The sequence below is a fragment of the Lycium ferocissimum genome, unplaced genomic scaffold (genome assembly GCF_029784015.1).
Source record: "Lycium ferocissimum isolate CSIRO_LF1 unplaced genomic scaffold, AGI_CSIRO_Lferr_CH_V1 ctg1348, whole genome shotgun sequence".
Taxonomy (NCBI): Eukaryota; Viridiplantae; Streptophyta; class Magnoliopsida; order Solanales; family Solanaceae; genus Lycium; species Lycium ferocissimum.
In genome coordinates this window covers 49,530-121,618 of record NW_026714897.1, presented here as the reverse complement: position 1 = coordinate 121,618, position 72,089 = coordinate 49,530, and the positions used below count along the sequence as shown (strand labels likewise).

Sequence of the window (72,089 nt, the reverse complement as noted above, 5' to 3'; positions counted from 1 at the left end):
GGCCTCGGGTATTTCTCCTTCTTTTTTTGTTCTTGTTTCTCCTTGAAATTTCTAGAATTATGGAACTAAAGATGATTTAATCATCTTTTATAATTATAAATTTAGTCCCACATAATGGCTTGGATCAAGCCCCATGGCCTGGGCCGGGCTCTTATTTTTTTTTTAAAATTTCCAAGCCCAATCAATCATAGTTAGTTCTCATAATCCATGAAAGAAATCATGCTCCAATTTCCAAATTTGCCCTTCGTCCTTCTTATATTTCACTTTTCTAACTTGTTCATAAACCATTCATATACTTAACAAAATAAAACGAGGCCTTGCTTATTGTCTTCCCGCGATTGTCTTGAACTATCCGATTGCATAAAATGCGGGATATAACATAAAGTGCGGGGAAAACGGCCACTAGATGCCATAGTTGAGGATGTGAATGAGAGTAACAAGCGGCTGCGAAAACTGGAGGAGAATACGGTGTGTGTGTCGCCACTCGAACTCGCCGCGCGACAACTACCTGCATCCACCGGTGCACGGCAGTCGGCTCCGCAGGCACCGCCCGATATTGCTGCATCCGAGGCGCCCCGAGTCCCGAGTCTGGGAACATAGCGCCTAGGGCGCCTGTATCCCTCCCCACTTTTCTTATCAGACGTAGTTGACGCATCGGGGACATCGCATGATTTTAAGTCAGCGGGGGTACATGCTCATATTGTTTGTTGTACATACTTGTGTAGAACCCCTCGCTTTTCTTTGCCGCAGTTCTTTTCCCCGAGGGGTTTTATTCCGTTGAAACCGACATGCTAGATGTTGTTTAGACAAGTAGTAGTTTTGACTCGCCTGCCGTTCGTAACTAATGGCATGTTGTGATCGTGTGATGAAAATGTTGGACCCCTTGAAATTTTCGACAAATGCATACTTAGAATGATCATTGGTTGACATGAGTGATTCTTTATATGACATTACAATTGTTGGGGTGTTATGTACGATAACCGACTACTTAGGAGGTCACAATTGAAAGTAATCGTCTCCATGCCAATGTGTGTGTGATCTGTTCTTTTAGTTCTGTCTATGCATGTATAATCTAGAACTTGCCCGGTTGGTCGTGTTGAAATCCGAAAGTTAGTTGGTTGTGAGATGATCTTAGGCTTTCTTTGTATAACGAGTCACTTTGCCTAAATAAACCGTGCCCAAAGCTGCAAATACCCCTAGTTTCCCTTTTTGAGCCTTTTGACCTTTTTCTTAGCTAGCCAAATATGAAACCTCACCTGTTTTGTAATGATCCATCTTCGCACCCGTTCCCTCCTTGATGCTACTAAGATAGATGAGGCAAAATGCCTAAGTTGGGGGTAAATTAAATGTGGAGTAGATGTTAAAAACATAAGTCGGGGGTGGTGGAGTTTTGCTAGTGTGACTCTGATGTGGTAGTTGCATTATAAAAAATTAAAAAAAAAAATAATAGAGAGCAAAATCAAGATCAGAAAAGGGCAACACCAAAAAGATCTACAAGTTGGATAGGAATAAAACCACGTCGAAGTCAAAAGAAAGAGCGAATCACAAGAGAGGTAAAGGTTCCAGGCGGGGAAGTCACCGATATCCAAAAGTATCCTACCCGTCCCTAAGCCTACATTACAAGCCAAAACAAGTCCTAATGTGATCACAACCGAACGAGCCTAGGGTGAAAACATAGAAAATAAGGGCAAGCCTATAGTATTTGCATGTGTAGATATGAAATTCTTTGTGAGTGTGAGTGTTTTTCTCTTCTTGTTTGTCTTCGTCCCATTCTTGTTGTATATGTGTGTTGGGACATTTGTTGGTCTATGTGAGGGCATAAGGACGAAACTCGAGCAAATTGAATTGACTGCCTAACGTAGCTATTGTATGCACCATAATATGCTCGATAAGGTAATGTCAGCGTATCATTGAAACCTCGTTGTTAGTCATAACATTCTTGGGATGTGTCTATCGTTTGACAATCGAAAAAAGGAAGGGGCTCCTTGAAAGAGAAAAAAAAAACATGCGTGCCGGTAGTTCAGAGTCAAAACCAATGGAGACACTATTGCTCTATGATGTCTAGATGGTAGTGAGTCTTAGTCGCGTCCACTACTTGCTTGAGGACAAGCAAAGACTTTAAGTTGAGGGTGTTGATGTGCCGGGAAATTATGGCACATCTGACACTCTTTTACGAGAAGTTTTACTTGTTTTTAGGCAAGTAGGTGTTGTTTTGATGTGTTTTTGACATGTTTCAGGTAAATCAGAAAGTTCGGGTTCAAGGAGTGAAAGTGCAGAAAAATGGCACTGATGCTTAAGTTTCACGGTCCGTAAAAGTTTCACGATCGTATTTCGTTCGTACAAGAGGTGACAACTCAACAGAATGTCTCAGTGGACAGGTGCTGAACCACGGACACTTATACGGACCGTACAACATTATACGGGCCGTATAAGTTGAGGTGACGATAATGGAAGACTTTCACGAGCAGGACTGTACGAGCCGTATAACATTATACGAACCGTGGAAGGCCAGTCCGTATTATCCTCTGAAGAAGCTTTAGGAAGGCCGTGTAAGTCTTGTACGGTCCGTGGAATTTTGTACGGACCGTATAAGTGCCGCCTGGGACCTAAGTGCAAATTCTAAAATTTTACGTTTTGAAAACTATAAATAGTCCATTATAGGGTTTTTATTTGGATCAGTTCTCATATTTTTAGTTTTTGACTTAGAACATTAAATACTCTCTAGTTTTTGAAGGTTCAAACATCAATTCAAGTATCCTCAATTCCTTCTTTCATCCCAAAAGTAAGCAATTATGAATTCTTCAATTTCTTGTTCCTTGTTCTTTGTTATGAGTAGCTAATTCCCCCTACTAGGGTTGTGAACCCAATTGATGGGTGTTTTGTGATTGGGTTGTGATTGATATACACATAATGGATTATTAGGGTTTGTTTATTCTTCATTCTTCATTTATAATTAATGGTTGCAAACATTGATTAACGCCATAAACCTTGATTTATTTGGGAAAATAATTAGGGTTGGTAAGAATAAACAACAAGAACTCAAAGCTTTAAACTTTGTTTAATAAATTCACTTAGGAATAAGAAGAATTTACTTGGCATGATTAATCGTTCTTCATAGTTACTTTCTTATATTTGGGAAAATCATAGAGAGAAATAATCTTTATTTATTGGGAAATAGTAGAGATTCATATAGGAATTAAATGCATTCATATAATGATCCATTAGAAGTATATCAAGAGCAATGCCCATGATCATACACCCCATCTAACGGGGACACAACCTTAGTTTGTTTTACCATAAATTCACAACCAAAGCAATACTTAGCAATTAGTTACCAAAAACCCAACTTTTACCAAAATCATCGGACTAAGACATTAGACCTAAACATAGCATTCTACGAATTTAGTACCCTTTTCACACCCTATTCCCTGTGGGATTCGACCCCAACCTTGTTGGGTTACTATATTTGACAACGTTCGCGTTATACCATTAATAGGTGTAATTTGAGCGTATCATGGGGCAAACAAACCATTACCAGTAATCGACTTGACCAAATGAGGGGTGAGAAAATAATCCAAACAAGGTCTAAAGTTGCTGCTAACAATCAGAAGTCCAAAGTTGCTGCTAACAATCAGAGTCAATGCAGTACATCTAGAAAGGCCCCTGTGCCATGGAAATAGTTGGTCTGCAGTTGGATTTTTGGTGTTGCTGCTGCTTCTATTATTTTGACTTGGAGATGTCATTTTGCTACTGGTTTTTTTTGGTGTGGTTGATGTAAATTTGCTACTCTTAGTTTGGTGTTGCTTCAGTTGGTTTTTTTGGTGTTGCTACTGATATTTAAGTATCAAACTCTAAAGTTGTATCAAACTCTAAAGTTGTTTATGCAGCAGTTTATTGAATGAAATGGTCAATTCCTTTTACTTGATATGTTGCAATGGAATAGTTTTGGCTGCAAATGGTATTCAATGAATGGAATAGTTTTGGCTGCTGCTGCTGTTCATTTCTTTCATTTAACACAAACAAGAACAAAATTCATTGACAAGATTCAAAGAAAATTCAACTCCTTACACAAAACAAACCAGTTTCCATACACATAATTCAACCCCTTACACAAAACAAAGAAAGTTCCACCTAAATCTATTCTAAAAACAGCAACAAAAACACAAGATCAATTACAGAAAGTTCCACCTAAATCTATTCTAAAAACAACAACAAAAACACAAAACCAATTACAGATGGAACTTTGATACAACTATGCCAATTTCAACTAAATGATAAAACCTAATAAAAGAAAAAGAAAAACCATAACAACAAATACAATGATAAGCTTCCAATTGAAACTATACCAATTGGCCTCCTCCTTCTTCTTTTTATCAATGATCACCTTGTCTTTGTCCTCTTTGATCACCACATCATTTATCTCCTCTTTGCTCAGCAGATCATGATCATCTTTCTTCTCCGAGATCACTTGATCTTGACAGGAACTCCCCTCCGTCATCATCTCACCATGACACTCATTCTCCACCAATTTCATCACTTTCTCCATACTTTGGAAATATGCTAATGATTTTTCCAAATCCTTAACTCTAGTCGCCAATCTTGAAATAACAAACTTGGATCGCACATCAATCTCATCACGATCCCTCCACCTGAAGAACTTGCATGACTTTTCCTAAAATGAGTCTCAAACGAGTCAATTTAACTGAAAAAAACAGAAAAAAATTAAATGCCTAAGGATCAAACATACACGCTAGCGTGGGCAAGACCAAAATCTTTTTCCTGGATTATCATTCGACCACGAGGTCTGCATTGTCAGCAAGTCTCCATGTTTGCATCGCACTGTCTCACACAACATCAGTTCATTCTCATCTTTGCAAATGCGATTCAAGCTTTCCCTTGACATGATTTTGCTTAAACCCTAACCAATTTGGAGAAGTAAATTTGAGCAAAATAACAAAGATTACAAGTTAGTAAAGCTAATAAAATAAGAAAATTTCATACCTTTTGAATTAAATTTTTGCTGAGATGGACAGAAATTGAGAACAAAGTGGGGGCTTCAATGGTGATTTTACGGTTGGGTTTAAATGTGGAAGAAGAGTTTGCTATATAAATTGATTTGGGGTTTTTTTTTTTTTTTTTTTTTACAAATTGGGAAACCAAGTGGCGTATTTTGAATGGTCTGTGGAAGTTTTATTGAGCCTTCATGCGCTCTTCTTGCGTGCTTCTCCGCCTGGTTCGAAAATGGGTCAAAAGATGGTATTTATTAAAGTTTGAACATGTCCAGGGGGGTCATAGGACACCCGCAAAGTTTAGGTGTCTTATTGAAAAAATGTGTATTCTCCGGGGGGTATTTATGTATTCTCTCCTTCACTTTTACTTGTCTTAGGCCATCTCCAACTCTTCACTCCAAATCTTTACTCCAAAATGGAGTAAAATAACTCCAACCATTACTCCATTTTTTACTCCAAAAAACAATATTCCTTTTTATATTCTTCTCTCTCTTCTATATTATATTATTATCTTTTATTTTCTTATTTCCATTAAACAAATCCTATCTTTTTTTCTTTTTTACATATTCATCCCATATAATTCATATTTCTTTCTTATATAACCATTTAAAATAAAATTATTTTATACCATAAATTTTTAAATAATATAATTTGTAAGCAAATATTATAGATTATACATATTAACGGATAATTCAAATAAAAGTGAAATCATTGAGATACAAGATAATTCAATACATATTATATTATGGTAAAATTTATTTTAAATACTACTTAAATATTCAATTTCCACCTCTAGTATGCTCCCATAAATGATCTATTAATGCATTACGAAGTGCAAAATGAGCATCTTTGCCCTTAATTTTTTTGTATCGACCTAAAAATTGTTCAAATCGGTGATTTTCATCTATTACCATTTCTACTGTTGGAGTTGGACCCTCTCAAGCATCTTGAATTGGGAGATTCGCACCAAAAAATCGTTGCAATGTCGAATTCAAACGATTGAGAAGGTCGTAAGAAAATTAAATGGATGTGTACGTCAAGTAGAAAATTTGCGTCCTAGTGGTGCTTCAGATCAAGATATTGTGAGTATTTATTTTGTAGTTACTTATACTTTATTTGTATATATTTACTTGCTGTTTTCCTTATATTTTTTTTAATATTACAGACTACACAAGCAAAAGATTTACTTATGCAACATCCGAACTTCAAAAAAGGTTTTAAATTTGATCATGTGTGGGCTATAATGAAGGATTTTGAGAAGTTTAACGATGATGATGCTGGAAGAAAAAAAAGCAAGAAAGCAAGGCTATACTAATATATCATCGGAGTCTGAGACTCCTACCCCTGATTCACCCTTTGTATCTTCTCCTAACTTATCATCATTTTCATTAAATTTAAATGAGGATGTTGCAGGCGATTCCACATCATCACAATGACCTAGTGGGGTAAAGAAAGCAAATATGAAGAGAAAAATAGATGAAGATTATATGAAAATGGTCCAATTAGAAAATAGTCAGATTGTTGAGGTGATGAAAGATTCAAATGAGACAAAAAAAAAAAAAAACTTTGAGACTAAAAGAACTCAAAGAAGAAAATAAATTTTTATTCATCGATGTGGATTCTATTGTCGATCCGAATCGTCATGAATTTTTGCGACAAGAACAAAAATGAATAATGGATAAAAGGAGTCAACACTTTCCACAGCCACAACCGCAACAATCCTCTGCCCCATTCACTCAATTCTTTAATGATTTTGGTGTATCTGGAAACGACTTACCTCTCTACTAAATCATTATGTTATTTAATGTAGTTTCAATTTTTATGTATTTTTAATTTAATATTTTCAATTTTAATGTATTTCCAATTTTAATGTATTTTTATTTAATGTATTTTCAAGTTTCAATTTTAGCAACATCTTATATTTTATATTAGCACCTTTCATTTTTGTGATGGTTATATATTTTTTTATACAATTTAACTTAAAATAAAATTAACTTTCAATTTTACATAAAAATAATATATGCGCGAAAATTAATTTATCAAAATTATACGCCAAAATTAAGATGTAAAATTAATATTATAAAGACATTACATAAACATAATTAGGTATATATAATATGATAAATTAAAAGGGTTAAATAATAAAAAATAATAATAAACTAATAGGGAATAGTGATGGAGTGGATGAATACTGTCACTCCAAATTTGGAGTGACACTGTTCACCCTCCAAAATGGAGGCAAATTAGCTAGGTTGGAGCAAAATTCCTCCATTTTTGACTCCAAAACGGAGTTTGGAGGTAAAAATGGAGGTGGGTTGGAGATGGCCTTATTATTAAAAAAAGATAGATGTACACTCTTACTTGTTTAGTTTGGAAAATCAAAAGGTAATTTACTGTTTTATATCCATTTTACCATAATTATTAACGATCATTTTCAATTCATTTCTCAACATTTAAATGACTTATAATAATTAAGGGTCATATAAGAAAATTATCATTTAATTTATTGTTGCTTAAAAAATGTGTCAAAGTGTAATTGTTGGAAACATGACCGAAGGAATATTACAGAAGTAGAGTGAATAAATTAAATGCCCTTAAATTAGTTGGGGCTTTTACTTAGCAATTTTCATTCCTTGTCGCTAGCTAGCTCTCTCTTCCTTCTCCAAAGTTGAGGAGAGAACACAAAGCTGAGAATATAATTTTTTTTGTTTATTAAAAAAAAAAAAAAAAAGGACGGACGACATTGGAAAAAGTACTACTAATGTACATAAAAACCAAAAGAAAAGGCGTAAAAATCTATGGTTAGAGAGGTGTGCAGTGCTTATGCCTCAAATTGTGGTTTGTTGTGGGTAGGCAAAGGAAGGATGATGACGGAGGTGCACGATGCCGGCCGGCCACCAGTGCAGCGACAAGCACCCATTACGTCTGCATGTTCTTCATCATCAAGATACTCATCATGCTTTCATCATCATGCCCGTCACTTGATCATTTTCCTCCTTCTTGTGTCCGTATCGGCTCAACCTGGAGATTTGGACGATGAAGACGATAAAACAGATCATCTTCCCGATGCAAAGAGCTCTTCGGAGGCCCTCTTTAACTTTAAAAGCTCGCTTTCTACATCTTCACCTACGGGACAGGCGGTACTCGGGTCTTGGGCTCCATCCACAAGCCCCTGTACAGGGAGCAATGAGAATTGGCAAGGCGTGATTTGCTTTGAAGGGGACGTATGGGGCTTGAAACTCGAGAACTTGGACCTGTCTGGGGCAATTGATATAGATTCCCTGCTCCCCTTGCATTTCCTCCGCACCCTTAGCTTTATGAACAACAGCTTCAAGGGGGCAATGCCTGATTGGAATAAACTTGGTGCCCTCAAGTCATTGTACTTGTCCAATAATAGCTTCTCCGGTCAGATCCCCGATGATGCCTTCAAGGGTATGTCTTATCTCAAGAAACTTTATTTATCCGACAACCAATTCACAGGCAACATTCCCACCTCCCTCGCTACCTCCTGCCCTAGGCTCTTCGAGTTGAGGCTCGAAAACAACAAATTCAGCGGCTCTATACCTGATTTCCCCAGGGACGTTCTCAAACTCCTCAACGTATCCAACAACCAACTCAAGGGTCCAATCCCTCCTTCTCTTTCTTTAATGGATCCAACAACATTCGCAGGTACATACGTAACATCTAATTACGTACTACTCCATTGTTTAATAATTAGCCATAGCTAAATACGTACCACCTCATCATAAATGTTTTCTGAACATTGGATAAAAACATTAACTAATTACTCCTTTCCCCCTAATATATTACGGATCATTTACATTAATTTCCACTAGTCCATATTTGGTTTTTTGTTGTAACTAGTAAGTTGACACACAGAAAGTGTTGCCTTTTTTGTGAACGTGAATTTATTTTATATGTACGCAGGGAACAAAGGCATGTGTGGGAAGCCTTTGGAATCAATTTGCAACTCCCCAAGTCCAGAAGCAAATAGTACTCCTAACAGTCTCAACTCTACGATCAGCGGCCAATCTGGTGATAATATTAATAAGAAGTCGCCCTCTGTCCTGAGTAGAGTGATGTTGATCGTTGCAGTTTGTTTGGTGGTCTTATGTCTCGTGATTGTGCTAATTCTTATTATTCGCCGCCGCAACCATAGCAGCGGCCAAGATAATTCACAACTCACCAGCCGGGCTGTTGTGTCAAATAATATTGATGGGGATCAAAACACTTTATCATCAGCTCCTGATGTGATAATGAGCGGCAATCCAACTTATCCAAGACACGATAATAATAATAATAATAATAATAATAACATTAAGACAGCAGAGGCACCAGCAGCAGCAACATCGGTAGTGGGTAAGTTGTCCTTCGTTAGAGATGACAGGCCACGATTTGATCTACAGGACTTGCTAAGAGCATCAGCGGAGGTGCTTGGCAGTGGGAACTTGGGGTCCTCTTACAAGGCACTACTTATGGATGGCCAAGCCGTGGTGGTGAAGAGGTTTAAGCAAATGAACCATGTCGTTAAAGAAGACTTCCACGAGCACATGAGGAGGCTAGGCAGACTAAGCCACCCCAACCTACTCCCCCTTGTGGCCTATTATTATAGGAAAGAAGAGAAGCTGCTTGTTTATGACTACGCCTCCAATGGTAGCTTGGCCAGTCACCTTCATGGTATGCGTGCAATGCATGGAATTAATTACATTTTAATTAATTATTATTTCGATCCCCTGAAGGGGAACCTTGGAGTAACTGGTAAAGTTGCTGTCATGTGACCAAGAGGTCACGGGTTCAAGCCGTGGAAACAACCTCTGGTAGAAATGTAGGGTAAGGCTGCGTGTAATAGACCCTTGTGGTCCGGCTCTTCCCCGGACCCTGCGCATAGCGAGAGCCTAGTGCACCGGGCTGCCCCTTATTATTTCGATCCCCTAATTGATTACTCCCTATTCATGTAGGCAATCATTCTAGGCTGGAGTGGTCAAGCCGCTTGAAAATCATAAAAGGAGTTGCCAAGGCCTTGGCCTACCTTCACAATGAGCTGCCAAGCCTAGCACTTCCACATGGTCACCTCAAGTCATCAAACGTTCTTCTGGACAAATATTCTAATCCCTTGCTGATGGATTACACATTGGTGCCTCTGGTGAATCTTTCGCAAGTACAACATCTTCTTGTGGCTTACAAAGCCCCCGAGTATGCACAACAAGGCCGCATCACCAGGAAGACTGATGTTTGGAGCCTTGGGATTCTAATACTAGAGACCCTCACGGGTAAACTCCCAACAAACTACCTCGCTCTCAGCACTGGCTACGGCACCGAATTGGCTACCTGGGTCGACACCATCATTAAAGATAATGAATCGGCTTTTGACAAAGAGATGGACGTCACTACAAAGGATAGTCGAGGACAGATTCGAAAGCTCTTCAACATTGGAGTGGCTTGTTGTCAAGAAGATTTGGATACAAGGTGGGATCTCAAGGAAGCTGTTGAAAGTATACAAGCCTTAAATGACAAGGACGACTCCAACGATCAAATTGATGTTGGAGTTTGACATCCATCGTCCAACTATATATACTCAACCCATTAATTCCCTCTATATATGGATCCTAGTAGTGCATTACATATCATGTTTGTACACATTTTCATTGTATACTTCATTAAATTACTGAAGGCGTAAATAGACCTGCGAATCGATGTCTTTCAGTCCATAATTCGACGCTACATTTTGGAAGTGTGCGTGTTATATATATGTAAATCTAGAACTTTGTTTAGCTCTAAAATGTTCTGGTTCGCATATATGGGTTATGGGGTCAATTGGTTTGAAATATCAAGGATAAGAATACTATTTAATTTCGGTATGAATTGTGTACTATTACTATCTATACGGTTGTTTGGTTTTAGATAGAAAACTATGCAGTGCGTCTTAGAGCCTGTTTGGATTTAAAGTTCTTTTAAGTCAAATGGCCTTTAAGCAGTTTTGTAGTATTTGAGTTAGATAAAAAAGTGCTTTTAATCATATGTTTTTAAGGCAAAATATTAAAAATAAGCCAAAAGCCAAAAGTTATAAGCCCATCCAAACAGACTCTTAGTATGTTGTCATATATAAATAAGGCTTAACACATAGCCAGTCCGTTAAACTTGCCAGGCTATGGCATTTAGACACTCGAGCAAATTGAACATTTCAACTCCAAATAAAGTGTTTTATTTAGTCACTATCAGCTAACCGTACCAAATAAATTTGTATGTGTAAAATATATTTTGTATATTAAATTTTAATAAGAATAATGAAACATTAAAATTTTCGCCTTAGGCCTGCAGTGATGGAAATGACTAAAAGTCAGCAACATGCAATTAAGACCCTGTCATGCCCCGAACCATGTCCTGGGCGTAACACGGCACTTGGTGCCTTACTGCATGTGACCGAGCGAACCACATAACTTGCTGAATCAACATGGGGCATAAACATGAGTGGAATATAACTTAAACATGATTAGCATGAATAAACATGAGATGTCATAATGGTAAATAAATTACTTGATTAAAACGTGAATACGGATTGTCATAAATACTTAGCCAAAGATGGCTATATGACTCTGAATATCTGACATAACATGTGTCAGACCCCAACCTTGGTGAGGTATGATTGGCACCCGGTACCTGGCTAGGACCGAGCGAACCAAACTGTAACTCGCATCATCTATGCCAAATGATAAACTAGTCTAACGAGGTCAACCTGTGAATATTGCATCATGCATAAATAAAGACTTGACCACCTGGTCAAGCTACGTTTCTGTAATAACAACTCATAACACTCATACATATATACAAGGGCCTACGAGGCCAACATCACAACTAACAAGACATAACTAGACTGTACATAGGATCTGTCTACACAGCCTCTAAGAACATAACCAAAATGTATAAGTCGGAATAGGGCCTCCGACATATCTGTAATACAAAAGTACATATACAACCCTGACTCGGCAATGCTCCGGGAAGAAGTGAATCTCACCAATCAAAACCTGCACTCTAGAGGTAATCTACTGCGGATAGTCCTCATCTCGCCTGTCTAAACCTACGTGGCATGAAACACAGCGCCCCCAAGCAAAGGGACGTTAGTACGAATAATTTATCGAGTATGTAAGGCGTGAAGCATAATACAATAAACATATGGCATTAGAGGAGAAGATAAGAATATAACCTGGTACCTTGACTTATCGAAGTACTCTTAGTATACACATACATATACATCTACTCTTATACTCTGGAAACCTCAACTACGTTCATATGCAATGCTATAACTTGATTATCTTATTATCTTAATGTTATATGGTCCTGTGTTGCGGAATGTGCAACTCGATCCATAATGTATATGTTGCGGAACGTGCAACCCGATCCATATATAATGTATATATTGCGGAACGTGCAACCCGATCCATAAATAATGTATATGTTGCGGAACGTGCAACCCGATCCATATATAATGTATATGTTGCATATTATGTATATAGTAGAAGGTATGAAGATATACATGTATCTCTCTCTACCATCACGGGACAACATGGAGCGGATAGGAACCCCTCTTATCAAAGTAGGATGGAAGCGTACGGGAAAATTTAGCACCTATAGGACAAAAGCTCTACGATATATGTTTCTTTTATACGAGTCGTTTAACTCTTATTGATTACAGATTCATGCCATTGAAAAAAGGGATATTCATTACATACGATTTTTATAAGATTATCAATTATGAGATAATTAGTTCCCTTATTACATATATAGCTTATGAATTACTCAAGTTATGGGATCTGACATTCTAACAAGGCAAGGGGGTTCTGTATGACTGTATGAGGACTCAGTAGTATACGATTGATATCTCAAGAGGAGGAAACTGGACGCAAATAGAGGACTTGTAGCACTTGGCTCTCTGGAGCTCATATAGAACTACTACTAAGACCTAGCACCAGACAACTGATGTCACACAAAAGAAATACATACGAGAAACTCGCAATACTTTACTTCTAGGAACTCAAATGGAAAAGGAACAACTGATGATACTTTATGCTAACAACGACAATTACAATCTGAAACTTTACACACAATGTCCTACACAAAGAGGGAAGCATAATCTCATACAACTAGGATAACATGGGAGGAACAACTGTACTCAAATGAAGGCTTGCAATAATCTACTTCTTGAAACTCATCTAGAGAACAGACGTATAACTGAGCCTCAAGCTAGCAAATATGATACAAATACTTGCACGTATTGTTCTATGGATCCTCTTAGAATTCCTTCTAAACATATATTCTAGTCATCTTAATCATCTTCCTCTCGGGAAGAACTATGTTCGTCTTTGTCAGCTAGTTTCATCTTAAGTACATCTGATAGCCAAACTGCTAATCCAAATACTATCAACACATTTCACCTTAACTTGAGAACTATAAATCTTATAAATTATTATTTAATGCCGTTAATACGAATCACCTCAATTACGATCTAGATCCCCTTCATGTTACTCGGGAACTACCAACTGGTTTATCTTACTAACTTTCTACCTCCCAACAACAACCTAAATAAATATCAGTACCATTTATCTTACGCACACTCTATGGTTCACTTAATAACACCTTTGGAACTCTCAACATAATCTACTATAGATACTCTTCCATTTCAATCTTAATCAAATAGGAACTTCCAATATCATTCATCTTAGCCCACGTTCTATAATTCCTTTAATCACACATTATAGACTATCATCATCATTAACAAATAAGGTTCTCACATTGTTATCAACTAACAACCGTCATGCTAGAGAGAATCTTTTGGGGTGCCACTATTGCCCGTTTATACCCACTGAAAAGAACAAGAGACTACCAATAGATATGTGAAACTCGTGTCATCGGGGCAACATAAACTAGGAAATATATGAAACTATCAAACACATAAATGGAACACCTCTAGAATTCTGTATCAAGGTTGTCAAAATAATATATAACGGTATCAAGGTTGTCAAACTTACGAGGTCTTATAATAACACTTTCACAAATCCTATATAACCTCTAAACGACCTTAATCCCTTCAAGCAGATATAAATTTACTACGTCGCATCCTAACGCCAAAGTACGAGGTGTTACAACATGACTGACATGAGTCTGACTGCTAAATTGTTTACTGGGACAAGGCCCCCGCATACCTTCAATGCATAACTAAAATAACATAAATAAGATAAAACCCTGAATGAGATGGGGCTCACCAATAGTTAATACGTGTAGAGTACTAACGAGCCGATCCATCATCTTGTCAATCTGCATCGTGAAATGCAGGCCCCAGGCAAATAAAGGTGACTCGATGCCCAGATTGTCTTTGGTATGTAGCTGAATGAAGTAAAGCATGACACATGAAATAATAGAGCCCAGAAGCGAGCTAAGCTGAACATAAACATGAATATCATCTGACATGAATATGTATGTATAACATGATTTAAATATTTTAACTCTGTAAAGATATCTAGGGGAGAGCATTAGTATAACCGACATGTAACCACGCCAGAACGTGGCGTGCGTCTGCACGACTGGCTAAGCCATCATGTGCACTTCTTTGGGATACAAGACATGAGCATGAACATGAATGAATCGATAACCACAATGGGTAAACATGAAGGTATCGTCCCTAGCGGGCGGAGCGATCCTTATCCTACGCTGGCATACGTAGTTTCAGGCTATCTGAGCCTTCTCGATAATTTGTGCAACTCCCAAAACATAAACATGGATATAGTTGGCTTAGTTGCCCATGAATTATATAACTTGCTTGTGAACATGATTTTTGCTTGTATTACAACATCAAGATATAATATAATATAACTTGTATGAAAACATGGAAAACAGGTAGAAGTTCATGAAAATAAACATAAAAGTTTATATCTTGAATTTAAGAACCCATGGAATGCAAAGTATGGGTTTTCATAGATTACAGACAGATTCTCAAAAACCAAAAGGGAATATTAAGAACACAATAATGAAGTAATCATACAAACATGGTATATCATGGTACATGAGCTTAGGGTTATCATGAACATGGCAAAAAAACTCTAGTTTTGGTAAACAATCGTATAATCATGGAGGAACGTGGCGTGAGGAAGAACAAGATGTTCCTACACGTAGATAGAAACTCTACATACTTGATGATGCTCCAAAACCTATATCAATAATCTGAACTTGAAGAAGAATCCCTAAAGCCTTAGTCTTTATGTCACACCCCAACCTTGGGGGTGTGGCTGGCACCCGACACCCGAAGGGTCGAGCGAACCAATTGTGATATCTAAATTATGTAACGTGAATCATAGGCCAACGAGGCCGCTGAATAACAATAGTAAGAAGTATACCATAACAACCTGCAAGCAGAAAAGGCCCAATAACACATATATGCACTACAAGGGCCAACAAGGCCACAACTAAGAAAGACAACTAGTTAGAAGGCCGGCAAGGCCAAACGCAATACCTGTACACTGACTAATAGTCTGTAAGCCTCTAAGAGCACTAATATGCATCAAGCTGAGTGGAGGGTGTGACAAAGGCCACAGCAGTACCATAGCCATACTCTCTCTCTCTCTCTCTCTCTATATATATATATATATATATATATATATATCTATTTAATGACTCGACCGAGCGACTTTCCGGGAGAATGGGTGCGAACATCCTATTTGAACTTTGGTATCCCTTGAGAAAGGTACAATCCGTCTCGGGTACTGTGGGCATGATCACGGTGCACAAATGCGTCGGCTTCAAAAAGATGTCTTGAGTATGTAAGGCGGTAAGCATAAACATAACATAAGCATAAGAGATACGGATAACTTTAAGAAAAAGATGTAGAGAACAATGCGAAACTGCGAACGAGGGCCCTTTCGGGGCGGACCATAATCATGACATAAATGTAAATGCGTGCCGAAGTAAAATCATTCCTCGGCACATTGAGCATATATCATATCATATAACAATAATAAATCCCTTTGTGGGGTGAGCTCGTCATCATAATATCATCTCGCAGGCGGGTCGGTGGCTTGTACACCGGCCCTTACGTGCTACCGGCCGCCTACAACATGGCTCGGTAAAGAAAGAAATACATCTGGGTGCACGGCTATGTGCCTACCGGACCGCCTACGACACGGCTCGGTAAAGAAAGAAACATGTCTAGGTGCACGTATAGTGCACCTTTGGGCCAACTATAGCACGGCTCGGTAATAAAAATAAATACATATATATAAGTGAAATGAAGAAAGGCAAATATCGGAGAAATATGTGGAAAGAGTCGGAGTGACCTAATGTAGATTTATCCTCGACTATCATTACGTTTATCATTATTTGATCATTAGGCCAAAAAGTAAAAGTACAGGAAACATGTTGTTATGAATTATTAATAACGAAAAGTTAGCTAAACTCTTATGAAATATGATCACACAACTTTTATCTGAAAGAGTGTGCAGCGAGAGGTTCGTCACCTTGGAGCGATAAACAAGAAGATAAAGTTAAATCAATTAAAGGAAGTACGATCAACTACTGCTTTGATGTCGAAGTACCATAACTAATATCATTCTTCATTCGATAAACAAGAGGGATACGAAATGTGAAAAGGTATGTGAATACGAGCTATTCATGAGAAAAGGGTAAGCTTAACCATTTTGGGACATAATTAACACAAGTTGAACGGAAAGTCTTTTAATCGATAGCCAAAAGGAGATGTGGACCATAATTTGGTACAAGTCATAGATGAAGTATGTGTCAGCTCAATTATCATGGAATGCAATCGATCCAAGTTAACGGAATAAATTTTTCAATGAAAGGTCATTTAAAATCTAGTCATGCCACAAAGAGAATAGAAAGCCCTACATACCTCTTCGATGGAGTTATATACATTTTCCCGAGTCCTTGAACGTCTTGGCGAATGATTTCTACATCATACGACCAATATGGGATCAATTCCAAGTTCATAGCTTATGGAAATACTCAATGAGACATTTCGTCAAACAATTAATCTTTTTCAACCTCAATCTTCCTCTCTTGAGCTCAAATCAAAGTAAATGGGCGGGTCTTAGGGTTAGCTAATCCCTTAACAAACATTAAAGAACAAAGACCCACTTCAATAGAAATAAAAATCATTCAATACATAAGCATAACAGGAGATTTCATCCAACTTTGCAAATGAATATTTTCATAAACAAGATTAAAGTGATGGAATAAAATTCTACACACTTAGATATACAATACAAAGCAAGGAATTGAAGAAAGGGTTAAGAAATTTATCATTAAAGTGCTCCAATCTTCTCCTTCAATGGTGTGGTTGATGAACCCTAGCTTTCAACTCTTGTAAAAATGGCCAAAGATATGGGAAATTTCCCCAATAACTCCCCATTTTCCAAAGTCAAAATATGACAAAATAAGTCCCTAACTTTCGGCTTGCAAATACGACCTGTTTTTGCATTTTTAGCCATTTTTTCGTTTTCTTCAATTTGGCTTCTTTTGACTTGTTTTCATTGATTTTTTCGATCACTTCTAAATCACATAAACACCTAAAATAGGAGTAAACGACATTAAATGCACTATTTTCTCAATCAAACATGGCAAAAGTCTAAGCTTAAAGAAGAGATAAGTTGATAAACTACCAACTTATCACCTGCGAGGGTAACTTTCCTTAATAACGATAAGTGGCCCCTCCCAATCAGTAACACATAGACATCAACTTATCACACACACACATATATATATATACACACACACACACAACTTTCCCTAAACTATATGTATATCCATCCGAACTCCATATCCGAAGACCTAATCATGCCTTCTCCCGTCAATTCTATACATATATACGACTCACTAATTAAAATCTAACTCAACCTACCTCGTTGACGAGCAGCTATTCGAACTTCTATGAAGTATCCACCTTCCTAGCCTGTAGTCGAAATCCGTAAGAGATGATAATTGATGGAAAAGATGTGAAAATTGTTAGAGGAGCATCTTTTTCTTGGTGTCAAGGGTTTTTTCTTAATGTAAAACCTACTAGCAGCCTTGAAGGATCTTTTATTAAAAAGGAAGGTGAAATATAAAACTAAGTGTGGGAAAACGCATTCACTGGTTCGTGATGTCCGCTGCGGCTGACATCATGCTCGCTACAGTGAGACCGCTGCGGCGAACCATGTCTCACTACGGCGAGACCGCTGTGGCAGCATCCTGTCTGCTACGGTGAACCAAGCTCCCCTGGGCCCACGACTTTTAACTCTTTCCGAAACTGATCTTTCTAACTACTAAATCACTTAAACACCCCATGGGACTTATCTTTTAAGACCTTAGGCCTTGATTTGGTATTAATTTTGCGAAGTATTAAATAATGACCGGGCAGGTCGTTACATTATACATGAATTCTAAGTGAAATCCTATGTTAACAACCTAGGGTTTTCAAGAAAACCCATCTGAAGGTTCAAGATTTTGGAATTCTTCTTCAAAGATTCAGACTTTTCTCATTTTTTTGGAGTGATTAAGGTATTTAGGGTTTCTATCTACATGTGGAAACATCATTATTCGTCCCCACACCACGTTCTTTAAGGATTACACGAAAGTTTATCAAAAACTAGGGTTCTACACATGTACATGATAACCCAAAGTACATATACCATAATATACCATGTTTGTATTAATAATTTGTTATTGTGTTCTTGATATTCCCTTTTGGTTATTGAGAAAATGTTTGTAATCCATGAAAACCCGTAGTTTGCATTCCATGGGTTCTTACATGCAAGATATGAATTATTATGCTCATTTCATGAATATCCTGCATGTCTCCATGTTGTCGTAAAAGTTATATTATATTATATCTTCATGTTATAATACAAGCAAGAATCATGTTTACAAGAAAGTCATATAATTCATGGGCTACTAAGCCAACTATATCCATGTTCATGTTTTAGGAGTTGCACAGATTACCTAGAAGGCTTAGACAGCACAAACTACGTATGCCAGCGTAGGATAAAGATTGCTCCACCCAGTTAGGACGATACCTTCATGTTTACCAATTGCGGGTTATTGGATCCATTTATGTTCATATTCATGTCTTGTACCCCGGCAAGGTACAGGATGGCTTAACTGGTCAGGTAGAGATCAGACGCCACGTTCTTATATGGTGGTTACATACCGGTTATACTAAGGATCTCCCACTTAAAATGTTTTTCTCATGTTATATGCATATAATATATACTCATGCCAGATATACTCGTATGCGTGCATGTTCTGATTTGATTTCGGTTTCAGTTCTATTATTTTATGTGCCATGCTTTATTTCATTCAGTTGCTTTACATACCAGTATAATTCAAGTGTATTGATGTCCCTTTATGTAATACCTCAGACCTTTAACTTAGGCCTTGACTATGATCCTAGACTTAGAAAACTAGATAAAGAATGTGAGAATTTAAAATTTCTCTTCAGCTGTCAGATGGGGATTTACGCCCCAGAATACGGACCGTAAACTAGTATACGACCCGTATTTCAAGTTGTAAAGTGACACCCAAAATCACTGTGCATTCTGGAATTTGTCGTGTGGAATTTCATATTATTAAATACGGTCCGTAAAGTGTGATCGTATTTAAGGAGGAAACGGAAATCAGTGATTCTGTTTGAAATATGTTGAATTGCGGTCCAGGTTTACGTACCGTAAATCAGCTTACGGATTGTATTTTGGACCGTATTTTCCAACCCGCACCAGAACCTATAAATACTAGCCTTCAGTTATTTTATTTCATTTTTCATAATTCCCAGCCCTAGAAACGAAGTGTTCTTCTCCCAACAATCCAAAACAACAAGGTAAGTCATTCCAAACTCTTTCAAATCAATTCTATCATATATGCTCTTAATCTAATTATGAAACAATGTTCTTAACATAGGGTTTTCAAGAAAACCCAATTAAAGAGCAGAAAGTGCAAAACCTTGGAACTCTTTTTCTAAGACCAGACTATTATTCAAGTTTGAGAGCAATTTCAGGTATGTTAAGCATACTATCTACATGATAAACATTGTTTAATCATCCTCATAACTCAATTATCATAATTCACAGAAATTCAACAAGTTCATGATTTTGCCCTAGTTCTTGATTTTCATAACCTAGGGTTAGAGCTCAATTTTCTGATTATATTTATACTTGTTATGCAAGCTATGGACCCTATCTTAATCTAAAAGACTTGTAATTCAATGTATGAGTTTCAGAATGCAGTCTAAGTCATCAGTCAGGTTACAGAGCTAGTAGTCAGTTTTACACCTGTTGCTTCATGTTTGATTGGGCCTAAGGCCATAGTTATGATTCATATACATATGTAATTATTTTGGGCCTGAGGCCATAGCTTTGAGATCTCATTATTTATTGGGCCTGAGGCCATAGTTAAATGATATTTGCACAGGTGGTTTCTATACAGATCAGCTCAATATATGAGTATTCAGCTTCATTATGCTTTATTGTTCATATATCCCCTATCATTGCTTCAATTGCTTATCATACTTGTACAATTCAAATGTACTAACATCCTTATGCATGGGCCTGTACTTCACGGTGCAGAGTCTGACTTTCAAGAGGATACAACAACCACTTAGCTTCCAGTGCTTTGAGTACATCAGCTAATTGGTGAGCCCCTCTCTTTCAGGGCTTCCCATCTATTTCCAGCTTTCAAGTATTAGTTAGTTCATTAGCACTTGAGGCATGTCAGGGTCTTGTCCTGACTTAGTTATTCTTACAGTATTTTGACATAGAGGTTTCATAGACACGGTCTTTATTCAGTTATGTTGGTTTTGCCTCACAACATTTATTTCCGCATCCTCTATTATATTTGAGTTAGAGTATTCTCTTGGTTCATTTTATATCTTGCATGCTTTCATGATACAACTGTTAGACTCAGCAGCCATAGGTTTGCTCGATCATAGACAGTCAGGCATCGAGTGTCGTGTCACGCTCAGGCCATGGTTCGGGCCGTGACAAAGCTTGGTATCAGAGCAGCCAGGTTGGTTCAGTGTCGTAGGGAATCTATGAAATCGTGTCGAGTGGGATCTCCTTTATATGTATGACTGCGCATGCATATAAACAACTGACCACTAAGACATATTAAGAAAGTCTCACTTCTTTGTATTCTAGATCGTGCAACTAGAGCTATAACTTCGAGATGTCTTCCTAATTCTTGCATTTACGTAATTTCATACGATTATGGCTCCAAAGAGAAAGACTACAAACAGATTAAGGACAGCTTCCAACACTGCTCGTCGTGAGGCTATCCGAGCCAATTCTGATCAGACGCCTACGCCAGAGACTACTCTTCCTACTCCTGCTTCGACAGAGATTCCGGCTCCTTAGACTGGAACAACTAATGTGGATGTTGGGAGCTCTATTGCAATGCTCACACAGTTAGTAGCCGCTCAGGCCCAGTGTCTGGAAGCGAGGTCTAATTCTATAGATCATAGAGGATCCTCCAGGGCTAAAGAGTTCTTGAGAATGAAGTCCCCAGTCTTCTCGGGGACAAAGAAGGAAGAGGACCCTCAAGATTTCAATGATGGTCTTCAGAAGATATATAGAATGATGAGCGTGACGGAGACAGAGGCGGTACGTTTGGAGCTCGCGCATGGAGTAGCGAATGCACGGTACGAGACTTGGGAATTATCCCGAGGTAATGATACTTCGATGCCACGTGGGATGAGTTCGTGAGGCATTTCTACGGATCATTTTATTCCCTGCGAGGTCCGAGAAGCCGAGCCGAGTAGTTCTCAAACTCAAACAATGGGAGGACTGTCGGGATTACTACTTGGAGTTTATGTGTCTGGCAAAATATGCTACTGAGCTCGTTCCTAACATGAGGGCCAGAGTACAGAGGTTTGTCACTGGTCTTGAATTTCACTTATATGATGGGGCAAATATTGTAGCCCAGAATAGAGGTATGACTATCGCCAAGATATTGGCATTTGTGTAAGGAAATGAAACAAGGCTCAAGGAGGAGGAAGTTGTGCAGAAAGAGAAAGACAAAGAGCTTTAACAAGAGGTTAAGTCAACCGGGAAGTTTAGAATAGTGGGAAGAATAGAAAATTCTTCAACAATGTCATCCGGACCCATTCCTTCATCGGCCGCGCTCCAGCTCCTAAGTTCGGGAGAGGAGAAGAGAGAAGCTTTCGAGCGTCGAGGCTCACAATCTAAAGGGAATTCGGCGGTCATGGCTTCCACCTAGTTTATAATACTTGTGGGAAGAGACATTCGTGGACATGCCGTTCGGGCGTGGATGGTTGTTTTGGATGTGGCCGGTCGGGTCACTTTTTTGAGAGATTGTCCATTTTTAAGTAGGCTGTGGGACATAGCTCAATCCACCAATTCGATTTCACAGGTAAACAAGAACACTCGAGCTCGGTCAGGTGGAGCCCCAGCGAGATCAGAGAATGCAAGTAGAGGTCCAAACCGCTTGTATACTTTAGGTGCTCGACAGGATGCTGAGGGTCGTATCGATGTTATTACAGGTACTATCACCGTTTTCAGTTGTGATGTTTTTGCACTTATAGACCCAGGATCTACCCTTTCTTATGTAAAAATTTTTATTGCTAAAAAGTTTGGAGTCAAACCAGAACCATTGTCCAAACCTTTTGAAGTGTCTAACCTTATTGGTAAGGCAATTCTATCCCGATATATATATATATGGGGTTGTCCCAAAGGAGAGTGTACCATAAGTTGACACAGCATACCTTCACGAGTTAGAAATGGTAGACTTTGATATGATCATGGGGATGGATTGGCTATATTCTTGTTATGCGTCAATTTGGTTGTCGGACGAAAATAGTTAAATTTAAATTCCTACACGAGCTACCTTAGTTTGGTCCTCGTGATTCAAGAGCACCCGCAGGTCAATTTATCTCTTATCCGAAAGCCCGGTGATTTCTAAGGGCTATATCTATCATCTAGTCCCGAGTTAGGGATGTAGATACCTAGACCCCGACTCTTCGCCCGGCCTCAAGAGTCGCGAGTTTTCGAGAAGTTTTCCGGAGACCTTCCAGGAATCCCTCCTGATAGGGAAATAGAGTTCGGAATCTCCCTGGCACTAAGCCTATCTCAATTCCGCCATATAGAATGGCTCCAGCAGAACTCAAAGAACTTAAGGCTCAGTTAAAAGACCACCTAGATAAGGGATTCATCCGCCCCAGTGTTTCCCTATAGGGCGCACCAGTCCTATTCGTGCGAAAGAAAGATAGTTTCATGCGCATGTGTATAGACTATCGCCAGCTTAATAAAGTCACTATCAAGAACAGATATCCCCTTCCTAGAATAGGTGACTTATTTGACCAACTTTAGGGTGCCCAGTTTTATTCTAAGATTGACCTCAGATCTGGTTACCATCAGCTTAAGGTCAAGGAAAAATATATTCCTAAGACAGATTTAGAACCAGATATGGGCATTATGAGTTTTGTGTCATGTTTTTCGGAGTTGAATGCGCCAAGAACCTTGCGGATCTTATGAACAAAAGTGTTTAAGCCGTATCTCAATCTCTTCATGATTGTCTTCATCGATGATATTTTAGTATACTTCCGCAGCGAGTCAGATCATGCTCAGCACCTCAGAGTGGTATTACAAACTCTTAAGGACCGTGAGCTATTCGCAAAGTTTTCCAAGTGTGAATTTTGGCTTAAGTTTGTGGCATTCTTAGGCCATGTTATTTTCGAATAAGGTATTCGAGTTGATAACACTAAGATTGAGGCAAGAGTTGGCGGACCTTTTCTCGTTTCGGATATTTGTAGTTTCTTGAGGTCTAGCACCGGGTGTTTTATAGAGGGATTTTCCTCCATCCTCACTTCGTTGACTAGATTAACTCGTCTAAGTTTCGGTGGTCGGTTCTTTTGAAAACAAGGTTGACTTGAATTTTGACCTTCTTAGGAAGGGACCGAGGGGTTTGTAGTTTATTGTGATGCTTTGGGCGTGGGTCTCAGATGTGTCTTAATGCCTTTTGGGTTGACGAATGCACCGGCGGCACTTTAAAACGAGCGTTTAAAGCCGTATCTCGATCTTTTCGTATTTGTCTTCATCGACTATTTTAGTACTCGAGGGGTTCGAGTCAAAGAGCTCATCGCCTCGCAGTAGTATTACGGACACTTGGTGTGTATTGGTATGCTTGAATTTTGGCTCTCTTAGGCCATGTTATTTCCGAATCGATAACACTAAGATTGAAGAAGAGTTGGCCCGGACTCATCTCTGTTTTAGATATTCGTAGTTTCTTGTTTTTACTACGACCATCTCGGCGTTAACTAGTTTAACTCGGTCTAAGTTTCGGGGTCGCATGCTTGCTATTTTGAGAGTTGAAAACAAGGTTGACTTCAGCTCCGATTTGACCTTGCCGAAGGGACCAAGGGGTTCGTAGTTTATTGTGATGCGGAGCGTGGTCTCGAATGTGTCTTATGGTAGCTTATACATCTCGTCTCGTCGATCAAGGTTCACGAGAAGAATTATCCGACCATGACTTAGAGTTGGTACGTAGTTTTTGCACTTAAGATATGGCGTCATTATTTGTATGGAGTGCATGTTGATATTTTAACGGATCATAAAAGCTCACAGATATATTTTCATGTGAAGGAATCTTAGGCAAGAAGATGGCTCGAATTGCTTAAGGACTATGACGGGATATTCTCTATCATCCACAGGAAGGAGAATGTCAGTAGCCGATGCTCTCAGTCGGCGTTCCATGGGAAGTTTTGCTCATGTTGATGCAGATAAGAAAATTATAACCAAGGAAGTCCACCGTTTGGCCAGTCTTAGGGTTCGACTATTGGACTCCGATGATGGCAGTATGGTTGTTCAGAATAGAGCCCTTTTCTCCGTAGTCGTTGAAGTTAAAGAGAAGCAGTATAAAGATCCCTACTTGTTGCAGCTGAAAAAGGGGATTCACAAGCATAAGACGATGGCTTTCGAACAAGGGAGATGACGGAACCTTGAGATATCGAACAATTATGTGTTCCGATATAGATGGGCTCGTAGAGAGAATCGTCAAGCTCACCATCTAGGTATTCCATTCACCCAGGTTCCACAAAGATGTATCACGATCTTAAGAAGATTTATTGGTGGAATGACATAAGAAAAATGTAGCGGATTTTGCGGCTATGTCCAAATTGTCCGCAAGTGAAAGCCGAACACCGCAGGCCCGGTGGCTTCATAATCGAATATTGATATTCCCGTGGAGATGATAAATATGGATTTCATAGCAGATTACCGTTCGAAATAAAAAGCATGATTCAATTTGGGTGATTATGGAAAGACTTACGAAGTCGCCGCACTTCTTTGTTAAGACCACATACGCTGAGACTATGCCAAGTTGTATATTCGCGAAATTGTTAGGCTTCACGGACTCCCGTTGTCCATTATTTCAGATCGTGGTGCTCAATTCACAAGAAAATTTTAGAAATCCTTTCGAAGGGATCGGGTTCAAAGGTTAACCCCGGCACGACATTTCCACCCTCGTACGGTCGGCAGCGCCAGACCATTCAAACCTCGAGGATATGTTAAAGGCATGTGTCCTTGATTTCAAAGGTAATCGGGATGATCACCTACCTCTTTGTTGAGTTTGCTTACAACAACATCATTACCAAAGTATCTGATGGCACCGTTGAAGCTCTTTATGGGCGAAGGAGTAGATCACCGATTGTTGGTTCGAAGTGGTAGCGAGAGTTGTTGGGACAAGATTTGGTCTATCGTGCTATGGAAAAGGTCAAGTTAATTCAAGAGCATTTGAAGAAGACGGCTCGTAGTCGCCAAAAGTCTTATATAGATGTGACGGAGAGATTTAGTGTTTGAAGTTCATGATTGGGTATTTCTCAAAGATTCGCCTATGGGGTGTCATGTGTTTGGAAGAAGGGAAACTTAGTCCTCACTATATCGGACCATACGTAATTAGTGCGAAAAGGGCTGATCTAGTGCTATGCGCAGCTTGAATTGCCACAGAGAGTTGGAATCGTACATCTAGTGTTTCATGTGTCCATGTCGAGAAAGTGAGTGCGAGACCCCTCTGTGTTATCCCGACTGACTCTATAGCTCAATGATAGTTTGACTTATGAGGAAGTCCGATTGAAAATCTTTATCGTCGATTCGCAAGTTGAGAACTAAAGAGTGTGTAGCCTCTGAAAGGTTTTATGAGAAGTCAAAAGTTGAAGAGTTACTGGGAAGTCGAAAGATTACGAAGTCCGTATATCCCTATCTAACAGAGAACAACTAGCAAAATGTCCGCATAATTATTGTACTTCCTCTCGTTTCCTTCCTATAGTTTCCATTATCCATTCCATGTTAGACAATCACCAATTAGTTGCTTAGTTAATAGGTTAATTCTACCCAAATTTCGTCCGCTACGTGCTAATGATAGTTAGTGTGCACATGTCTTAGTTCCTTTTATTCAAAATCCATCATTCGAGGACGAAAATGATCCCAAGGAGAGATATTGTAAAACCTCGACCTTTAACTTAAGCCTTGACTATGATCCCGTACTTAGAAAACAATAAAGAAATGGAGAATTGGAAATTTCTCTTCACTTGTCGGGACGGGGATTTACGCCCTGGGACACGGACTGTCTAAACCTTATAGCGTCGTATTTCAAGTCGTAAAGTGACACCCAAAATCACCGTGCATTTTGAATTTGGCTACGTGGAATTTTATATTGTTAAATACGACCGTATTTTGAAATATGACCCGTAAAGTGTATCGTATTTAAGAAGGAAACATAAAACAACATTTTCGTTTGGAATATGTCGATACGGTCTCCGGACCGAAATTAGTTTACTAATCGTATTTTGTCCGTATTTCTAACCCCCACCTCGAACCTATAAATACCAAATCTTCGCTTATTTTATTTCGTTTTTCATAATTCCAAGCCACTAGAAACGAAGTGTTCTTCTCCCAACAATCCAAAACAACAAGGTAAGTCATTCCAAACTCTTCCAAATCAATTCTATCATATATGCTCTTAATCTAATCATGAAATCATGTTCTTACATAGGTTTTTCAAGAAAAACCCAATTAAAAAGCATAAAGAGCAAAATCTTGAACTCTTTTTCAAGACTATATTATTATTCAAGTTTGAGAGCAATTCCAAGTATGTTAAGCATACTATCTACACGAGGAACATTGTTTAATCATCCTCATACCTCAATTATCATAATTCCCGTAAATCCAAATACGTTCGTGATTTTGCCCTAGTTCTTGATTTTCATAACCTAGGGTTAGAGCTCAGTTTTCTGATTATGTTCATACTTGTTTATGCATTCTATGGACCCTAGTTTAATCTAAAAGACTTGTAATTCAATCTACGAGTCTCATAATGCACCTAAGTCATCAATCACATAAAGAGTCAAATAGTCAAGCTTTTACACTTGTTACTTCATGTTTGATTGGGCCTAAGGCCATAGTTATGATTCATATGCATATGTAATTATTTTGGGCCCGAGCCATAGCTTTGAGATCTCATATTATTTATCGGGCCCCGAGGCCAGTTATATGATATTTGCACAGTGGTTTATATACGCATCAATGATTTATAGTATTCGCTCATTATGCTTTATTGTTCATATATCCCTTATTATTGCTCCGCTTTTATCATACTTGTACAATTCAAATGTACTAACGTCCTTATGTATGGGCCTCGCACTTCACGATGCGTAGTCCGACTTTCGTGAGGATACAACAAATTTCGCTTTAGCTTTTAGCCAAAGACGAGACATTAGCTAGTTGGTAGCCACTCTCTTCAAGGGCTTTCCCCATCTATTCCCTTTTAGTATTAGTTAGTTCATTAGCACTTGAGGCATGTCAGGGTCATGTCCTAACTTAGTTATTCTTATAGTATTTTGATCATAGAGGTTTCATAGACACAATCTTTATTCAGTTATGTTAGTTTTGCCTCACAACATTTATTTCCGCATCCTCTATTATATTTGAGTTAGAGTATTCTTTTGGTTCATTTTATGATTTACGTTTCATGATACAATCTTAGACTCAAGGTACCATAGGTTTGCTCGATCATAGACAGTCAGGCATTGAGTGCCATGTCACTCCCAGGCCATGGTTCGGGCGTGACATTTTATTTGCATAGGGGCCTGCATTTCACAATGCAGATTTACAGGACGACGAATTAGCTCATTAGGACTCAGCACATATCAGCTGTTTGTGAGCCCCATTCTATTCGGGGTGTTACCTTTATTTATTTCTTATCAGTTATGCAGTTAAGGTATGCCGGGGGCTTTATCCCGATAAATAGTTTAGCAGTCAGACTCATGTCAGAGGTTTTATAGACTAGTCAATTATATTATGTCAGATATTCAGAGTCGTATAGCCATTTTGTCTCAATATTATCATGTTTATTCAGATATTTCTGCTTCATGTTTTGAACAAGTATTTTCATTATCATTACGAGATTCCATGATTATTCAGATTATCCATGTTTTAAAGTGTATTTCGTATTAGTTCATGTCCATGTTGATTTAGCAAGCCATGTGGTTCACTTGGTCACATGTAGCAAGGAACCGAGTGCGGTGTTACGCCCAAGCCATTGTTCAGGGCGTGACATATTTTCTAGCTGAAGAGGGTGAAGTACAGCCTCCATGTACGGCCCATACATTCTCGCCGTACATGGGACCTAAATTTGTCATGCCCCGAACCCTGGCCTGGGTGTGACACGACACTCGATGCCTGACTGTCTATGATCGAGCGAACCCATGGCTGTTGAATCTAACAGTTGTATCATGGAAGCATGCAAGATATAACACGAAGCAAGAGAATGCTCTAACTCAAATATAATAATGAATGCGGAAATAAATGTTGTGAGGCAAAACCAACATAACTGACTAAAGTTTGTGTCTATGAAACCTCTATGATCAAAATACTAAAAGAATAACTAGGTCAGGACAAGACCCTGACATGCCTCAAATACTAATGAACTAACTAATACTCGAAAATCGACGGAAGCCCTGGATGAGAGGGCTCACCAACTAGCTCGATGTACTCAAAGCGCCGGAAGGTAAGCGACTGCCGTATCCTCCTCGAAAGTCGTACTCGCACCGTGAAGTGCAGGCCCATACATAAGGACGTTAGTACATTTGAATTGTACAAGTATGATAAGCATCTGAAGCAATGATAGGGGATATATGAACAATTAAACATAATAAAACTGAATACTCATATCATGAGCTGATCTGTATAGAAACCACATGTGCAAATATCATGTAACTATGGCCTCAGGCCCAATAAATAATGAGATCTCAAAGCTATGACCTCAGGCCCAAAATAATTACATATGCATATGAATCATAACTATGGCCTTCGGCCCAATCAAACATGAAGCAACAAGTGTAAAATTGACTACTGGCTCTGTAACCTGACTGATAACTTAGACTGCATTCTGAAACTCGTAGATTGAATTACAAGTCTTTTAGATCAAGCTAGGGTCCATAGCATGCATAACAAGTATAAACGTAATCAGAAAACTGAGCTCTAACCCTAGGTTATGAAAATCAAGAACTAGGGCAAAATCATGAACTTGCTGGATTTATGAGAATTATGATAATTGAGGTATGAGGATGATTAAACAATGTTCCTCATGTAGATAGTATGCTTAACATACCTGAAATTGCTCTCAAACTTGAATAATAATCTGGTCTTGGAAAAAGAGTTCCAAGGTTTTGCTCTTTATGCTCTTTAATTGGGTTTTCTTGAAAACCCTATGTTAAGAACATAGTTTCATGATTAGATTAAGAGCATATATGATAGAATTGATTTGGAAGAGTTTAGAATGACTTACCTTGTTGTTTTGGATTGTTGGGAGAAGAACACTTCGTTTCTAGGGCTTGAAATTATGAAAAACAAAATAAAATAACTAAAGGAAGGTATTTATAAGTTCTGGTGCGGGTTGGGAAATACGGTCCGTAAACCTGGGCCGTAATTCAACATGTTTCAAACAGAATCACTGGTTTCCGTTTCGTCCTTAAATACGATCACACTTTACGGGGCCGTATTTCAAAATATGGTCCGTATTTAACAATATGAAAATTCCACCAGACAAATTCCAGAATGCACAGTGATTTTGGGTGCCACTTTACAACTTGAAATACGGGCCGTATACTGGTTTACGGTCTGTATTCTGGGGCGTAAATCCCCATCTGATAGCTAAAGAGAAATTTCCAATTCTCACATTTTTTATCTGGTTTTCTAAGTCTGGGATCATGGTCAAGGCCTAAGTTAAAGGTCTGAGGTATTACAAAATTCCAGTGGCATACGACCTGTACAATCTTGCCCGTACATGGATGAAAATTTCCAGAACCTCCAACTTTCTCCCAAGGCAAGGTACGCCTTAAAAGTACGGCCCGTACAATTTGACGTAGCTCGTACTTTTCCCATTCTGAAGGAATTTTCTAATGCCGCGCTCCCGTCTTGGTTTCTAAGTCCCAAATCATGAACGTAGCCTAGTTTAAAGGTACGAGGTGTTACAGACCCAACATCCCAATTTCGAAACCTATTATGCTACTTCCATTCAAACTAAATTAGTTATAGTACCTTGAGTAGTAACCTCTAAGCTACAAGGTATTCCAACGATCTTGAGTAGCAAGCTGTAAAGTATTAGATATCTTTCTTCTCCTAATCTTACTAGACTTGATTCTTGCGTACCATCATGATTAAGTACTTCCCGCTCGTGTGATCTAGATTTTTTGTCTTTATTTAATATTGTAAAATAGCGGGATGTATTCCTATTCTTGTTGTATTTCATCTTTTCTTGATTCATCGCCTTTTAAGCAATAAAATATCTTGAGAGTTTTTGCCAAAGTCCTAGAAGTATACTTGGTATCGTGTTCTAACATATACTTGTTACATGACTTTTTCTTAAAGAAATACTGAAAATTAACTTAACCGTGGCGATATGATGGGACGGTTTCAAAAAGTCCGTGGTGATAGCCCCTAGCTGAAACTGTTAATATCACCAATTGATATACTATGTGATAAAAAGACAAAAAATAAAAATAAAAATAAAAAAATATCACCGTTCTGGTTTTTGTTGTCATTCGACAGTGAGGTCCTCTCGCCCTAGACACATGACAAATGAAAGAAGAAAAACAGACACAGAGAGGTGGAAGATTGGCTTGGGCGTGTAACATAGGGAAGAAAAACGAGTGCAAGGTGGAATTTTGTCGAAAGGGTTTTCAGATTAGGATATGTCTTCAAATTGCCTTCAAAATTATTTGGCATTCGTCGTCCCCAACTCAAATCCCCAACCTTTCCTTTTTCCTTGCCATTGCAATACCAATTTTGTACGCCCAGAGCAAGTCTCTCGTCTCCGCTGCCGCAAGTTGAGTTTTGGGCCACTTGTTCCGCTTGCTGCTGCTGCTAGGTCTAACGGAACAGCAGAAGACGTGGAAGAATGTGAAGCCAGGGAGGCTGTCAGCTGTTATCTTCAAGAACTTGGCGTTTCTAACGAGGAATCCATGGAAATAGCACTCAACTCACCTAAGTACGTCAGCATGTTGATAGATAGCGTCCGTGACCTGGATGACTTTTCCTTATGGAATTCGTGGAGCACTACTGATGATGAAAAACCACCTTTCAAGAGGAAGGTCTACCTGATGGCAAAGCAAAAAGGTGATAAGGGCATGCTTCCCTTCTTGGAGAGCATTGGCCTCACTCTCTCTTCTGCAACCCACTTAGCTCGCTATTTTTCCTCTAAGACACTACCTACCCTCATCGATAAGGTAATACCACTACTCTAGTGTACATCAGGTCATTTTTGTGGAATTCTTGATTTAATTCTGCGATTGAAGTGCTGTTTTTTTCTTTTAAATCAAAATATTGGTTCACAGCTGCTTGGTGCACTGTTGTCTCCTGTTTTTCTTTTGCTTAAACAGAACAGTACATGTAACACTAATTAGCAAACACCTTTTAATAATGTCAAAAGTTGATATGCTATTCATCTTTCGTAGTGTTGGCTCATTCTATGGCAATCCCATGAGCTCAGTGGGAGAATCCTGATCAGGTTCTATTGAACATATCACAGGAGAATGAAGAACCTTGATTTAGTTTGGCTAGATAAGAAAGTAATATAGTCACTGGAATGCTTTCCAAAATTGCTAAGATTACCTCTGGTTCAAACATTGAGGTGAAGTATAGGTTAACATATAGTTATTGATGAAGATCTTTAAACTGCCTATATAAAATCCATTCATGCCATGGTTAAGGCAATTGAAAAAGCTCACGAGTGGGCATACAGACATCTCTTTCTTGAGATAAGAGGTTTGAACCCTTTTTAGGTTCTTTATCACATGTCCTGATCCCTGTTTTACTTGCTCATAGGTTAAGTATCTGAAGAAGATATTCTTCGCAGACAGTGATGATGGAGGACTTATTGCTAGAAATGCCCGGCAAATGATGATGCACTTGTCCATCAGTATTGATGAGGATATCCAGCAGACCTTGTCATTTTTTGAGAAGGTCAGTTGCCTCCTTGAATCAGGATGGTTAATGAAGCCTATTTACTGCGCCTGTCTTGACATTTGTGGTACTGTGTCTGTTACACTTTCATTGAGCTGTACCTACCCTAAAGTTTGTGGAACTAAAATCAATTACATCTATATCTAGATATATGCCTTCTTAATTATGACTATTTTTCCTAAATGGCAAAGTCTGTCGTCTACAAACCCTTGAAGTAAGTAGTAACTATGGTCAACCAGTACTTTATATCGTAGCCTTACATGACTGCTCCTCTACAGTTCACCCAATTCCAATTAATCTTAACATATTACTTTGACATCCAATCATTCTCTCACTCTCCACCATAGTCCACTTTAAGTCAGTTAAAACGAGTCTGAATAATACTTCCTGCTAGCAACTACATAATGATATTGTACTTTTTGTAGATTCAAGCAAGGCGTGGAGGTCTACATTTGTTAGGTTCTGAAGATGCATCTTTCCGATATCTTATTGAATCATTTCCACGACTTCTGTTACTACCTAAGGAGAGTCATATAAAGCGTCTGATGGAATTTCTTGATGATATTGGAGTGGCAGAAGGATGTAAGAGACAAATTCTCCTTTTGTTTCCGCCTATTATTTTCTATGACATTGAAAAGGATGTTAGACCAAGATTGCAGGCGATCCTTAAGGTATCGGCTTGTTTATTAATATCTGATTTTAATGGTGTTTCTTCTGTACATATCTTCAACTCTCTCAGTTGGATGACTCACGGTTATCACATTAATATGATTGCAATATGTTTGATTGGCTTCTGTTAGTATTACTAGTATAAGAGTCGAAGGACATTTTGATCTTTATCATCCTCTCTCTCTTTTCTTTTGGTATGTGTGGAGGTTCTACACCGAAGCCTGTTGGTAAGGATGTACTTATGGACGATTTTGAACAATTTGCCCAGTTATTTTGGGCTTCTGAAAGGAGGCAGTTTTCAGCCTTGAACTGATATGGCAAAAAATAAATCTTTATAACTCTGCTGAGGAGAACTGAATCATAGTTTTAGACTTTGGTAGAAATGTTAGTGCAGGACTGAAATAGTTTACAAACTTTCTAAGTGGAAAATTTATTTATATGTGAATAAGTTGGACAATCTTGGAGCGTTCATTTCTAGGATGGTGTGATTGTTGTTCATCCCTTGCTAGGATGGTATGACGGGCAAAGATTTTGGGCAGATGTTGTTGAAATATCCATGGATTCTTTCGAGGAGCATTCTGCAAAACTACGAGAACATCCTGATTTTCTTTGATGATGAAAAGGTATTAATCCTGATTACACTATTTTGCACATGAGGCAAAGTTTCCCATTTGACCGGTTAGTTTTTTCTATGAAATGCCTCTGGTTGATTCTACTGGGTTTTATGTGTAAAGTCCTTGCAACTTTCTAAGAGTCCCTTGTACCTTTGCATTTAATTGACTTGACTTGTGGTCTACACAAGCAGTGGGTTTGGTTTCTGCATCACTGTATGCCTTGTATTCCAGTAAGTTAGAGTGTGATTTAGTTGGCATTTTGCTATTATTTGTTTTGGGCAGGTACCAAAAATTAGTGTAGCTCAGGCAATCAAAAGCTGCCCACTCCTTTTGGGGTTGTCAGTTAACAAGCTGAAATTGGTGGTGGAACAGTTTCGTAACTTTGGCATTCGAAACCAGAAGTTGGGTAAGGTGATTGCTACAAGTCCTCAGCTGCTACTGCAGAAGCCTCAGGAATTCCATCAGGTGAGAGTCAAAATGATGTTGTTCGCCTAACAAATTACTAACAAAAGTAGAAATGTATGCAAGATTGTGCTGATTGACTTGGGAGCTTCAATATGAGATTTCAGAATTTTTTTGGTGATGGTAGTTGTACAACTGCATCAGCATCTTCATTTTAGTGAATCTTCACAGTTATCGGTTTCTGAACATGTTTTTTGCCCTGTCAAAGAAAAAAAATTGTCACAAATCTTATATTGAATGATAGATGATAACACAATTATTTGGTTCTAAAAGCTTCACTTTCCTGATTGAAGCTCCATCATAAATATGATAGCGATCTTGAAAACGACTTCAAAATTGTTTAAACATGTGGAGATGAGAAACTTTCCCATATATGGAAAAGGCCATATCAATTTGCTCCTTTTTGTTGCTTCTGAAGTGAAAAGATATCCCTATTTATATATGATTTTAGGGTCTTCATACAGGGGAACTTTAGATTATAGGGGTATTGCTTATTTTCGAGGTATCCCCACTTCTTAATAATAAAATATATTTCTTTTGAAACAAAAGCATTTCAATAAAATATGTTTAGTTATTTTATAGATGATTGAAGGGTCCTTAAACAGGGGTAACTTTAGATTATAGGGGTATTGCTCGTCTTTGGGGTATCCCCGCTTATGTCAATAAAATGTATTTCCCCTTGAAACAAAAGCAATTCAATAAAATATGTTTACTTATGAAAAGAAGAAAAAGGTATCATAATCTGTTCCTGCCCGTAGAATAATTTCAAATTGGAACTAACCAAGGACCATATGCAGCTTCATTACAACAGTTCCATCACTGTGGAAGATGCCTTCTAGTAGCAACTGATTAGTCGAGCTCACACTTTAATTGGAGACAACTTGAGAATGACCACTCTACCTTTATCAGATTTTTTGATAAAATGTTTATTAATGAGGAAAATTCTTGCATACAAGACATGGGCGGAGCCACCTTCCGCGAAGGGTGGTTAGTTGCACACCCTTCACCGGAAAATTCGAGGTGTACATAGGTTAAATGTTAGCTATTATGAGTAAATATTTAATTTTGCACACTCTTAATACAACTGAGAAGAAAAATTGAACACCCTTAGCCAAATTCCTGGCTCCGCCACTGATTCAAGATGGATATAGAAGGTAGAGATGGAAACATGACTCCTCATGAAGACCACCCAATTTTCTGTACTAACTGGAATGTAATAAGTAGAGAATCTCATATAAAAGCATGATTCCCACATACAAGATGTTGGATAAAACTAACATCTGCTGAAGGTTGAGCCTTGATACGTCGTGATTTTTTGCTTGGGTTTTGACCAGTTGTTTGAAGGTTTATCTATATGACATGGCTGTAAATAAATATTTACCGAATCTCTGTCTTGGCTACACATATTGCTTGTTCTACCTTGATATTCCAGATAAGTGAATATTTCAGATACATGCATTCTCTCCCTCTATATCTTGATTTTGGCATGCTTTTGGTGTTGCTTCATGGAGAGAGTGAGTGAAATTGCTTGTTAATAGATTGATGATCCTATCAGAGTAAGAGTTCATGATGATGCTTGAGCATCTTCTTTTGCTGATTACAGAAGAATTTACCTTTTTTGGGTGAATGTAAGTAGTATAATTATCTCAGCACCTGTTATATAAATTTTCTGTTTTTCGTGGGAGTAATAATTCTTTATCTCCAGGTAGTGTGCTTCTTAAGGGATCTAGGTCTGGATGATGATATCATTGGTAGGATACTTGGTCGCTGTCCTGAAATTTTTGCATCGAGCATCGGGAAAACTCTTAAGAGAAAACTGGATTTCCTAATGGGTATTGGAGTTTCCAGAAGTCATCTTCCCAGGATTATCAGGAAATATCCTGAGTTTTTTGTATGTGACATCCACAGAGCTTTACGTCCAAGGTAAAAGATCATATTCTCTGGTATATGCTTAAGTTGTTCAATTAAATTGCACCCACGGGTGTGACCTAGTGGTTAATGAAGTGGGAAGAGAACCATGAGGTCTCAGGATTAAATCCTAGCGGAGGCAAAAAACACTAGGTGATTTCGTCCTATCTGCCTAAGTCTTGGCGGGTAGAGTTACCCGATACTTGTGCTGGTGGAATAATCGAGGTGCGCACAAGTTGACACAAACACCACCGTCATAAAAAAATGAAGTTGTTCAAGATGGAGGTATTTGTGAAAAAATATGTAACACTTGACTGTCCGAAAATAGTTGATCTCTGTCATTTCCCAAGAATTAAATATGATCCTTTAGAGTATTTTATCCTCCATATGAATACTTAAATGCATTTAGAAGGCGTTGTAGCAACTTTTGTAGTTTATATTGTCACGACCCAAATTGGAGGGCCATGACGGGCACCCGGACCCTACCTGTCTAGCACCGCTAAACATGCTTTCATATCATGATCATAAACAATAGTGGACCTCGAGGGTCACAATGAAAATATGCTAAATCATATGAGAAACATGCTAAAAAAGGGATGAGCCCAAGAAGACATACTATACAACTATGCTGGACAAAATATGTGCAAGCCGACAAGGCCATCGTGAAACACTATACAACAAAAATATAGGCTGAGAGGGCCATACCAAGTCTAACTATACCATGATTGTCTACAAGCCTCTACTGGAGTATATGACGTAACAAGGTCGGGACAGGGCCCCGCCATACCCATATGCATATCAAAAATATCGTACCAAGACTAGACTGCAACTCCGAAACAAGAGGAAAAAAACAATATCGGTCACAACAATAACCTACGAGGGCGGATCGTCAACCTGCTGTCACACGAACTCGCGGCATGAAACGCAGCGCCTCCAGAAAAAGAGACTTCAGTACCGACAAAGTATTGAGTGTGTAAGGCATGAAAATAACATGAAAGAGAAATAAAAGTACATAGGATAAAATGAATGCAACCTGTACGTCTGAATTGCCGTTGTGGGCCAATGATATGCATAAATACTGTGCATGCATGCGTAAGGGTCATACATATATATATATATATATATATATATGCGTATATAACGCCTATCAAGCCTCTGTGGGCATCCCCTCGTATCATATCGGCCTCTGTGGGCATCATCATTATCATCATGTGACCAGCTGATCAGGTGGTAGTGCGTATATAACACCGTCACCTTCCCGTACCCCATACATATATATAGTACATAATATTCTCGCATATAATGCACGAGGGTCATAGGTCCGTACATGTATGTATATGTATATATATATATATATATATATATATATATATATATATATATATAAATATATATAATGCAATGCATAACTATGATAAGAGTACATCTTGAATCCGTCGGAGTGACGTAAGGTCATTATACCTCCAAACATCGTATTGTGATAGCATTTTCATCAACAAATAACTCTATGAATCATACTGAATCTGAAAAAGTACTTACTGAAATCAACATTACTAGATCATGAATCAACATGGAACATCCTTTGCTACTAAGAATAGAATCATTATGGAGCAGTGTTATGTTCACGGTTCGTTCATAAGGATCATGCCAAAAGATAGAAAGGTAGCGTTAACATAACTCAAGTCGTCCCAGCAATCTAACAACGAGCTTATCACAACTAGAGCGTCAATCCTATAACAAAGGAATACATATACAACTTAGATGGCGCTAGTATATCACGTACATCAATGATAACTCGATTCTAAGTGAAACGGGCAGCATTCCCCTATTTCTTAATCATCACCACAAAGCTCACAACCAACAATCAACATAACAACCTCATATGATCTTCTTTAAACTCATATCCACAACTTTAAAGATATACAATTGAGCAACTCGATATACGCTTGTATACAACACTTATATACTTTTTTCTTCCAAATTCACCAAGTGTAACAACCTCAGCACATTCTCAGCATCAACTATGATACCCACAACAAGATTTTTGCTCAAAACACACTAACAATCATGACTCAAGTTAGATTACAACTCAAAATAACATCAAGTTCATGTTTGAACCTTTCCTCCAATTTCTTTCTCCCAAACCCTAGCATAACTATACATAAACATGACAAAAAGATGAAATCTTACCTCAAGAGCTCAAGAACACTTCCATTCCAGGATTACTTCACCTGAAGTATCCTCCAAAGCTTCTGCAAGAAGGAAACAAGCTTCAACAATACTTTGAAAACCTTTGGCACTTGATTCTCACTTTGATCTTTGAGTTTTACTTAGGGAGTGATTGAATATGATGGGAGAAGGTTTCTAGGGCTTATATGGACTTAGGTTTGAGTTAAAATGACAAAAAAATGAGGAGAGGTCGTAATATAAACAAAAAGCAAAATTCACTGCCATAGAAATACAGTCCGTATATACTGGCCTTGTAATGGTCCGTATAAAACAATTTCAGAACGAAACTTTGCCGAAACATATTCTCTTCGATTCACTTATTCTCTAATCCTTCCATAACTTACCAAACATGAACTTAAACCCTTATAAACATAACATAGGCATGTCCAACCTCGTATAACCTTGGGGACAGCCCCGGTGTCCAAGACTGGGGCAACTAACATGCGACGAATCTCAACGTATAAAACTACGAGGTGTAACATATATTTAGTAGGCGTTTGGCCATAGAAACCAAATAATTTTTCACTTTTTTTGGAATTTTGGAGTTGGAGTTGGAGTTGTGTTTGGCCATAGTTTTTCCAAATAGTATTTTTTGGTTGAAATGTACTTGTTTAGGTTGTCAAAAAAGCGAAAAACTTGAAAAACAAGTTTTTCTTGTTTTTCGAAGTTGTATTTGGAATTTTCATGGCCAAACACTAATTTTTGAAAAAAATGAAAAAAAAATCGGAAAAAAGTGAATAATTCTTAATGACAAACGGTATTTTTTTTTTTCGGTAGCTCATATCACAGACCCTGGCTAGTTTGGGAATTGAGATGTAGTTTGATTGATTGATTGATCCATATGAATGTTCAAATTCATTTTACAAAGAGTACTTATTTCAAGTCCAATTTAACTGCGGAAATGGGTCAAGTGTACCGTAAATGAGCAGAATAGTACTATTAATTGGGACAAATGAGGTAGATAACAACATCTCACGTTGCTGCAATTTCAATCTAGTTTTAAATTTTGGGGTCACAATTATTAGATAACATACAGATTATATGCTTTTACAGCCTTACCTGGTTTGCTAAGCACAGCAACAAATTCCCAGTGCAAGTATAGTACCTTGTGTTGTGACAATCTAATTTTCATTTTGAGCAGAATGACTTACTTGATGCATGTCGGGCTTTCAAAGAGGGAAGTAGCACTAATGATCTGCAGGTTCTCACCATTGCTCGGCTACAGCATAGACGAAGTTCTCAAGCCTAAGGTAGAATTTCTGATGAACTCAATGGAAAAACCAATAAGTAATGTGGTTGAATACCCGAGATACTTCAGCTACTCGTTAGAGAACAAAATAAAACCTAGATTTTGGGTGCTCAAGGATAGAAACATGGAATGCAGCTTGAAAAGTATGTTGGGTAAAAATGATGAAGAATTTTCTGCGGAGTTTGGAGAGAGGAAGATGCTTGTTCCCCCGCTTTAATTCCGATTGGTACTTTTCTCGCTAGTGTTGTTTCAAGATTTAAATGCATGCACAAACGGATAGATGGCCGGCGGTGCATGTGCAAAGGTTTTTGTGAATAATATCAGATCAAATCATTTGTGGAGTTTCAATCTCACTAGACCTTCAGCCGTTATTTTGGGTTCCTGTTGTATAAGAAATCCTTTTTGGGAATTTTGTCCCCTATGGTTTTAGGAAAACCAGGTCATTTAGATTACATAGATAGTCATGATGGATTGATAGTTGGTATTGTCTTTATTCTGTCTATCTTATTAAATTATTCACAAGTTATGACAAATTGATATGACTTGATACTGTCTTCATTCTATGTATCTTGTTAAATTGTTCCCGAATCATGACAAATTGATATGGCTTGGCTTCATTCTAACTATTCTATTAAAATGCTCACAAGTCATGACGGATTGGTATGCCTTGCCTTTATCTTTATTCTACCTATCTTGTAAAATTGTTGAAAAGTCATGACAGATTGATATGACTTGGTACTATCTGCAATTTATCCATCGTGTTAAATTATTCACTAGTCATGACAAATTAGTATGACTTAGTGCTATCTTCATTCCACCTATTTTATTAAATTATCTAGAATTCATGACACATGGATTGGTATGACTTAGTACTGCATTCTACCTATTTTATTAAATTATGACAGATTGGTTTACTTGGTGCTATTCTCATCTACTTATCTTGTTAATTTTTCACAAGTCATGACGGAGACGAATTGGTATAACTTAGTACAATCTTCATTTTACCTATCTTGTTTATAAAATTTTTACAAGGCACGATAGATTGGCAGGACTTGTTGTTATCTTCATTCTACCTATTTTATTAAATTTTTCATAAATTATGACAAATTGATTTAACTTGCTACTATCCAATTTGTGTTAAAAGATTTAACTCCCACCTAAGTATCCCATTTGCCTGTCTTTACTTGAAATTTAGGAGCAGTTTTCTCCTTAGTCGATTCCTCCATAAACTAAGCTTGTTGATTCCTTTTTGTTGCTTTTTTAGTTTTTCAATCAATTCTACTAACTCATCTAAATTTAGGATTAGTAATTGATCTCTATTTAAATCATTAATAAATCGAGTCACAGTGACCTTCTCATTTGCATTATAATTAGCTTGGTTTTAGCCATATTAAAATAACGGAAAAGGGCTAAATATACCCCCATACTATTGGGAAAGGATCAAATGTATCATTCGTTATACTTTGGGTCAAAATATACCCCTGCCATTATATTATGGTTCAAATATACCATTCACCCATTAAAGTTGTCCAAGGTGGACTTCCAATCCTACGTGATACTAACATTTGATGAGGTGGATGACATGTGGCATGCCACGTCAGCACTCTTAACCCATTTTACCCCTCCCCTCTATTTGTTCATTTACCACTAAAATTTTCTTCCCTTCCACCACCACGAGTGACACCATTACCACTAAATAAAAAATGTAAGGAAATGAGTAGAGCATAATGATCAAAATTCACACAAACCCCCACACCCACCCAAGCACCCACCCTCCACCACCCACCCCACCCATCCATCAACCTCGAACGCATTTCATCTTCACCCACCCCAACGCCGCACCATCCAAACCCTCCCTCCCAAATTTTCTGTTCATACATTTTATTTTACTTTTATAAAAAATTTATAAATGGGAAATTATTTCTTACCCACCCACTATCCCTCACCACCACCCCTACCCCCACCCTCTACCAAATTTAACAACGCAAACTTTTCATATTTATAAATTTCTTATAAAGGTAAAATTAAATATGAAGTAGAAAATTCGGGAGGGGGTAGGGGGTGGGTGGGTGTAGAAAATCAAAAAAGAAAACTTTTCAAAACGTTAATTTTTTTGGAGGGGGTGGTTGGGTGTTGGGAGGTGTAAAAAACTTTTTAAAAAAATAATATTTTTTGGAGGGGGGGGGGGGGGTGAGGATGTCGTGGGTGTAGAAAACCCAAAAAAGAAAAATAAAAAACTTTTTAATTTTTTTTTTTTTGGAGGGGGTTTTCGGGGGTGGGGGTGGTGGGTGGGGTTTGGTGGTTGGGAGATGAGTTGGGTAGTGGTAGAGTGGTTGGTGGGATGACACTTGTGGACTTGTTTTCCCTACTCAATTACTTTGATCAGAGAAGTTATTTTTCTTATTTGTAAGATTTTTTTTCTAAAGAAAATGTTTTCCGAAAATTTTAATCAAATGAAAATGAGAAAATTGAAAAATATTTTGTAGAAATATGTTTTCCTCAATACCGAACGCACCTTAAATAAATAAATTAGAAGTTAAGGCAAAATTTACTAAATAAATTCTTCCAATTTGATTTCGGTGATTTTGAAAAATATGAGAGAATTACTAGCTTTAAAGATAAAAGTAGTATTAGCATGATTTGAGTGTTGAAGTAAAACAAACAGATAGCTGACGTTGTGACGTCCCGCGTTGCTTGAAACAAGTAACGGTCCCACGCGAGAGATTTGTAAGCGGAGTGAACTGCAGGGAAGGGAAAGGGCAGACCTTATCTCTCATGGCCGTTGCTGCGACGACTCACTTTACTATTCTTGGACAGCCGTTTGCTCCTCCTAGGTCTCGCTCTTCCAATTATGGTTGTCTATGCTGCTCTACCGATTCAAATTCACGTCGTGGTTTCGGTCCCAGTGATGACGAGGTATCTGCGGTGCATTAACATTTCAATTGTATTTCACACTCATTTGATGTCATCCTTTTGATTTTGTAACCATAATATGGATATACTGCTCAACTGTTGTTGCTTCTTAAATTCAGGGCAAAAATTCTGCAACTGCCAGAAGGCGGGCCAAAGGCACAGTGCGTCCGCAAAGGTGCGCTTCTCTTTCTTCCTCTCTCGAACTTCTTGTTGCAAATTGTTTAAATTCAGTTTATAAGTAGAAGTTTTTAACTAGAAGTTGCGTTTTAAATGAAAGGATAGAATCCTCTCATAACTTTGTAAACACTAATAACTACTCTTGTCTATTTAAATACATTTGGTATTGCATTTTGAAAGTATTCTAACTTTTGCAGCAAAGATTTTCTTCTTTTACAACCTTTCTCCAAAACTCTCTTCCTTGTCTAAAGTTCTACACGGGAAAGATCAAGCTGATATGTCTTGCTTTTTGGAAGAAGAATTTCTCCATTTGCTTACTGTAGTCATATCTTTTTTTCTTTTCCATAAAATATTGTCATATTCAGTTACCAAAAACAACTTGTCATATCCGCTAAAGCTATTTGCATTAGTTCTATTGCAATCTTGCGAAGGAGAGGGAACAAATTTCGCTTTAGAAAGCGTTATTAACGTGTTTCAACCCTTCATTTGTTGTATTCTTGGTTCATATTTCAAACACTTCTTGGGACAACTTGTAGGTGGTTGCAATATATTTTGTTACTTTGTGGATGATGTTTCTTGGATGATGTGGATTTACTTTATGAAAAATCGATCTGAAGCATTTTTCCATTTTTGTGCCTTTTTTGCTGAAGTTAAAACTCAATTTAATATTAATTTGCACATATTAAGGAGTGATAATGCTAAAGAATACATGTTAGAATTATTTCAGTCCTCATGAGACAACATGAGAATCTCCACCAGTTATCTTGTGTTGATACACCTTTTCAAAATGGAGTTGATGAGACGAAGAACAAATATTTACTTGAGATAACTTGAGCACTATTATTCCAAACAAAGGTTCCTAAGCAGTTTTTAGTCGATGCTGTTTCTACGACTTGTTTTCTGATTAATTATATACCATTTGCCGTGCTTGCTGGTGTTGTGCCTCATAGTGTTCTCTTCCAAGCAAGTCACTATTTCTAGTAGAAGCCTAGGGTCTTTGGAAGCACATGTTATGTTCAGATGTCTGACCATATGTCACCAAGTTGGACCCGAAGGCCTTGAAGTGTGTTTTCTTGGGATATTCTCACCTCCAGAAGTCATTGTTATTCTTCTGAACTTGGCAAATATGTGGTGTCAATTGATATGGTACTTTCAGAGAATACATCCTCTTCTACGCACCTCCCATCTTTACCCATTAGAGGGAGGAAGATGAGTGGTTAATTGACCATGTCACAGGTGAACAATCAAATGAGGATATTTCTTCTACGTCTCCCAGTTCTTCTATTGAGCACTAATCGACTATAGTGTCTCATGAGTCAGCAACTGCACCACCTGCTCCAACAAGACTGTTAGTTGTCCAAGTTTACTCTAGGAGGCGAGAGACCGATGATACATGTCTTGTACTAGTTCCTTCGTCATCAAATCCTCCTTCCGAAACCTTGACCTTCCTATTACTCTTTGCAAATGAACATATTAGTGCAAATCCACATACTCCATGGCTAATCTTTTTGTGACCACTAATTTTTTTATAAGGTTTATGACCACTTATCTCCTGTGTTTAGTTCTTTGAGTGCGTCTTAGACTCTACTTTGGTGTAATGTACATGGCCTAGCATATATGTAGGGATTAATAGAATTTCTCTTTTGATTCTTTCCTTAATTAGAGTACAATGTATGTGTATGTATCTCTCACATTGTGGAATAAGACATAAGGAAAATCCCTCCATTATCTTGTCTGTTACAATGCTAAGTCCCACATTAGTTGAGGGAATGAGTTGTGGTCTCCGCATATAGTCTTGGACAATCCTCTCCCTATGAGCTAGCTTTTGAGGTTGAGTTAGGTCAAACTCCATTTCCTTACATGGTATCAGAGCCAGATCCTTCGATTCTTGTTGTTGTGTTTCACAATGTTGGACCTCAGTGTTATATTATCAACGCTCCAGTTCCAGTCCTGGACATTGGGGTTGAGGAAATGGATTGGGATCTCCTTTTTATGATCTTAGGAAATCCTCCCCCGATAAGGTGACTTTTGGGGTTGAGTTTAGCCCAAGGTCCCAAGTCCATTTAACAATATCTTGGACGACATACTGACATATTTTATGCCGCAATCCCTATCCTTAAAAAGGTTCTGAAGCAACTGGGAAAAATTAGGAGTACATTTCTATGAGAAGACAATTACACCCTACACAAGTACCATCAGGTAAACTGCGAAAAGATCATGCTTCCTAAGGAACTAGTTGAAATAGGTATCAGGAACCTGGCAATTCACTACAAATGTATGATGATGAAATGACTTCGGAGATACAATATAAATGATTCAGCCTTGTGGAAGAGGGTTATAAAAGCCAAAGACGAAGAGCAAAATCAAGTGTACAAGACTCCCACATCCCGTAAGGAGTTAGCCTCCGGAAGAGCAAGAGCAAATTGTGGGCGGAATTCAGTTCCAATAGAGTTTTCATGATGGGAAATGGAGAGCAATTAGTTTTTTGGAAGGACAAATGGTAAGGCGCTTTTTCTCTCATGGACGAGTATCCAGATTAATTTCAGCTAGCAAAATACCCTTAGGCCTCAATGATGCAATGTAGGGATGGAAGTGCATGGAATATAATATTCAGACGGAACATACAAGATTGGAAATTAAATAATTTGTTGCATCTGCTTGCAAGATTGGAACATACAGTTGAATCTCAGGCAAATGATAAATTAAGACGGGGAAGCTCAAGTGACGGCAACTTTACAGTAAAAGCTAGCTACATTCATTTATGCAAGGGCAATGGAATTGTTGGAACATGGCCATGAAAGTTAATTTGGTAAACCAAGCTGCCACCTTAGATGTCCTGCTTCAGCTGGTCAGGTTTTCAGGAGGTTTGTTTAACGCAAGATTATTTCAGCAAGAGAGGGATCCAACTGAGTAATAGATGCTCCATGTACCGGCAAAGTGCAGAGGATGTCTGTTACCTTTTCCTTCACTGTGAAGTTACAACAGATATATGGGACATATTTCTCAATATCTTTTGGGGTAAATTGGGTTATGCCTTACAACATGAGGATGCCTATGCAAGTTGGGGATTATGGAGAGTAAGTAAACCGATCAAAAAAATCTGGCAAATTGTCTATGGATGCACTTTTTGGTGTATTTGGTTAGAGAAAAATGGCAGATGCTTTGAAGGAATTTCAACTCCCTCAGCAACGTTTCTCATGTAAATAGCATAGAGCAATTTTTGAATTTTGTTAGCTCCTTGCTTTTTCCAAGAGTGAACATTGAATGTATTGGAGCTAACTATCTCTAGTACAAATTTGTATCTTCTTGGAATGCCTTCAATGAAATTTCCTACTGCATAAAAAAAATAAAAAATTACACCAACAACAACAACATACCCAGTGTAATCCCACAAGTGAGGTCTGGGGAGGGTAGGATGTACGCAAACCTTACTTCTATCTTTATGGGACTCTTTCCGATAGACAAAAAAAAAAAAAAAAAAGACTAGAACTGGAAAATCATTGGATGCCCTGTTGAAATTGCTTCATACAGTGAAATTTCTAAGTATGTGCAAGCAGGCAATGTAGGAATTTACAGGGATAATGTGATCTCTTGTTTCTTATCTGGTGCAGTGGACCTTTTTAGTGGTAAAAAAAGTCCAAATATACAAACATTATGCAGGTGAAGACCTCACTTCAGAGGGGATATAAATGGTCATTTGAAGTGGTAGATATTAATTGAATTTGAATGATACATGATATAAGGAAGAAGATTCACATTATTTTTCACTTCTCTGTACTCCTTCTAGTGCTTTAGAAATTGTTGTATCTATTCTATTGAACTTGTACCTTAGGTGTTGGCTAGAACTGCATGTTGATCTAAATAGTGCTGGGAGTCAACTTATTTCAATTATTATCTAAAGCTATTGTTTACTCTTGCAGGAATTCCTCTACTCCACAGTCCGACGACCTCCTTAATCGTCAGTAAATCACCCTACCTTGCATGTTGTGCAGTGTGTAGTTGGGCATCTTTTTGTTTGTACCTATGGTTTAGCGGTTAATAATTTAGAGAAAATAGAAAACTTTGTTTGATTAGATGTATAAATTATTGGATGCATCAAAATATTAGAATTAAAAGAATATTATACATTGGAAACTTTCAAACCTAAAACACGGCATGCTTCAACTCTTTCTAAAAAAATAAAAATAAACCAAGGCATCTATTGAGACGGACCATTTATACGTTAGATTTATCATTTTACTTTCACGATCTATGCGACAAATGATACATGAACTCTGTTTCACATTATGAGAAACATTTCTCGCATAATTGATTTTCAACTTTCAGGAATATCGTAAATGAAAGATTTGATCTGATGGGATACAGAGTAGCATCCTCCCTAGGGGGTTGCTACATACAGATTAACACTCTAGCCCTGATAGGGGGTCTCTCAAGTTCCTTCTCCCGGAATAATTCTTTTATTACGTTATTTTACATGGTATGCTGTTTCTGGATAAGACAACGTGAGACTAGAGGATTAAGTGCACATATAGTAAGTGGTTGGTTTGGTCGCAAAATATCTTGGGGGAGCTAGGCTTTGAAGATCTAAGTCCTATAAAGCTAACATGCAGATTTTCATTTGCATTAGGTAAATGCATTCTTTAATCGTTATGAGCATACAAAACATCTGGATGTTTACCCTCACATTGGCTCGGGAGTGGTGATATAGGCCCAATAGCTTGAGGATAAGTATTAACGGCTACGAGTAGCTTAACCCTTGAAACCCTAAAGGTGCTTTAATACTAAACTGGATCTCTTTTTTTAGTTATTCACCTCTGTTTTGCTGAACTTGTATATTCTACAAGACATTATGTAGTGTACCTATAATCCACTTGCGGGATCACACTGGTATGTTGTTGTTACAGTGTACCTATAATGAGAATATGCAAATCAACAAACTCTTTTCTTTCCTTACAATTATGATATTTCAAAGTATCATTTTCTTAAAAACTTAGTTTTGTCGTTCAAATGTTCGGAAAAGCTTACTTTTCTTATCATATTTAATTTTGCTTGTGCTTAAAATTAAGTGTTTTATGTTTCACTTGTTTTCGAGTCCTAGACCACCTTATAGAAAACTTCGAGGATGATTGAGCAAAATGGATGATAGAAGTGGGTGATGGCAATAGCTGAAAACACTTTGAGTGGGCGAAAGAAATAAAAGGAGATGGTTAAAGGTACAATGGATATTTGTCACGCCCCAAATATAGGGATCACGTGATCGTCACTCGACAACCCAAACCCACCGAACGAACGAACATACATTATTTAGAAGTATGTAAAGTAAACACATATGAGGATCTGGGAGTCTTTGTACCATCACATGACATGAAAAGGGGCTCTTAGCAGTCTCTATTATAATGCACTACAATCAAAGAAAAGTTGTACGCTCTGCCTCGTAGAGTACTTGCCTAAACATTAATTTTTATAACTTTTCTTTGATTGTAGGGCATGATAGAATGAGATTGTTCTAATTACATGCCTAAAAGAACACATGTGGCCGAAGCGTGAGTATAATCGCATTACATAAGTGTTGAGTCCCACATCGATGGGGACGAGGAAAATCGGGTTCTTTATATAATTTTGGGCAATTCTCACCTTATGAGCTAGCGCTTGGGGTTGAGTTAGGCGCAATGTCCATTTTCTTATCATGGTATCAGAGTCAGGAACATCCCAATTTATTGGTTACTCAATGGTGGACCTCCATCTCATATTATCCACGTTCCAGATGTCCATCCTGGGTGTGCAAGGGGTGTTGATTTCCACATTAGTGGGGATATGGAAAATCAGTCACATTGGTCTTGTGCAATCCTTACCTCATGAGCTAGCGTTAGGGGGTTGAGTTAGGCCTAAGATCCATTTTCTTGTTGGTAAGTTTCATCAGTGACCTTCTAGGTGCAGAGACAAGACTTTGAAAACATGACACAAAACTTATATCGAATTAGTACGTATCATTATGAGCTTGATCAAAATCTTTCATAAGATATGCTATCAATATACGTATATTCACAATACGATCGATATCTCAAGCATGTTCATCAACATGGTCAATATGATAGCATATTCAATATACAGTCAACATGATAAGAATATTTAATCAATAAATCAAGTTGCGTGTGGAGTGCAATGAATGAGGGGTAAGGCCTGTAGGCATAAAATTAAATATGCTATCATATTGACCATGTTGATGAACTATAAGGCCTAAATGCATCAATAAAGCCCGAAAGCATCCATAAAACCTGTAGACGTCAAGGATTGAAGGTATCAAATGCATATGACGTGAATGCATGTCAACGTGATCATCATTAACCCTATAAAAGCATAACGGCGTTGACAAGCCATAAAGGCGTCAACATAGTCGTAAAGGCGTTAAACAACGACAAAGGTGTCAAACATTTCACTTGGTTCCTAAAAGGGTATATAAGCCATCAACATTAAAGCTTTTCTATAAAACGCTTGATATTTTTTGAACATGCAACTATATTTTATTTTATTTAATACATGAAAAGCCCTAGACGTCAAAGTAACATAATTCAACCCTTAAAGCTTCAAGAGGCACGGTGAACATCTAAATCATTCTGTCAACAACTATTCTTCAGTATGTTGTTGGTGAAGGTTATACATAGTGGACATTGAGTGAGTTTGGGAGGAAGGTGATTCGGGAAGAGGAGGTTTGGGAGGCTGTGGAAGGTTTTCTATGTGACAAGACCCCGAGACCAAATGAATTCACATTCGCCTTATTCAATAGTACGGAGCACAGTGAATGGAGAAGTTCTGGATCCCATAGCTAAGTTCTAGGAAATTAGTGAATTTAAAAGAAGTCTTAATGCATCATCATAGCTATCATGCCGAAAAAGGAAGGCGCAACAACATTAAGGATTATAGACTTATTATTTTAGTGGGAGGTATCTATGAGATAACATCTGAAACCTAACTAAAATGCTCTACATATGTAATACACTTCTTAGTTAAGTCATTTTACCACAATTTTTTAGGTAGAGACAAATTAGTCTTCCTATACCTATCGGTTTGGATCTTAAGGGCTCCACTAACATTTGTCGGGTTTTGTTCCACTAGTCTTTACATGGATCATTAGAAGGATAGAAATAGGAGAACTTTTGAAGAGAAAAGTTGTTGTGAAATTATAAAATCATTGAAGAGGAGGTTAGCTTATGAGGAGAACTCTGGAATTTTCACAGATAATTTTCTTTAGAGAAGACCAAACATATTCTTAAAAAGAGACACAACGTATTGGGAGACAAGTAGTAGAGACGTATGCTCTCGGGAGGGAGGTAGTCGAGGGGTGAGCCCCTATAGCCCTTGTGAAGAATAATTGTAGTATTGTAGCCTAAGGACTCTCCTATTAATGAAATTTCTTTTCTAGAAATAAGTAGTATCTTTCCTTATCAAGAAAAAAAAAAGTAGCATCTTTGATTTTTTCTTCCTTTCATGTCCATGCTAGTTAAAGTAGGTCATTTGTGGCTCCGATGTTCTGGAAATTGTTTTTGAACCATGGGATGAAGCTGGCTTGAAGAAACTTTTTTGCTCTACGAAACTAGCAACATAAAAGTAACAATAATTGGGGTTTTAATTGTGATCTATTGATCGAGTACACGACTGCTTGATGTGCTTCCGGCACTTGGTTGAATCTTCTGTAAATACCCTTTGAACCCTGAATGTGTTAATAGATTACTCTTTGGATTGGATCCAATTCTTTCATGTTGAAAGCCTAATAAACTTTGCAATCAAGTATTTTGAACTTTTTATTGCCTGTTGGGTTAGCAACGTTAATACTTTTGATGTTTTATGTACAAGAGCTCTGATATGTAGTGGTTTCGTAGTATTGTATGATCTATGTTTGTTTCTGTTTTTGATTATCCCTTTCGAACTTATCTTTTGATTCCTTGCCTCGTCCCCCACTTGTCAAAATTATTTTAAATGATAGCTTATGTTCCAATTTCCTCTTCGCACATTCTTCTGGATTCTAAAGTTGATGCTTCTGGCTAAAATACTTATGCTTTGGAGGCTTATTTCCAATTCAAAATGTGTGATCACGTACTTCTGTTATCATACTAAGTGGTCCCATAAGTTTTTTGTTTTTTTCTGTTATCTCTTGTTTAAAGTGAGGTCTGAGTAACAGATCTTGTTGCATATACAACGTAAGGCTCATTTTCGTGCAGAAGCACCTCGTTTGAGCTCTACGAATGATGTCAGAAAGGCAAAAAGTGTGGGGTCAGATCTTCAGTTTGAGGAACGGTTGCAAACAGTAAAAAGGTGCTACTACTATATAGAATGGTTTCTTTCCTGCTGTTTTTTATATTTATGCTTATCTGCAGTAGCTATCTTCCTTATAAAAAGAATTTTAGACATATGATTACAGTAAGTTGCCATTGTAAATTTTCTTATCGAGCCACTATTCTGTTCATATTGTATTGGAGTCCAAAATTTGATGACGCATGAAAGCAGCTGAAAGAGATGATTTTTCATCACTGTATGTGGTGTACTCATTAGATTTCACAGACATGCAAGTAACCCTCGTATCTATTCTTCATCATATAATATTGTATGTGGATAGTCACAAGTGAGATTCAAATTGAGACTCTCTCCCCACCCATCTGCATCCACCCGAGAAAAAGAGGAAGTAATACATACATAGACTAGGAGAGATTCCGTCAGCAGTGTTGGTCAATTCATCAGCTGGTAGTGGCCATCACTTCTCAATTACCTAGTATGAAAAATAAGGTTGGACCTATTTGATCATGCTTACTAGAGGCGCCACCAACATTTTGCGTTCCAAACAAGAGACTGAATGAATGATCACTAGTAACAAGTGCCAAGATCAATTAATGGACCTCTGATTGCAAGGCTAATTGTGTGCAATTTCAACTTCTAAGTTTACGTTCTAGGCTATTTTGGGATATTTTTAGTTCTTGGATAAAGTAAGTTGCTTCGACATTGTAGGCATGTTAAATCTATGTTGTGTCAACTATCGAAGTCTAATTTCTTACTTCTTGGACTTCTTGTTTCCATCTTTATGGGCTATGTGGCTAATTTTGTTGATGACATTATCCTTTTTTCTCTTTTCTTCTTCATCGATTAAAATATGTTTCATTGACTAACATTTTCACTAACTGGTAGGTCGGCACTTCAGCAGAAAAAAGCAGAGGAAGAGAAAGCGTATGGAGCAATTGACTATGATGCTCCGGTTGAGTCCAGAAGTACTACAATCGGACTGGGTACCAAGGTAGTGCTACAATTGAGCTGACGCATTCCCATATTGATCCAATTGAATTCATTTCTTCATATGGCCACTAATAGATTTATGCTGAATTAAATAGATTGGAGTTGGAGCAGCTGTCATTGTATTCGGACTCGTATTTGCACTTGGTGATTTTCTTCCCTCTGGAAGGTAGATTCTGGTGCTGCCAACTATGCTGGCTATTTGCTATCAAGTAGTTCTCATCATTTGCATCCTGGTTTTCTTTTCTACTCAATCCAGAGGTTACAAAGTTTCATGATTTGTTTGTTGCTTATTTCTTTTCATGTTTTTCCTTTTTGTTTTTAATGTAATCCTAATGAAGCCATTGGTCCAGTGTTAGTTCCACTGAGGAGATTGCCCTGACTGATAAGAGAATTGCTGAAGATGAGAGAGCTAACCTCCTGGTAAATTGTTTTCTGTCACTCTGAAATTAATTTTTTCTAGTGTGCAACTACAAGGAAGGAAAGACATTTTTGAGTTCACTTGGAAGTTGCTGCAGAAAGAGGAGCCGTGGTCAGTGAAGCACCTATTGCCAATCCGTGTCATCTCTTTATCTAATGGGCTTTCATCTGTAGTTTTCATTACTAGTCAGTAGGCCGGCCCAACTTTTCTCTGATATGAAAGTACGAAACAAGTCCATATGGAGTTAAATGAATATTTAGGATATAAACATGTGCCATTTTCTAGCAATTCTACATATAGAAGCTCTTTAGAAAGAACAAAAACTGTTAGCAATATGTTAAATTCATGCAATTTGTTATAGTTAAGTATTCATGGATGCCCTATATATTGTTGAATGTCATCAGATTTGATGCTTTTGCAGAAGACGCTTCAGCAATTTGAGGCAACACTGGCTTCATCACCAGAGGATCCCATCTCCCTTGAAGTGAGTTATTGTATATGATGTAATTTAAGATCCCATCTCACAGCTTCAGAATTTCTCTATTCTATCACCAAGATATAGCATACCTGCTTTAGTTTAGCCTCCTTGAGTTGCACATACTTATGCTCCAGGTCTAGAAGTTAATCTTATTGCGTATGGAGGCGAAACCGTTTTGCAAGTTAAACATTTCTCATCCATCATTACCGTTGCTCTCTTTACTTTATGACTGAGATACGATAAGAAAAGCAAATATGTTAGCTTTTATAAAAGACTTTGGAACCTTTAGGTTAGTCCCCTTCGCTTGTAGACTGTGTGATTCATTGCCTCCAATTGTTTCTGCCAGGTTAGTTGATGAGCATCAACCCATTTTTTCTATAATGAGGCCTTTGGCTTGCATCAAGCAGACAATTTCCCATTTTGGCAACACTAAAGTTTTGACAACTTTTTTCTGCTGTGCAACTACTTTACTGGCCCGAACCTTCTTATTCCTCGCCTATCATGAAACCTTGTGGTGCCCCTTGTCCTCAACATCCCTGTGCATCATAGCTTCAATCCACACTGATGTCTTGTCCCAGTCAGCCTTGCCAAAAATTATGGCAGTTGGGTGGATATTTAGGTGAAAGGAGGCATTAAAATTCTTTTTTTTTTTTTTTTGGATAACCGTGGTGTCGGGCCAGCTTGCGCACATGTCGACTAATTTCACGGGGTACCTGCCACCTCCTACTAACAACAGGTACCGGGTAACTCTATCCACCAAAGCTAGGACAGATGGGAAGAAATCACTCAGTGTTTTTGTCTCTGCTACAATTTGAACCTGAGACCCGATGGTTCTCAACCCACTTCACTGACCACTAGGCCACACACTTGGGTGCAGAGGCATCAAAATTCAATAAGTTCTTATTCCGGAAAAGCCCATACTGAATTTGTTAAGGTCTCAGGAATTGTTTGCTGAAAAGGTGTGTCAGACCTTGAGGTTCACAATAGAGGAGTACCTTATAAGCTTGAGTATCAAATTGTAGATTATATGGGTTATGTCAAATTGGTTTCCTGAAGTCCAGAAGTTTAATTATTAGCTATCTTGTGGAAGTCGAAAAGGGAAATTCTCTATGGGGCTGATGGAGATAATGGTGAATTTCAGACTACAAGGCTGATAATTTTAAAAATTGTGGGTATTTCTTCATAGTATCGGCTTTGGTTAAATTCCTCAGGAAAAAATGATTCTTTTGTGCTTCGTAGGAGATGTAAGAAAACAGGTGCTCATAGTGGCCTGTGTCAATTATAAGGATTTTCCTTTATAATTTTATGTGAGAATTCTTGTTTGACAATTTCCTTTTTGATGTAATACAGTGAAAAACCACCACCTCTTAATTTTCACTCTGCAACAATGCAAGTTTTCTTAAATGGTTTGCAGGGAGCTGCTGTGACCTTAGCAGAACTGGGGGAGTACAATCGAGCCTCTTCCCTTCTTGAGGATTTGATTAAGGTTTTCTTTTGGCTGATGTATTTTTTTCGTTTATCAAGAGATTGTTCTATGTCAATATGAATATTACGAAATCACCTGTTTGCAAATGCAGAAAAAACCAAGTGACCCTGATGTTTACCGTTTGCTTGGAGAAGTCAAATATGGACTGAAGGATTACGAAGGAAGTGCTGCTGCTTTTAGGATGTCTGCCATGGTCAGTAGCTTATATGCTGGATAATATGCCTATTCAGGATACTTTGTTACTTTAAATGGCTATTGTTGTTTATGGTGTGTACTCTTTTGAAACCTCATGTTCTTCATTCTTTTGTAGCTTGCTTGTGGGGATGAATGCTTACGTGAAAATAGTTTAGCAAGGAATCTAAGCATGTACCTACCTGAAAGTTCTGTCATTTATATATATATATCGGTTTTGTCATGTTAGTTTACTCCCACAAACAAAATGTTTATTAGACATTCTTTACCTCTTCTTTTAGACCAAGTTTCCCCAGCACTTACACAAACTTGAATAACCTGTTTGGATGCTCTTACAGGTGTCCGGAACAATTGATTTTGAAGTTCTACGTGGCCTTACCAATGCACTGATTGCCGCGAAGAAGCCAGATGAGGTTGGTTGGTCAATCTGCTGTTTCCTCTTTGTTAATTGTTTCATTGCCTGCACTACAAGACAGGAAATGATTCTCAATTTCTTTGTTCCAGTTAATCACTTTTTTGACAGCTTAAGATTTTGTGAGATCTGATAAACAGCAACAACATACCCAGTATAATCCCACAACTTACCCCTACGTTGTGATGGGTAGAGAGGCTGTTTCCAATAGACCCCCAGCTCAAAAAGAGAGATAAAAAAGCAGCAGTAATAATAAGCAGTAATAGCAGCAAGATAATAAGATAACGGAGTGAATGAAACAATCAGGTAGTGCTATGAATCTATACTAATGTCAAGGACTTTAGACCTATTAGTCTAGTGGGAAGCATCTACAAGATCCTTTCTAAGGTGCTTTCTAATAGACTCAAAAAGGTCCTAGACGATACAGTTTCTTCTTCGCAGAATGCTTTTGTGGAAGGCAGACAAATTCTTGATGCATCTCTGGTGGCTAATGAAGTGGTTGACTCGAGGAGAAAACTAGGGGATCCCAGGGATTTTGTGCAAATTGGACCTTGAGAAAGCTTATGACCATGTAAACTGGGAGTTCCTTGATTACATTATGATGAGAATGGGTTTTGGTGCTAGGTGGAGGAAGTGGATCAAATTTTGTATCTCAACCGTAAGGTTCTCGGTACTTGTGAATCGCAGCCCATGTGGTTTCTTCGGGAGCTCGCGTGGAGTGAGACAGGGTGATCCTTTGTCCTCTATGTTGTTCATACTGGTAATGGAAGCTTTGAGCAGAATGATGGACAGAGCTGTGGCGGGAGATTTTTTGAGGGGTTTTTCTGCACCGTTCGGTGGACATGGTGAGGGTATCTCATCTGTTGTTTGCAGACTATACTTTAGTATTTTGTGATGCCGACAGAGAGCGGGTGAACCACTTGAGACAGGTTTTGATTTGGTTTCAAGTGGTATCAGGTCTAAAAATCAACCTCAGAAAGTGTGAGATCATACCAGTAGGCGAGATGGAGAACATTGAGTCTTTAGCACAGGTGTTGAACTGCAAGGTTGGGACTCTACCTACTACCTATTTCGGTTTACCACTCGGTGCATCTATAAAGACCAAGCAGCTTGGAATCCAGTAATCGAGAGGCTTGAAAAGAGGCTAGCAGGTTGGCAGAAGAGGTATTTATCCAAAGGGGGTAAGGAAGCGCTTATTAAGAGTTCTCTTTCGACCATTCCTACCTACTTCATGTCACTTTTACAAGCTCCGGTTAGTGTTATCGAAAAATTAGAAAAGCTTCAAAGGGAATTTCTCTGCGATGGTCCAAGAGGGGAGAAGAAGTTCAACAAGTGTTGGGAAGGGCTTGGTGTCAAAGATTAGAGTCTTCAACAAGGCTTTACTGAGGAAGTGGTTATGGAGATTCGGGGTAGAAGGGAATGCTTGTTGGAGAGAGGTGACAGCGGAGAAGTATGGGATTCTGGAAGTGGCGTGGGGGACGAAAGACATTTCCATTCCCTACGGGTGTGGTATATGGAGGAACATTTTAAAAGGATGGGAAGAGTTTAATGAGCATTTCCTGGGTGATGGGAGTAGGGTGGATTTTTGGGGTCATAGTGGTGTGGAGAAAACATCTTGAGAGTCACATTTCCTAATATGTATAATATCTCTTGTCAAAAGAAAATGCTAGTCCATCGGGTATGGAGTATGCAAGGGGGAGAAGTTCTTTGGGAGTTGAGGTTTAGGAGGAATCTGCAAGACTGGGAGGTTGTAGAATTTCAAAATTTGACCGAATTGCTTCACTAACAAAAAGTTGATATGGATACTGTTGATGTATGGAGATGGGGGACAGGAGGTAGTGGTGTTTTTTCAGTGAAATCCTTTTATGAGAAGCTCCTATCTAGGGAGGAATCGACTTTTCCACATGATTCGATATGGATCCCCAGGGTACCTCGAAAAGTTTGATTCTTCACTCGGTTAGCTGTGAGGGGGAATATTGACGGTAGAGAATTTGAGGAAGAGAGATACCACTTGTGTCGGTGTTTCATGTGGAAAGAGACTGGAGAAAACGTTAATCACCTTCTACTACATTGTCGGTTAGCATCTTATTTGTGGGGCGAAATTCTGAGATGGTTTGGAGTTGAGTGGGTGATGCCGGCCGCCGGGCACTGTGAAAGACTCAATGGTTTGCTGGGCCCTTAGAAGACGGAAAGGAAGAAGCAAAGAATGGGATGTTGCTCCCTTGGCACTCATGTGGACCATATGGAGAGAGAGAAATAGGAGAGCTTTTGAGGGCAAAGAGAGAGATTTTGTTTTTTTGAGAAATAGTCTTTGTGCTCTTATTTCTTTTTGGTGCAGCCATGAGGCTCCCATAGGTTTAGAGGTTGGGTGGCTGTGAGGTTCTCTGCCTTTTGGTGTACTTCTTGTATATGAGCTCTTTTTCTGCCCTATTTATATGAAAATTATTACTTGATCCCCCCAAAAAAAAAAAAATTGAATCTACGCATAAGCAAACATAACAAAGATACTAATACTCCAGTATGGAAAAGAAATCCATGCGGCAACCTACTAACCCTCTACCCTGATACTCGATCTCCACACCCTCCTATCAAGGGTCATGTCCTTAGTAAGGTGAAGCTGCGGCATATCCTGCCTAATCACCTCTCCCAAGACTTCTTAGGCCTACCTCTCCCTCTCCTCAGACCCACCACTGCCAACCTCTCACACGTCCTCACTGGAGATCTGCGCATCTCCTTTGCACGTGTCCGAATCATCTCAACCTCCCTTCTCGCATCTTGTCCACCATGGGAGCCACTCCTACCTTGTCCGGAATCACTACATTCCTAATCTTATCTCTCGTGGTATGTCCACACATCCATCTCAAAGATCCTCATTTCTACTACCTTCATCCTCACCACTCTGTAGAACTTGCCTTTAAGTCTTAACGACACTTTCTTATCACACAAAACGCCGGAAGCGAGCCTCCATTTCATCCATCCCCCTCCAATACAACATACTCCCTCCGTTTCAATTTATGTGAACCCATTTGACTGGTACGTAGTTTAAGAAAGTAGAGAAGACTTTTAAACTTGTGGTGTTAAATGAATCACATATATTTTGTGTGGCTATAAATCATTGAATAAAGGTAAATTGTTTCCAAATATGGTAAGAGGTCATTCTTTTTGGCATGGACTAATAAGGAAATAGGTTCACATAAATTGAAATGGAGGGAGTATGAAAATATGAAAATGTTGTATTTGTTGGAACTGAAGCAGAAAAGGGTATCCATATTTACCATTGTAACCACAATTCATAAGCAGAAAAGTTGAGTCCTAGGAGTATGGACAAGTGAATATTATGCACTGAGGTTGAGTAAACACTGTCAAAATGTGTTAAGCTCATTTATGTTCAAGATACTATGTGAATATGTGCCTAAATTTATTATACTTGAATAATGAAAATCTTATAAAATATTCTGTAGAATGTCGTAGGTAATTCTCTGAATTATAGAGTATGTGCTTACCTTATTAGCACTATCTAGCACATTATACATAGTCTAGGACTATATAAGGAGCAACTCTTGTATAGTGCTACTCAAGTCAATGAGATCCGAGTAGGCAGAGACTAGAACATTATACATAGTCTAGGACTATATAAGGAGCACCTCTTGTATAGTGCTACTCAAGTCAATGAGATCCGAGTAGGCAGAGACTCTAGATTCAAGTCTCACTGTCATCCATTATCAAAAAAATTCCACGTGTTTTGCTGACTAAAAGAAACAGGCTTGCATGTAAAGATGTGTTGAAGATAAGATATAATCAAATAAATAAAGGTGTGTTCTCTCTTATAATTTAAGTCTTTAGATAAGATGGTCATATAATTCAACATTCACCTGGTATCCGAGCCTCTACAATCTTAGTAGAGGCCCGCCTCTACGATCCTAGTAGAGGTGCAAATAGCTTACGCTACTAGCAGATAGTACCAGCCAATAAATGCTGCTCACAGGGCCAAAGTTTTCTTCTTTTTGCTTCCTTTTTTGGACCCGAAGCTCTTCGGGTCCAAAAAAGCACCTGTTGTACATTGGTGCCCCGACTCTTCGGTCAACCATTCAAGCCCAACCTACATTTTATATGTTGGCCCCCTCATCTAAACCTTGAATTTCTTGTAATTGTTCTACCAATTCAAGTCACGCTTTTATACATAGTTAAGACTCCAATATAACAAGCACCTGTTGTATATTGTTCATCAATTCAATTAGATGCTTTCTATTTTCACAACACATGTCGACGGTTCCGCGGCAGCTCCGCTCCGAGTGTTTAGAGTTATACATATTGAATTGTGTGACCATCTGATCTAAAAGTTTAAGTTGTTTGGGAGAGCACATTTCTATTTACTTACTATCTTCAAGAGACCCCCGCACTTGTGGGCTTGTTTCTTTTTCATCAGCCAAGCACGTGAAAATTCTTTTTGATAATGGGTGTCGGTGAGACTTAAACCGAGGATCTCTGTCTACTCTAGTACCATATTGAATTGTGTGACCATCTCATTTAAAAGCTTAAGTTATCAAAGAACATATTTTTATTTAATTATATCTTCAACAATATGTCTGCTTTCTCAAGAGATGATTTAACAAACTTGAAGTAATGGAATGGAATAGTTTTGATGACCATTGAGGGCCAGTGTTATCAAAAGCGAAAAGTGCAAAAAAGCTCTAAGGTCAACTGGGGCTTTAATCGCAAAGCGCAAATAAAGCATTGGCTTTAATGAAAAAAAGCGCAATGGTACAAATATATATATATATATATATATTATGTTTAATTCAAGATTAATTATAATAAGCATGAATAACAAATATATGGACAAAGAAATTGTAAAAATATTACGATAAAGTGAAATATCAATCATCTAGTGTCACCTCCTCAAGCGAGGCTCATTGGCAAGGAAAAGTATGTCTTAGAGTCTTGATGACGACACTGAAGCGCACATAAAGCCAGGTGAAGCGCTCAACATGTTTTGAGCCTCGCTTCAGGGCTTAAGCGCGCCTTTGATAACACTGTTGAGGGCCATGGGGATTATGTCTGGTTAAATAAGCAATCCTATTTAGTAGATGCCATATCCTTTCATATATACCAGATTGGTATAATGACTTATTTTGCAATCACTAAGAACCTTTTCTTTAATAAGGTAATAAATTCCATTAAAAGAGGGCAAAACATGCCCGTATACAAGAGGAACCTCATGAGTGCACCAGAAATCAATAAGGGAAAAGAGGCTACTCCTCAAGTGAACAAGATCTTTATTTACACCATCAAAAGATCTCCTGTTCCTCTTCCAAACAATTCACATGAGTGCTAGAGTGGCAACATACCATGCCCTTCATCTTCGTTTCTGTCTTCTGAAAGCCCAACTAAACATAGTTTCTTTCACGGTGCCCGGCATCACCCACTCAAGACCAAACGACCTCAATAATTCCAACCACAAATAAGATGTTGTCCGACAATGTAATAAGAGGTTATTCACATCTTCCTCTGAGTGTTTACACATGAAGCACCCATGAACATAAGTAATCTTCCTCTTTAAATTCTCTGCCGTCAAAATCACCCCCACAGCTAACCAAGTGAAAAAATGAGTTTTTCTCGGTACCCTAGGGATCCATACTGAAATATGTGGAAAGACTGGCTCCTCCCTAACCAGAAGCTTCTCATATAGGACTTAACAGAAAACAGAACGTCTTCCTTCGTCCCTCATCTCCATACATCATGACTGTCCTGTGAAAATTTTTGATTGCGAAGAAAATCAAGCAAAAGCTGAAATCTTCCACCTCCCATCTTGCAAGTTCCTCCTAAATCTCAAATCCCGCTATACGCTGGATTGGCATGAAATTTTGTAGAGATGCGGAAATGTGATCTCAAAGTCTTCTTCCCACGCCACCTATGTCCCCAAAAACTCACCCTTACCGCCATCACCCACCCTGAATGAAATGTTAAGAACCTTGATAGCTTTCGTCCATGCCAGCAAAGTCCAAACAGGATTGATATATCTGTAATGTTGGTATCCCTTGAATTGGTTCATAGTTGGACAGCTTTATGACATAAAAGGTGATAACACCATTGTGTCAGATGATCTTCTTGTATCGAGTCACTCTTATCATTCAATCATGTCGCAGATTGCAAAGCACCTTCTGCAGGCATGATAAGAAAATGGCAATTTATCTTGTTCGTTGCTATAATGACATAATTAAATCTGAATTCCTTTAATGTTCATTTTTAGCATGCGGACTTGATATGGGTATCTTACCTTTTTAGGCTGTTCAAATGCTTTTGGCATCACGCAAAAGTCTGAAAGAAGAGAAAACTATTGGTAGCAATGATGGAACCTTGAACAGTGCAGTGAAATCAAAGTCAGAGGTAGACCCAATTCAAGTAAGTTCCTATTTCATAGCAAGTCAGTTCTGATACTCCCTCAGTCCTGATTTGTTTGGCACAATTATTATTTGGAGAGTAAACAATTTTTTCAAACATTTATTAAATATTCGTAACTTTAAATAGGTGTAATTAGTAGTAATTTTTATTTGGTGTAAACATGTAAGTTTTATCTCAAAATATAGATTTTCTTTGAAACTTAGATGAGTAGACCCTTTTACACTGAACCTTGGAGGAAATAGCTGTTAGGTTGTATCATTTTGTTTTTTTAGAGAAACTGGTACAGCATTTAGGATATGCTGGAGACCTCCAAAAAGAAAGAGAGAAAGGTAAAAGAAAGCTAGTTACAGCGCTCCTAGAAATTCTACAAGTTGATCTACTTATTCTCTACATTGTTCTTTACCCCAAAAATAAAAAGATACAATACAATTCCGTTTCACTTTCTAAACGGAATTGGACCTATCTTCAAAATATCTATCAGTCCTTTCCTTGCATAACGACCACCAAATACCGGAAGGGATAATCCTCCACCACTTCTTCTGGCTCTTACTTCTCCACCCCACACCCCCTCCCCACCCCACCCCAAACCCCCCTCCTTCACACCCAACAACTCAGTAAATCTGAGGTATGTTCTGGCATGGATTGCCCAAATCTGAGCTGTGAATCTAAAATGGAGAAACAGATGACTGTTTGGTTCCCCTATTTCACTGCACAGGCAGCATCTAGAGACTACAGGTAGTCCCCTTCTGGTAGCCTGTAAAACTTTCTTCATTTATAAAAGGATTACCACATGGATCCGAACAATACACATTTGTGCACCAATATCACGGCTGCCTGATGCATTCGAGCAGATGTTAGAGAATGAAAGGAAGAGTAAAATTCTAGTTAATAATTTGAGGAATATGTCAATGGAGAAGAAGTTCCCAGCTTTATACGACTAGCCCTACCGGAATATCATGTGCAAAGCTGTTAACAATTTCTGCAGTTCTTTCACTTTGTTTAACCGTAAGGCTGTTCGAATGTGTCAGGTACTGTTGGTTAATATGAGCGAATACTGCAGGATGCATAAATTAGAATTAATTCTTTGGCACAAGATATACCAAGTTGTCTCTTTTTCCCCTCTGTGCATAGCACAAGCAGATGTAGATGGGAACTTTATCTGGAACCCTTATAGAAGTATGAAATAAGTTACCAATCACGCTCTGTTATGTCGTCCCGTTCTGTAAATGTTAGATGTAATTTTGAAAATCCTACTCAAGAGAATGAGGTAATTTAAGTCATTGACAGTTTGGAACTTTTCTCTTATTGTTAACTTCTAGACAACACTTTTTCCTCCACAGCATTCTGAGCTAGTCTCCTAATGCAAAATTGTTTTTCTGTTTTGACAAAACTAGTCTTTATAGTTAATTTGGTTAAGAAAAAGAAATAAAAAACCGCTTTATTTAATGGTTACCCGTTTACGAGGGAAATTGTTCAAGGTATCCTTCACTCGTTTAAGGGACCAGTGTCAAAGGCGAGGATTGTTGCACTCTCTTGCTTGAATGAATGCACTCATTCCGCTGTTACCTTTTATTCTTTTTCTCCTCCTTTTTCAGGTTAACCTGCTTCTTGGAAAAGCATACTCAGAATGGGGTCGTGTCAGCGATGCTGTGTCTGTGTATAATCAACTCATTTCTACCTATCCTGACGACTTTAGGGGTTACTTAGCGAAGGTTCTTTCCATCTGATCCTTACATATTTTACCGCGAAGGTTATTTGCCTTTTTTCACTTAAGGTTTGCGCGTTAAGTGGATTACAATATTTTGGAAATCATTGTGGGGGATCCAAAAATTGTGTTTTGTGTAATTATTAGTCTTGACACACTTCGGTAATATTGTGTAATTGACGGTAAGTTTAATTGCGAATGAATATTAGAGTTCCAAATCTTGTAAAGCTTAGTTTTAATGTGAAGATAGTAGAGATAAGATTCAAAGAATAGTGTGAATTGTTGCATTTAAGGAATAAATCGCTATTTCTCAGCAAATATCAAAGTAGTGTAAACAAATAGCATAATATCTTAATTTTAGTGTTTTTATTTGTAGGTTTAAGATATTCTTCATCTCGATTTGTGCAGGGTATTATTTTGAAAGAGAACGGAAACGTTGGTGATGCTGAAAGAATGTTTATACAAGTGAGTATATGAATAGATTTTTGAACAGTCCACAAGAAAAACTTTATATTACTAGGAAGTAGTCATACAAGTAGGTTGTACAGCATACAACTGATTGTCAAAACCAGCAAAACTATGAGAAAGTGGACGTTACAAGAGGGGGAGTTTAAAGAGATACTACTACTATTAGTTACTCCCTCCATCCTAATTTTTGTGGCGGTGTGTTTGACTGGGCACAGAGTTTAAGAAAGAAAGAAAGACTTTTGAAACTTGTGGTACTGAAATCATCTCATTAAGGGTAACATGAGAAGTTTAAAGTTAGATTTTTTTCTAAATTAGGAAGTATATTATTTTTGGGGGCAAACTAATAAGAAAAGTATTGACACATAAATTGGGACGAAAGGAGTCTACATATGCTGTCTGACAATCAAAAAAAGGGATTGCGTCTGAGTACTCCACGCTACATTCATGTTTACCAAGTTGGTCTGCCACCCCTATTCTGCTTCCTGTATGTATGTATGTATGAGTGATGAATGGATTATCCAGATGCCTCATCAAGAACCTGCAATCATTAATAAGGTGATTACCTACTTAGCATCGAGTTTAACTTCCAGTAGAATAAATCCATAGCTTTGTACTAGGCGTAGTCACTGTAGTAAAGCATGCAGGTCAGACTGGATGCTATGCTGGATAAACAATCTTATATTTGTGCAGAATGTCTGGCTTATATCTTGGAAGGATGAATTATGAAATCTGGTAAGGATAAACTAGCAAAGGGACTAACCACGTTATCAAGCAAAAAACTTGTTTCTAGGATCTTGTTGCCATCTCTGAAAATCACATGCTTCGTATTTTTATTTTTTTTCTATGACAGCCCTTTGCTTCATTTTAGTTTAGCTATGCTCTTTTTCCCATATGCATTTTAGTTATTGAAATGGCATTTCTAGGTTCCTGAATGTCAGTGTCATGATAGGTCCTCTATGTTTCTACCTATGTTGCTCGAGTTCTCCAAAGTTGCTGCTGTACCTATGTCAGACAAAAATGCATTTTTAGGATCCGACATGAGTTCAGCGTGTTTGATGACTAGATATCCAACGTCCAAGTTATGCTACCAGTTTATTTGATCTTTCTGTGATATCGATATGCTTGCCTAATTGGTGACAGTATTCAAACTTGTCGAAATTTTATCTCTTAATCTATAATATATGCAGCTGCAATTTGCTTTTTAATTTTCTTAAGAATTTCCTATAAAAACTTAGTTTATATCATTTATCTTCTAACATTGTGGTTGTTGTCACAGGCAAGATTCTTTGCACCAGAGAACGCTAAGGTGCTGGTCGATAAGTATTCAAAATAATTACTCTTGAATAGTCCTTTGATATCCTGGCTGGTAGACTATTGAGATGGCTTAAACAGTAGCTTGAATTGTCCAACATCAGAGAAAGGTTAAGTAGGCCAAGAATTTGTGAATTGTGAGATTCGTCGGCAACTGAGAAGTAGTCAATGGACGGGCATTTTTCAACATCTGCTTCAGTAATAATTGCTGGGTGTTACTGGATTTGCATATTCAAGATATACTACTTGTGTGCACATAGGATAATGTGGCACGTCAGTTGAAAAGCTCTCTGTTTTGACATTCCATTTCACTGAGGCAGGGACTACCTTTTTCCCACTTTTTTTCTTATTACTCAGTTGCTTTTTTATGATATACGCGAGGTCAGCACTCAGCAGACGCCTTAGATGATACATGAAGTTAATGTTATTAACGCAGTACTAACTGGGCTAATTTGGTGGCAACCAGCCAAAATGCTCTATTCTACTATTCTGTTTCAATGTCAGCCAATTGGGAATTGCTTGAGGCCACAATAATGCGATTTAATTTTTTTATCGTCCAAAAGAGCGCCATCTGATGATTTTGAGAATGGATAGTTGATGTGATCAGATTGTATCCATAATCTGACGAATTATGTACTCTCTTAGCACGCATTTATGCAGGTTAAAAATACGTGATTGCTGTGTGCGTAATCGAAGGTTAATGGTCTTGCGGATGGGTAAGCCATGTGATCCTCTAGTACTGGTATTCATTTAATAAATCAACCAACGTGGAGTTGGACCCAAAAAAAACTGAGTTTGTGCTTTCTCACCAACTCATCTTGCCCTCCTCCAATGCCCTAATGACCTTGCCCTATAGCCTAATTGTGGCCCGCTGTAATCGTATCCGCAACGGTCGTAAACTCGTTCTTGGTTAGAGATTTTGTCTCGTTAGAAATTGCTTTACTGACACCCAAAGGTGGTGTCAACGAAGTGTTGGGGACCCCAAATAACTGTGGTTGTTTGGTTCGTTTACTAGTTATGCGGCATGACTTGGATTATAATGTAAGGATTGTTTGTGCAATAACTAATAATGCAAGTTTTGTTACGCAGTTGAACATAATGTAGAGATGGTCAAGTGGTGAATATTAATACAGTGAACATTATGTAGAGTCTACCTATTTAAGCATATTTTTGTTTTAAAATACTTTTATTCAGGTATGGTTTAACACATTTAATTGTATTTCGCACTCTTATCACGCGTAAAGTAATACATAGATTTTCTCATAAATTATGTTGGTATTGCCCATCCAAACATTGCACAAGTTAGGGGGACTTTTTATTCCTTATGTAGCCAGTTAAACATTGTACTTTATAAGTGAAATTGTGATGGAATGATTTTGCTAATGTGGAGTATCAAACGAACCCAAAAGGCATTATTGTGATGGGCAAAAGTGGAGCCTGAATGCCGGGAAAGTGAACGGGTTAATCTGGCTTGTTTTATTAGAGGACATCAACTTTTTAATTTGGAAGTTCTCTATTATGCCCCAAAACTGGATTCGAATGTCAATCTCTTGCCCTCTTAATTAAGATGAATCTCTGTATGCCATTTGCCTGCTTCGTATCCCTATGAATAACTTGATGAAATGAATTGAATGGGCCTGGCCTGTTAATTTAAGATATGGATGAAATGAAATATTCCATTTTGAATAACTTAAAGAGAGAAAGAGAATATTGACTAAGAAGAAAAGAAATACAAAGCTTGCACATATGCATTACTAAGCAAACGAAAACATATCTGATTGGCAAGAAATGTACAACATGCACGCATGAGACGTAAACATTCTTTCGCTTTCTCTTTTGTACTAAAATAGATGAATTGCCGTGTATGGGCCGGCAAATTTAAGGGAAAAATGATTAAGAAAAAGCAGTACAATATTGATGATCATTAACGTAACTACAGATGTATCGTTAATTAACTGATAGGTGGTCAACTGCACAATTGTGGAGACATGATGTGTTGGTGATTTTCTGGAGAGCAGCAGCCGATATTGTGAATGATATTATTATCATCATTAATAGTACTAGCGGATAGATCAGAACGGATAAAGGCATCATCATGATGAGGAACTGCTGGTTGTTGTTGTTGTCTCTTGTTAGAAGAAGGCGGGTGTATGATTTTCAGAATGTCCTCAAAGAGGGAGACTTCACAAGGAATCTTGAGGACTCCCTGTTGTTGGAAACCAAACTCTTCTTCGGCTTCTCTCAAGAGGACTTGGAATGATTGGTGGGTTAAGTAGTCCATTGGGATCACGAATCTCTTCATCAGCTCTTCTTTGTCCTCCTTGCCAACGCACACAGCAAGGCACCCTTTGGGGACTGCATCATCCGATCTATCTTTGTCCTTCTCCGAAAATGAAAGAGTTTTCTTGAGGAACTTATTGATGCTTTTGGTGCTACTGTTGGTACTAGTACTCGTCGTGTTATTTGCAACCAAAGGAACATGAGTACTGCTATTGAGTTGAAGGTGGGTAGAGGAGGGGGATGCAGCTGCTATCTTCTTCCATTTCTTGAGGAGCTGCTGAAGCCTAACTATTTGTCTGATCTTATTAGAAGAGCTTCCAGACCTAAGAAGCTTCTTTGATGGATCCATGAATATATCTAGTTGAGTAGGCTATGTAGGGTAGCTAGCAGCTCGATGATCTACATGCATATATAGGACGGAACTAGCAACCCTAATACGTACGATTTATTAATTAACGATTATGAATTATTCTATTGCCCCCATTATGCGGATGACCTGTTGCCTATAGGTACGGTACCTTCATCAGTATTCATCATTATTACTACTTCCTTATTATTAGCAATCAAGCAATCTCCATTAATTAACTTCCTTTTCTTGAATCAATAAAGTAATCTCTATATAAAAGAAAAAGGGTAGTCTCTCGGTCTTTGGTGCCTAACCACCGTCATTATCAAATGCAGTATAGGGTGTCGTGGTTAGCTTACGTACTAAACCCATTGCCCCTTAATTGCTAGGATAGGATACCCTCTCTCTTCCGTACAAGTCACAGCTCTTCTCCTTTTCCCCTTTGTCCTATATATCCCCCAATGAAATATTATAAACAGAGAATGAAGGATATATTAATAAATAGCGTAAATTCTACAACAGTTGCATCCTAACTGTCAGTCTGTCACATCCTTCAATTCATCACAGCTCCAATGCGTCTCTTGCGCTGGCTCTCCACATTCTAATTTTTTCAACTGTACGAAAGAAATACTGCTGTATTCTAATTAAATATTAATAATACAAGTAAAATACCACGTCCGCTTGCTGCTAGTTAAGTAACTGGCTTCTCTTTATGAAAATTAAAAGAGCACTGGCCACTCTTAATGGAAATAAAAAGGACCTGACGATCTCTGTGGCATCATAATTTCTTGTGGCATGTGGTTAGTCCCTATTTCTTCGCTCCCAATCCCATGCATCCTCTTAGTTTATTAATTATATTGAATTACCTGACTCTTTCTTTTCTAATTCATCAATTTTAGTGAGTTACCTTTTACTTGATTCTCAATATTCTTCTAAATTGCTTTTAACTATTAAGTCGACCGACTTATTCTGCTTGTCTGTTTGTATCATGGATTTTGTGTACCCACTCATCTAATCTTTACATAAATATATTGTTCGATCTTGAGAAAATTATGAAGAATTTGGAGAATATTAAGGGCATCGGGATAAGGAAACCACAGCCTCGATCATTAAATTAAATGATTGGTTAGGCTTAGGCACATGATAATCCTTGAGAAAGTCAAAAGGTGCAATGATAGCAATAATGATTATATGTGTACATAGCTAATTAATGGAGATGAACGTGCAGATTAATATGGGCAGCAGCGTAAGACGTGGGAGCATATTATATTATGCTGCACTAACATCAAAGCGCTTCCAAGTTGACGGAAATAACGTGATTCATTCTTGGGGAACTACTTATACACTATTAGTATTAGTATTCCTCTTCTTCTCCATGACTCCAACTGCCATGTGATAAGTGGCCAGTTTCTACTTTGTTACTACGTACAATTCAATTGTACTGCATGCCATGTTACACATGCATGCACATCTCTCTAATAACTGTATATATAACCCTCTAGTTTATTTTATTAAAAAAAAAAAAAAATATATATATATATATATATCAGCGCTGTATTTACTTGAGCAAATGGTCGCCACTATTTTGAATAGAATAAATAAGAACAATGGATGCAACAAGAGAATGAATGAGATTTCAACTGAAATTCTACTTATACATGCCATTTATCTACGTACCGCGATAATTCCCTATACCATTCTCAGATAATTGATCACCTATCAGAAGAAATTGAATAACATTTTCTTCATTGGTTAGAGATATATGCTTTATTTTCTTTGTGGATGATACTCGAGAATCTATTTCACTCGGTCCATAACGCAGTCGCATTGTTAAACTTCGTTACATCAATCTAGTTGACCTATCACACATTTGTCCAACAGTGTTCCAATGATTTGCTATTTGTTAATCCTTTAAGTAATGAGATGGATATGACATGTTTTATAGCCTGTTTGGCCAAGCTTATTTTTTCCCCCAAAGTACTTATTTTTTCAATAAGTGCTTATTTGAAAAAAAGTGAAGTGTTTGGCCAAGCTTTTGGGAGAAAATAAATGTCCTTTAAATAGCAGATTAGCTTTTGAAAATAAAAAAATAGTTTTTCGCCTAAAAGACTTTTTTGAAAAGACTTTTTGAGAAAAATACACATAGATTTTTAAAAGTTGGCCAAACACTGATTGCTGCTCAAAAGTCTTTTAAATTAATTATCAAACACAAATCGCGCTAAAAGTATTTTTTTTTTGAAAAGTACTTTTTAAAATAAAGTTTAATATTAGAAGCTCGGCCAAACAGGCTATTAGTATCATGCCACAGGTAAATAAAACCAAGTTCCTCCTCCTTTATTTCCTTTTTCTACATCTTTTTGCAACTCAACTTGAAGGCACCATTTTTTTTCCTCAAACGGTTCGCTGTTGTACCAGTACTATCACAACTATTTATTCCGATAAATTACCCTTTAGGCTTTATCGCATAGCATATAAGCACCTTTTTCTTGTTTCGTTTCCTGTTAATAAGATAGACCGACGGAGGGCCATCAAAAATAGACTTGAGATTACCCAAATAATATCGAGGGCCATCAAAAATAGACTTGAGATTACAAAATGATATTCTTAATTAAGAGCACATTTTAGGACCCCAGCACGCCAAGAAGAGCGACATTAGTCATGGCGAAGAGATGAATATCGGTCACCAGGCCGTTTGTGATGGACCCACCAAGTTTCGGGTCAATTGGAGCCTGTCGGCCGAATTCCGGAAAATTCAAATGTACTAATACACACCAAAAACATCGATGATCATGAATTCACATTTTAGACCCTGAAACGCAAAACGGTGTTTGTCATAACGAAGCAATGAGTATCGATCACCAAGTCGTTCGTTATGGACCCGAAAAGTGTTGTATCAATCAGAGCCCGTCGACTGAATTTCGGAAAAATCCATGTGCTATGTCACGACCCAACCCCGTAGGCCGTGACTAATGCCCGATCCGGGCACCCAAACACACCTATCAAACGCTATCTCAAACGATACCAAACGCATCCAAGTATCCAACAGAAGCCGACAAGGCTATGTTTCTAATTTAGCAAATTTCCAGAACAATTTCGGCAAAGTTTCCTTTGTTTTACGGACTATCCAAAATAACCAACGCGCACAGAAAATACCAACAAAGGCTACACAGGGCCAACAACACAACATATATACAAATGCGGACCGCCGCCGCGTGCCGTAACGGGATCGCCCAAACACAACATATACAAACACAACCGTACGAAAGTAGGCACAACCCACAAACATGTCCACGTACTCTAAACGAACAGACGAATCACATGACGGGACGGGCCCCGCCGTACCCATGAACAATATACAAATGCAACGTACGAATATATATACCAAAATTATAAGCTCCGGAATGAGGGGAGCACTCCAAAAGCGAAGAGGGTGTCCTAAACAAAGTGGATCACCAAACTGCGTACGTACTGCGGGCATGAAACGAAACGGCCCCGAAGAAGGGGGGGTCGGTACGAAATATGTACGAGTATGCAAAGCGTAAAAATGTAATATACAATCCGAGATCGAATCGAAATAGGTACGAGAAAGTAAATGCATTTCCAAAATATCAAAATGTTACTTCAAAATATAAGTCATGCATGGGGCACGGAAATATGGTCGCCGCCGATGGCGCCATAACACAAAGATAACACCGTAAGGTTTCAAATCTCCGAATCTCCGTCACATATCACACACAAGATATCTCCATACACGATAACGCCAAACATAAGTGGAACCCGCCCTCGAGCGAGGAGCTCGGTGAACCATAATCACAAAGATAACACCGAATGTATCATAATGCGCACGACAACGAACCGTTCGGGAACCTATGAACGATATCATAGTAGGCACGAGCGGAGTAGTGAGTAATCATATGCATAAAATCATTATCATAAATCCAAAAGATAAGTAAAATAGTCATATTCGAAATCGGAATAATAATTATCACTTTTGTTTCAAAGGTTATCGAATTCACATAAAAGGGCGTCGCGGGACCCACGGACGAGTATGGACCCGAACTGAGCCCGCCTATGAAAAACATACTCATTCTATATCATACGAACTCCTACGAAAGTTTCAAAGCAATCCGAGCTTTTCTGAGAAAGTTATGGGCGTTTGTAGTTTTAGAATCGTTAAAGAATCATTTCTTTCCAAAAAAAAAAATCAGCTTTTACATAACCTTTACAACTTGTGAATTCCAAGGATATAAGGATCAATGTTATGGCATATTAGCACAAGAATACCAAGGAAACAATTGCGAATCATAGACAAGCTCGGATTTGCGAGAATAGAGTTTCCTAGAGGCTCGTATCATAGCCTACTTTAACTAAGGCATGCCAAAAAGAAAGGTTACTTTACATACCTCGTACGCACTCCAAGCTAGCCCAAACTCAAGCTAATCCCACCCTACGCCTCGGGCTCCCCAAGGTCTACACATACGTCATAATATGCCGAACATTAGCTATAGGCATTTAAGCATTTAATTCCAAACTAGCACTAAATTCTACAGAAATTTGGCAAATTTCCCATATTTTCGCC

The 72,089-nt window shown here is 38.1% G+C and overlaps 4 protein-coding genes across 6 annotated transcripts; 3 read left to right on the top strand and 1 right to left on the bottom strand.

The window, feature by feature from the left end:
• The first annotated feature begins 7,630 nt into the window (after positions 1 to 7,630).
• LOC132042117 (pollen receptor-like kinase 1) lies at positions 7,631 to 10,850 on the top strand. The gene is made up of 3 exons (XM_059432732.1): positions 7,631 to 8,678; positions 8,937 to 9,686; positions 9,968 to 10,850. Exons 1-3 carry the CDS (start codon positions 7,808 to 7,810, stop codon positions 10,558 to 10,560), a joined length of 2,214 nt encoding a protein of 737 aa, XP_059288715.1. The 5' UTR covers positions 7,631 to 7,807; the 3' UTR covers positions 10,561 to 10,850.
• Positions 10,851 to 31,070: 20,220 nt separating this feature from the next.
• LOC132042121 (transcription termination factor MTERF2, chloroplastic) lies at positions 31,071 to 40,192 on the top strand. The gene is made up of 7 exons (XM_059432737.1): positions 31,071 to 31,776; positions 32,375 to 32,512; positions 32,938 to 33,183; positions 33,691 to 33,804; positions 34,078 to 34,260; positions 35,963 to 36,180; positions 39,536 to 40,192. Exons 1-7 carry the CDS (start codon positions 31,243 to 31,245, stop codon positions 39,858 to 39,860), a joined length of 1,758 nt encoding a protein of 585 aa, XP_059288720.1. The 5' UTR covers positions 31,071 to 31,242; the 3' UTR covers positions 39,861 to 40,192.
• Positions 40,193 to 42,293: 2,101 nt separating this feature from the next.
• On the top strand, positions 42,294 to 65,574 carry LOC132042122 (uncharacterized). 3 transcript variants are annotated; one of them, XR_009411368.1, is made up of 15 exons: positions 42,294 to 42,559; positions 42,676 to 42,731; positions 46,654 to 46,691; positions 50,950 to 51,043; positions 51,908 to 52,013; positions 52,108 to 52,178; positions 52,363 to 52,432; positions 52,852 to 52,914; positions 54,323 to 54,394; positions 54,486 to 54,587; positions 54,925 to 54,999; positions 61,284 to 61,400; positions 62,386 to 62,428; positions 62,996 to 63,112; positions 64,850 to 64,883. XR_009411368.1 is itself a non-coding variant. In XM_059432738.1 (15 exons), exons 1-15 carry the CDS (start codon positions 42,419 to 42,421, stop codon positions 64,904 to 64,906), a joined length of 1,236 nt encoding a protein of 411 aa, XP_059288721.1. In that variant the 5' UTR covers positions 42,295 to 42,418; the 3' UTR covers positions 64,907 to 65,574. The 3 variants fall into 3 exon arrangements, 2 of the variants coding, with proteins under 2 accessions (XP_059288722.1, XP_059288721.1); XM_059432738.1 differs by lacking the exon at positions 62,386 to 62,428 and adding an exon at positions 63,514 to 63,570 and having other exon boundaries at positions 42,295 to 42,559; positions 64,850 to 65,574; XM_059432739.1 differs by lacking the exon at positions 62,386 to 62,428 and having other exon boundaries at positions 64,850 to 65,574.
• A 1,116-nt stretch (positions 65,575 to 66,690) lies between these two features.
• LOC132042118 (uncharacterized) lies at positions 66,691 to 67,644 on the bottom strand. The gene has a single exon (XM_059432733.1). The coding sequence runs from the start codon at positions 67,511 to 67,513 to the stop codon at positions 66,851 to 66,853; it is 663 nt and encodes a 220-aa protein (XP_059288716.1). The 5' UTR covers positions 67,514 to 67,644; the 3' UTR covers positions 66,691 to 66,850.
• Between the last annotated feature and the right edge of the window lie 4,445 nt (positions 67,645 to 72,089).

Excerpts from the sequence above, each read along its gene's own strand:
- LOC132042122 (XM_059432738.1), top strand. The coding sequence starts at position 42,419 with ATGGCCGTTGCTGCGACGACTCACTTTACTATTCTTGGACAGCCGTTT. Across the intron at positions 54,395-54,485 it reads TTCTTGAGGATTTGATTAAG|AAAAAACCAAGTGACCCTGA; the intron begins GTTTTCTTTTGG and ends TTGCAAATGCAG. Across the intron at positions 63,113-63,513 it reads TTAGGGGTTACTTAGCGAAG|GGTATTATTTTGAAAGAGAA; the intron begins GTTCTTTCCATC and ends CGATTTGTGCAG.
- LOC132042121 (XM_059432737.1), top strand. The coding sequence starts at position 31,243 with ATGTCTTCAAATTGCCTTCAAAATTATTTGGCATTCGTCGTCCCCAAC. Across the intron at positions 33,184-33,690 it reads GATTGCAGGCGATCCTTAAG|GATGGTATGACGGGCAAAGA; the intron begins GTATCGGCTTGT and ends ATCCCTTGCTAG. Across the intron at positions 36,181-39,535 it reads CACAGAGCTTTACGTCCAAG|AATGACTTACTTGATGCATG; the intron begins GTAAAAGATCAT and ends CATTTTGAGCAG.
- LOC132042117 (XM_059432732.1), top strand. The coding sequence starts at position 7,808 with ATGGTTAGAGAGGTGTGCAGTGCTTATGCCTCAAATTGTGGTTTGTTG. Across the intron at positions 8,679-8,936 it reads GGATCCAACAACATTCGCAG|GGAACAAAGGCATGTGTGGG; the intron begins GTACATACGTAA and ends ATATGTACGCAG. Across the intron at positions 9,687-9,967 it reads CTTGGCCAGTCACCTTCATG|GCAATCATTCTAGGCTGGAG; the intron begins GTATGCGTGCAA and ends CTATTCATGTAG.
- LOC132042118 (XM_059432733.1), bottom strand. The coding sequence starts at position 67,513 with ATGGATCCATCAAAGAAGCTTCTTAGGTCTGGAAGCTCTTCTAATAAG.